General features: G+C 37.1%; 2 protein-coding genes and 1 pseudogene across 2 annotated transcripts; all 3 read left to right on the forward strand.

The window, feature by feature from the left end:
* Nucleotides 1-17,918: 17,918 nt before the first annotated feature.
* On the forward strand, nucleotides 17,919-18,476 carry LOC143571974 (cytochrome P450 Tp4149 pseudogene; annotated as a pseudogene).
* Nucleotides 18,477-44,740: 26,264 nt separating this feature from the next.
* LOC143571963 (cytochrome P450 Tp4149-like) lies at nucleotides 44,741-47,053 on the forward strand. Its single transcript, XM_077057250.1, has 2 exons — nucleotides 44,741-45,641; nucleotides 46,445-47,053. The coding sequence occupies exons 1-2, from the start codon at nucleotides 44,754-44,756 to the stop codon at nucleotides 47,051-47,053; spliced, it is 1,497 nt and encodes a 498-aa protein (XP_076913365.1). The 5' UTR covers nucleotides 44,741-44,753.
* An 8,438-nt stretch (nucleotides 47,054-55,491) lies between these two features.
* LOC143571964 (UDP-glycosyltransferase 85C1-like) lies at nucleotides 55,492-57,168 on the forward strand. Its single transcript, XM_077057251.1, has 2 exons — nucleotides 55,492-56,034; nucleotides 56,110-57,168. Exons 1-2 carry the CDS (start codon nucleotides 55,518-55,520, stop codon nucleotides 57,042-57,044), a joined length of 1,452 nt encoding a protein of 483 aa, XP_076913366.1. The 5' UTR covers nucleotides 55,492-55,517; the 3' UTR covers nucleotides 57,045-57,168.
* The last annotated feature ends 6,184 nt before the right edge of the window (nucleotides 57,169-63,352 follow it).

Genomic DNA, 63,352 nt, shown 5'->3' on the forward strand with positions numbered 1-63,352 from the left:
ACATCTTCGCCCTCTTCTTTGGGATGGTAAAGATTTATATGTGCATCTAGAGATCAAACAATCTTTAGTGTGCTTAGTGAACCAACTTTATCCGTTATTAAAATATGTTAATATCTTCTGGATGCAATTTGATTAACAAACAAATATGCAATTACGCATATACTCGAACGGCTGGTCGAGGATTAATTTAGTTGCGTTGAGTTATTTCATATCAAAATTTTCTCTTAAATAGTTCGACAGTGTCTCTCTATAATGTAGGACATCATCACTGCAAACTTCGATTATACGAAATTTTAAGAATGAAATTTTGATAGATAGAACATCAAACATAGTTGTTTGTACCACATACGACTAGTTTTATTAGGACATCATCACTGTAAACTTCGATTATACGAAATTTTAAGAATGAAATTTTGATAGATAGAACATCAAACATAGTTGTTTGTACCACATACGACTAGTTTTATTAAGACATGAGAATTTTAAAATTTATAACATATCTCAGGGGTACTTTTTTAATGCTTCAAGCATTTTTTATCCATACAAGGATATTCATGTAAATGTAATGTTCAATTGCCACGTACAAATATACAGTGATAACATACATAACTTTTATCGAAGGTCCTTCTGAGATTGCAAGGCTGATTAAAACATCTAATGATTATTGCATCCACTACAAGGGAATACTTTTCCTCATAATCAACTACTGGAATTTGGGAAAACAACCATTGTGTTACAAGTCGTGCCATTCATCGCAAAATCTCATACTTTTTCGTTTCTTTTATATATAAAGACGCCCATTTATAACCTACTGGTTTGACGTCTATGGGTGTTTGAACTACAGGTTCGAGAATGTTTTGCTTGTCATATTCAATTTAGCCTTTTAGGCATCTTGCCATTTATTTGGCAGTTATCTCTGTGTATGTACTCGTACAGAGTTTAAGATACGTAACATTTCTTATTGATTACATTTGTTTCTATAGCATATGCAAGTATTTCATTAGCGTGCGTTTCACGTCGGTTCCATAGTGTACTTTTGTACATAATTGTAGAGATCTCATATCGATTTAATACCAGTGTTTCTTCTAGAACTTTATAGATTATATTAGTCTCTTCTAAGACATTTACCTCTTCTAGGATTTTATTATTTTCTTCTAGAAATATATTAGTCTCTTCTGGGACATTTACCCCAACATGGTAAATAAATATTCCCGATTATGTAGATTTATCGTTCGTTTGTCTGCTATTCATTTGGTTCAATAAGCGGAATTCCGGGTTAACGTTTTGATTTAAAGTTTTATTAAAGTCTAACGAGTTTCAAATTATCTGGATATAATATGATAAATAACCTTAAATCATAACTTTATTCATCTTTTTATACATCTAAAAAAATACAAGGTTATTAATGTAAAACATTGAGGGTCGTAATCAAATCAAAAACTGAAAGCTGGTTATTCGTATATCACCATTCTTTGTCAGACTTTTAGTTAAACACTTTGTAAAACATTGAGGGTCGGAGTCACACTTCGCATGGACCACCATGACGTGTGCGACATCTTTAGGAGTGTAACCATATTCTTTTCACAAAGAGAACATGGTCACGTTTGAAAACATAAAGTTGTGGTCCGTATGGCGTTTGGTGTGGAACGATTTGGCTTAATAGGTTTCATGCCCTTCCCGAACTCTCCAGGTAAGCAATCAGGTCCGCATCTGATTGGATTTGTTCGCATTGCTTATCCTTAGGTTTCATGAACCTTGGTGTCAAGAGTTCAGGAAACAAGCACGTCCCCCTTAGAGTTACTACAGACCCGCCACATAGAACCGTCTTTAAGAAGATGAAATATCAGAACACCGAATTTTGAAATTGCTTGAAATTGCTTTTTAGAAAACTTGTTTTAGGCCTAAGCCTTGGACGTGTGTGTGTGTAATTGTGTTCATGAGACGTTAATGAAATCAGCAGTACAATATAGTAAGTGCGTTTAAGCAATCATGTAGAGGCTCACATAATTCTATCATGCAACCTAAGCATTTAACAAATAAGCTATAGCTACCTAGAACACTGCGTCTAATGTTCTATCGTATAACCACGTCTTTGATACCAATCTATAACACCCCAGCTAAAGCGGAAACGCCTGAGTGTGATGTACAGATTGCTTAAACACACGCACTACTAGAAAAAACACCTTTAATGACACGAAATGCGTGTCATTAAAGGGTACAGATGACACACAAATACGTGTTAATAATAACCCGGTCATAAAATGAGCAAGACATGCACCTGCGTGTCATGTTTTATGACACTCTTTTATGACTCATAATTACGACATATATATATGACATGCATTTATGCGTGTCATGGTTTTAAGTGTTTTTTAAAAAATATATTTATGCATATATGATAAATATATTATTTATTTATTATTATTTTAATTACTCTAACAGTAATGACAATTAAATTCTCACAACACAAATAAAATGCATAGAAAAACAATTTACTTCATACATTAATCATCCTTAGTCAAATTTAACAAAGAGTGCACTTTAGGATTGGATTCTACAACAAAATAAACAAAACCTAATTCTATTGACCCGTAATTAGCTAATTGTCCTTCCTCATCATCCCAAAGGTTGTATATGATAATTTGTGTGTTAACCCTTATGAAAATCAACCTGCAAGAAAAACATAAAGAACATAAAATATAGAGATTTAAATGAGCAAATTGAGTCTTTCAACTCCTAAAAAAATATCATTTAATGTGTAGAGCAATATTACCTGTTGAAGAAGAACAAAAATTGCAGCAACAATCACTGTAATAGTGTTTGAATCCGTTTGAAGCTTCAACCCAAAATGACACCCCTATATATTGGTAAACATAATAAACATATAATATTAGTGGGTATTCATTTAAGATTGTAACAACCCAAAACCCAGGCCGTTTACACAACACAAAACAGATTAAACGCAAATGAGTTGACGAGCCTCACAAAGAATATTTTAAGGCGGTCAAATAAAGGTCAACATTATTTAATAGACTTGCAGAATAATATTAAGTGTATATAAAAGAAATGATAAGAAAATTTTTCTTAAGGGTTTTTTATTTAATATACTTGAGTTTTTTATTTAAGGGTTTAGAAAAGAAAAGATAAGAAAATTTTTCTTTTTTCATTCTTGAGTTTTTTCATTAAAAGAAAAGAAAGAGAATGGAAAGAAAATTTAGTGTTTTTTTCCTCCAAAACTTTCCAGCCAAATATGGCCGGATTCTGAAGGAAAGTTTATAGTCATGACAATATTACTAATTTACCCTATATTTTCCTTCTTATCTAACTTAATAATGGGGACATGATTGTAAACTTACAATTTTTTTCCTATCTTTTCCTTCCTATCTAACTCAAGAATATAATTAACACTTTCTTTTCTATTCTTTTATTTTAACTCAAGAATGTCCTTTAAATATATAATTTCTTTTCCTTTCTTCCCTTATCCAATCTTATCATTTCTTTTTCTTGTATTTTAAACCCGAGAATGCAGTGTTAATGTCTATGCATGGAACTTTACATGTGGTAAGTTACTTACATTGTATCAGTAGATGCCAATGCTAGAGTACTGGAACCATTTGTGTCATCCCATATCTCCGAGCCTGTTGTCTCAAGATGCACCTATATTTAATCTGCATCATCATATGAAGTCAAATTAAAACTTTGTTTAAACATTTACGCATGATAAAAATGACTATTACTAAAAGTCATCTTCTTTCAACCTGAACTCGCCTTGACACGTTATCGCTAGGGGTGCAAACAAGCCGAGCTACTCGAGATCGGCTCGTTAAAAAGCTCGATCGAGCCGAGCTTAAACGAGCCCAAGCTCAAGCCAGCTTGCAAGCCTAAATGAGCCCGAGCTCAAGGACGGTAAGAGATCCAGCAAGAGCATTCGCCCAAATGTTCCTTCCATCAACAACTCCAGCAAACAGGTATTTCCCTGATGGGAAGCTGCTCTTGATTAACTCAAGAGTCTTCTCATCACGGACCAAATCAAAAGTGTAACCAGTAACTCCAGGCAATGAAGTTAGGGTTTTGAATGCTGTAGCCGGAACATCAGTAAAGTAGGTTGCAACAAGAACATAAAGACCAGAGCAAGCTGATTCGCAGCTGTAGCGATTTAATGTTTACACCCACTTATAGTGAGTGTTTCACTTCCAACTAAACATATTGAAAAATATACTAATAGAGGTTTCTACCCATATAAAATACACCCCGAACGGACATCTGGTTAATTTGTTATGAATTTTTAAAGACGATTAAAATCTGTAAATAAGCTGCGTTCTCAGTTTCAAGACAGATTTGCGCAGCTGTAGCAATTTGGAATTTAGGCCCATTTACAGTAGGCGTTTCAATTCAAACTAAAAATCTCAGTAAAATAGACTCGTAGAGCTTTCTTTTGACATAAAGCACGCCTTGAATGGACATCCGGTTAATTTACTACGAATATTTGAAAACCGGTTAAATTCTTAAAGAAGCTGAATTTTCAGAACCTTGTTTGCTCGACCCGTTAACCATTTATACCCCAAGTTTCATGAATGTAACTGCCGGATCACCATCAAAATCATGTGATTGCTATGGTAATTCATACTCAACGTTTAGTGCAAGAGAATATAGTTGTAAGCTAAAATTATATACCTCATAGATTTGTTTCTATGTTTACACCAATTGCGGTGCGCGGTGCGCGCATATATACGCGCATATAATGTATATATGTGTGAACCCTCGGGTGGGCAAAAGTAAAATTGCACTAATTTTGACGTTATTTTACTAATCTCGTGAAAATAACGTTAAAAGTGGCGGAAGGTTAATCAGGCATCATGTGGTGGCGTTGATAGCCGAAAGACAAGGGCACATGCACCAATCAGCCGGTGTCCCGATGATTGAGTGCTATGTCCTTATGTCCAAGGCTTGATGCAAAACTACTATCGAGCCGGGGGTCTCACCGGAAGCAGCCTCTCTATCCCTATGGGATAGAGGTAAGGCTGTCTACATCTTACCCTCCTCAGACCCTACCATAGCATTGCTATTGGTGGGATATACTGAGTACGATGATGATGATGATAGATTTGTTTCTTCATAACTTCAATTCTTTTAATAGATTTATTCCTGATCCAATTCCAACACATGTCCTTCTCATGAATGATTCTGTAAATCATCATTCACACATGCTCCTTTATGTTACAATAAATAATGCAATTACAACCTCAATGGTTAATATCAAAGATCATATCATATCGAATTGCCATAATTACTTAGCATTCATAAGATTTTTAAGTTAAGCATTTCGACAAACACTTGGAGGGCATAAATGGTATTTTTTTTCTGTTTCATACTATTGTGTTGCCTTTGAATGGTATTTGTAGTGCAGTAGTGGTAAACTTAGAACCCATACAACGGTTGGTTTACAAATAAGCATATACGTTTTGGCGTGACAATGGTATTTGGTATTTGGCGTGACAAAACAGGTTTGATATGAGAGTTTGTATATACGTTTTGGCATGGCTACTTATGTCGCATCTATTGCGCATATCCAATCCTAGGGTTAAGTTTAATTTTTCAGAACATCCATGGTTCAACTTTCACCTTTTCATAAATTAATTCACCAACTAATGTGTACATTCCAAGTTTAGTTCGCTTCCATTTTGGGGCTTTTGCTGTGTTTCTATATTAAATTTATTATTACAGCTAATCATCTTTTTTTCACCACTTTGTTTCAACAGGGCCAGAAGCACAAAGAATACAAGTTGAAAATTACATCAAACTATCAAAACTATATTAGGTAAATTTTACTTATAAATTTTAGTTTTTTGTTTTTCAAAATAGAAAGAGAACTAATTATTAATTAAACTTTATTCAAATTACATGATACATGAAATAGTTTAATGATTCTTACATTTGCAGGTTCACAGTTGGGGGCTTGCAACATGAAATGATCAAGTACTCTGATCTCAAAAGCCTAATCAATTGTCATGCGTTCACCATTTCACGATTTATCCGTTCTTTTGTTCTAACTAAAGTGGTGGCAGCATCCACAGGCATCAACCAACTAATATCAAGAGGTGCACCTTTGTATGGCATCTTAGGTTATTTAAGTGGTCTAACATAGACTTCTGATGCAATGTATAGTAATACACTATGCATGAGCTTTATGGCCATGGACATTGTATTAGCTGTGTATAACTATTACTATTAAAAATCATGTGGCATCTATGAATATAGATAATCTTAAATCTCCCCCCTTTAAACAGTCTACAAATAAGCTAGCTCCCCGCCGCAACGCGCAGGGACTAGCAACTAGTTTATAATAGTTGTATATTAGAGCCTATACATATATGTTAGAAACAAACAAAGGCTCTGTTTATTTGATACAAAGCAATCAAATATTAAACCTTGTGCTATAGCAATTAAATACTAACAGATTAACAATGATATTTCTAAATCCCTTTAATAAAAATCCTAAACGAGCATATCGAAAACACATATTTTTCAATTGGAAAAGGTAAAATTGAAGGCACATACCTCACAGTAATTTAACTCTTGCAAATAATCCTTCAATTAGACAAAAATCTTTACTTCAAATTACAAACCCTTGCAGGCTGGAACTGATGTCGTGGTGTAGAAAACGAAATTGTAGGGACCGTGGTGCCGGAACTGATGTCGTGTCCGGAACCCTGGTGTCGTGGTTCAATGACGTGGTGGTGTAGTGGCCGGAACTAGTGTCGTGGTTCATGTCATGGCCGGAACTGATGTTGTGTCCGGAATCCTGGGCGAGATTGATGAAGAAGATCGATGGATGAAGATAGATTAAACCCTAATAAGTCTATGTCCCTTTTCTTTTGAGTAGATATATGGGTGGGTGTTTGTTTTTTAAATTTGATTTCACGATAGACTTACAAATATATTACACGAATGGTTAGGGTTTTTAATGATATTGGTTTAATTACGTGCAAAAATAAGTGTCATAAATTTTTTAATTTTTAAAATTTATGACTTTTTTTAATGGCACACCCATTTGCGCGTCATAAATCCCTGTATGTCATAGCATGCATGTCATTAAAAGCATTTTTTTCTACTAGTGACGTGACACTATTATGTGACCATAATAATATTATTTCATTTAAATCTTTATGTAACCCAAGTTTATCAAATTATACAAGTTTTAAACAAATAAATAAACGAAATGATAAGTTTTTATTTGAATATCATATAAACATGTTATGTGTATTCTAACATTCATCCTCATATCTCTACACCTGTAGCATATGTATAAAATAAAGTCAGGTATGAACATAGCCGGTGAGATTCCCACAGTTTGATAATAATACGTAAAACTCATACAATTCTGTGAAACTTGTGAAATATGCAAATAAGGATTCTTTACACTCAATACAATGGACCTGATTGTAAAGAACAAATGAAGGTCCTTCCAGTTGGTACACAACCAACATACTCGAATATGAGGTCCCTTTTCCACTCGATACAATGGATCTGAATGCAAAGGGGGGCGTATGATCATACTTATTAAGGCAACCACTTAAAATCAACGCACGTAAGCAAGTAAACAAGTAAACACGTAAACATACAAGTCCATGTAATGAATTATAGTTTGTAAAGGAAATCATAAAAGCTTTGCATTTTGTATGATACATATGCTACCCCCAAAAGTAATAAAAGAGTAAAAGGGGGTGCGAGAAACTCACCTTATGAGTTGATATGATAATAATGACCGAATGCGTTGTAAAGATTTTTAACGGCGTACGAACCGGAAACGTCACAAAAGCCGACTTGAATGATCCGCACTAGCTGGGATAAATAATACGAGACTTTAATCGAGAATCTAACGGGATTATATATTGATAACTTATGGTGAATGTTTGAGTTTATTTTACTAATTTCATACTCCTTGATTATTATATTATTTATTATGTTTTAACGGAATTTATAAAACAATATAGTTAGTTTAAAGGTGAAGACGCAAGGCTTAATACGTTCGGTAAAGATTACAAATTGGAAGATTACCTAATGTTTTAACGAAATGAATTTTAATAATTTAAACGTTACGATATAGGTTATATAACGATATTTGATTAACGTTTTACGAAGGTGGAAGCTCGGATTTTAAGCGAAAATAGTGAAATATATTATATACTTAATTTATATAAAAATTAATTTAAACTGATTTTTATAATTTAATTATGATTTTAAAATGATTTATTAGATTTAATATATATATATAATAATATTATTATTACAATTAATATAACGGTTTAATAGAAAAAAAATAAGGCTTGACCCAGGTCTGGTTGTTATATGTTAACAAGTTGAGCTAGGAAATCTATTCGTTATAGGTTTGATTTATATTAACTTTATAAAAATAGATTATATGATTTGGTTAACAAAAAGCTGACCCAAGGTTTCGAACCCGGGTCTGACTGTTTATACGCGAACACATTAAGCAATGGACCAAGACCACATTCAAGTAAAACTAAGAAAACAATTATATATAAATACACTTTCTGGATCATCTTCAATTTCAAAAACCTAGATTTTCAAATCTCCGATTTGGTTCCAAGTACGTTAAAATTGATTTAAAGGTTTGATTATACTGTTGATTGCGAATTAAAACCATATAAGTATTACCTCTAAAGTTTCCGGAAATAAAGAGAATGAGGACGGCCGGAAGTTTGATCGGAATATACTGATTGTGGATTATAAGAGTTATATTATGCTAATTGCTTATGGGAGTGAATTTATGCCTACTGGAACACCCAATTTATACTAAAAATTGAATAATTACGACTTAAATTCAAGGATTTGATTGCGGCTTATTATCCGGCGATGGCTACGGCAACACCGGAGATTACGAGACGTTATAATCAAATTAATATATCGAATATAGTTGGTTAATAACGGTTAACTTAAATAAATCAAACTGGTCAAGCAACCATTTTTACGGCGAAATACCCGTTTTCCAGCAGTGGAATCCGGTGGCCGGAAAAACGGGCGACGGTTGGATAATAAATATAATTTGAAAAATGTTACACTTTACCCCCTTGAACTATTAAATACTTTACACTTTGAATTACTAAAATAATTTACAGATTTTACCCTTAGACTTTATAAAGATATAAAAAAAACTAATTTTAAAGTTTATAGTTTCAGTTTTAACCCTGGATTTTGAGGACGTTATAATTCTGATTTAAAATTATGAATTTTGGATAATTACTCATTTGGCCCTAAAGTTGATTAACGATAAAGCTCGAGATTTTGTAAATGAATCAATGAAATAATATTCGAACGCACATTGAACACCAAATGTTGGGAATATATACGATGAACAAAAATACATTGAACGATAAACTGAGTCGGAAAATATTGAAGAACGTCAAACGAATCTTGGGAATATAATACATACATACATACATACTTGAAAACAAAAATACAAAAATTCGAAATGGGTCGGGTTTTCGGGTTTGAAAAGTAACAAATGTTACAATGAGGGAGGAAATTGATTCTCCTTGAATATGATTAAACATGCTGAATTCTCCTTTTAACATTTCCTTTCGACTTTCCCTCATATTTAGATTTTCTTCAAGCTCACGATCGTAAGACCTTGTTTTTTTTTACAAAAAAAAAAAAAAAAAAAAAATTCAACTCAAAATAATTCGACTCGTTTTTCTGTAACAAAAAACCCTGGCTAAAGCGGAAACGTCAAAGTGTAGCGTACAGATTGTTCAAAACACATGTGACACGATTAAGTGACAGTATTATCATTAATTCATTAATACTTCAAATACACAATATAAGTCAAAGTAACAAGTAGAGAAAGTAAAATAAACATGGCAATTCGTTAATTTATTTGTAACGTAATTCTAATGTCTTCAGCCTCTAATAATCGTACATGTAGCATACATATAAAATAAAGTCAGCTAACTAAATAGCTGGTGAGTTCACATAAGTTTGTATAAATATATAAAAACCATGCAATTCCGTGAAGCTTGCGAAAATTAAACTAATTCGCATACAATGTCTTTTCCAGTCGGTAGCAACCAACGTACTCGGATCGGGGGTCCCTTTTCCACTAGATACAACTGGACCTGAGTGCAAAGGGGGGGGGGGGGGCGTATGATCATACTTTTTGAGGCAACCACTTGCTAAGCACATGTGACATTTGAGCCAAAACAAGGTACACCTCAGTACGTATTTACCGATTAAGCAAATAAACGCCTGTTGCGTAACAAACGAACGATTAACCGAACAGGTCGGGTTATGACCCAGATATCTCGGGGGGTCATCTATAAGTGATATACGATCTATACAGGTTAAAATATTAGAAATATGGTCTTAGTTTGATAGCAAACAAGTTAAACGAAAATATGCTCGTTTAACTACCCGCTATAGATTTAAACGCAAAAGATAGTTACAAACCAAGCATTGTATCATCCGTTAAGCCGAAAAAGACTTACCAAACACTTACTTGAAATTTTTTAAGCGATCCATGAAAATATTTTTGATTTTTACAAACATATAGTATGTTTTTATAATTTTACACAAAACTAGCCGAAAAACACTTGTTTTCGCACTGTTTAACGCACCCGATAAGTTTTTCGCGCCAAAAACCGAACCCGAACTAAATTTTGGACTGGGCTTTTAGTATTTGGGCTTGAGAAACCAGATTATTGGGCCAAAACAGCCCAAGGGGGAGGCCCATGGGTTCCGATCGGCCAGCCCATCCCCACCCCCCATTCTTTTTATAAAACTTGTTTTACAAGCTTGTTTATTCATTTTGGTTTATAAGAGTTGAGGTCCAAGCAGCTGCAAGCTGAATTTCCAGAAAACCTTCAAACCCTAAGGTAAGGAGCTTAAATAAGTAGCTTTTGTACTTGTTTAAACTTGTTTAATACCATAAAAACATGTCTTGGTTACTAAAAACCATTCCTAACCGTGTAAAAATCCTAAAAATGGTCCATAAACATTTTTTGATCATAAAAATGGTAAGGAACCTGTTTTGATAGTTTTTTTGGCCATAAACACGGATTAAAGGGTTGAAACGGCGTTTTTACGGTTCAAAAGTTCGTTTTTGTGCACTAGCCGAAACCCTAAGTTAAGAGCTGTTATGTTGATGAAAAATTGCTTGGTTTGTGATATAGGACTTTTACCTAGTTTTCTTAGAAGCACAAGAACCTGAAAACTTGATTAAAAAGTCGGAAACGAGCCAACCCCGCTAAGGTAATACCGAAACACTCGCTTACGTGCTATTTAGGTTAAGGTTGTGATGTGCATATTTTTAGGCCTTGAAATTTTTCAGGGACATCAGGGACCATGTCAATGAGTCCCTGTTCAAATTTGGTAATTTTTCTACCATCCGAGAATATTTGGCGAATTTATTACCGAATTAGGACGTTTATTTGGGAAAAATAGCTAAAATACTTCAAAAATTATGAAAATTTTATGGGAACTCATATATGATGTATTTTAATCACATATGAATTTTGGGATCATTTGGAGAAGTTTAAATGTGTTTTGTTTATATGCGTTCGTGTGAATTTTTATAGCCGAATTTGGGCCGAAAAGAATATCGCACGAACTTTTTACATTTTGAAATTGATAAAGGTTGATTTAGGACATGATTTGAGTATTCAGGAATTTTTGTGGAATTTTTGGAAATTTTTTGGGGTAAACGGACGATTTTCAGGCGAAATATAGCTGATAAAATGAATTTTTATAAATTAATAAATCAGTAAATAAATTCTAGAAATATTTTTATAAAAATCTACATATTTTAATTGATAAGTGACTAAATTTTCACAATTTAATGATTAACGGTTAATTAATTATGCTAATTTGAATATTAAATAAATTCAGTTTTTATAAAATCCGGCAAGTTTGCGACTAGCGAATCTGCGGGAATATCAAAACACCAAGAGTGATCAAAAATCATATTTTTGGACTAATTAAGTGAAAACGAACTTTTATATGAAAAACCTGGACAATCCAGATGGATTGTGCGCGTTTCTTCTTAAATCAAACTGAATAAACGGAAACGGGCCCCGTGGCTAATCCGGTACCCCAGTATGTGATCTTTCTTTATAACTTAATCATTTTGTCAACCAATACATTTACCCAAGCTTAATTTCCCGTAACTGTTTTCTGAACGTGTAAACGAACAACTTGGCCCAGCTGGGAAAACGGGAATCTGAGCCAAATTCAGTTTTAAGTATTAGACATTGAACAGCATCACAACCTAAGCCTATTGCCACTTTCTGGGCGTTCCAGCTACACCCAGATTAGTTATACAGCCCTGTTTAGTATTGAGATTATAATAATATTAAAATATTAATATTATTATAATATTGATTATAGGAACTATGATAGCGGACCGAACAAACCACGAGCTGATACAGTACTGAATATCTACTAAACCGTGAGTTTCATGACCCCACTTCTAAACTGTTTTACGAACTTTTGGGGTGAAAAGCATGTTTGATTACATATACATATCTGAAACATGTATTGATGTGAATTATCTAAGTGCTAACACACGAAAGTCCCCACGATCATAGTGATTAACTTCGACCCGGTGGCTTGTGAATAGTACTATTGGTTTGACAAACCCAAACGGAATCGGCCTGGTTGCCGTGTCACATAGCGCCGTTTGCACATGACCATATTTATACAAACAGGCTATGTAGTGTTAGACATAGCTACCGGGGCATGTCGTGGGCGGAAATGGGCCACAGTGGTTGATGGAGCGTGGGAAATGGATGCACGCAGCACATACAGTCAAGGCTTCACTGTAGCTTAGCATAATTACATCACATACATCATTTACATACATACATACTTATTTCATCATTACAAGTGTTAACTTGTGAATACTCATTACTGATTTCTTGAAACTCGTGAAACTCACCAACTCTAGTAGTTGACCCGTTTTAAACTGCTTTTCAGGTGTACCTAAATTGGAATGATTTGGTGATCTGTTACTTGCCTGAGGTGTGTGGTTGATGCTATGTGAATAGAAGCAAGGGCGATAGTAGTAAGAATGTATAGGTAACGAACTAGTTTTGTTTGTATCGCCTAGACTGTAAAACAATGATAGAACGAAGAAATGTAATATATTGTAAATTAGTTTGTAATGTTTCTTTATAAACAATGTGTTGATATCAGAGGTGTCTGTTACATTCCCGTTTTACGCTTCCGCATTGTGCTAGTCGGGGTGTGACAGCACATAATCAAGTAAGCACATAAACACACAAGTCCACGATATGAATTGCAGTTTCATAGCTGAGTATAAAATCAATTGCGTTGATGTAACATCCGTATTACGAGATTACTAAATAAAGGAAAATTATTGTTTCGTGTGAGTCGCTCGTTTAAATGTGTTCGTGTTTTTATTTGGATAAGGATTAGGAATTGGTGAAGGAAGTGGGTGGTGGGGTCCATAGCTCTCTATATAAGGCCATCCCCCCCCCCCCATCCCTCCACCATTTTCTTCCCATAACACACACACACACTCCCTATAACACACACATACTCTCTCTCAAGACCCGAATTCGGATCCAAGCAAGAGTAAGGAAGATTTTGGTGTTCAAGTGCCTTCGAATAGCAAGAACATGTTCAGATCTATGATCCGAACCAAACCCGAAGCAAAAAAGGTGAGTTTTAGCCACAAGGTTAAGTTTTGTGGTTGAGTTCGACATGCAAATCGATATCTTAGTAAATCGGGTTGTAGGATGTAAGAAAAACATAAAACTTGGTGAGTCTTAGCCTCACGAGTATGAAATAGGACAAAAAGGTGATGTTCGGACCTCATAAACACGGGTATAAAAAGTCAGTACGACCCAAAACCCATAAAAAGGGTAAAACCGGGTACTAAGGAGGAAATATGGAGAAAAATGGTTTCAAAATGGTAAAAGCGAAGAAACAGGCATTTCGCTTCGCTCAGCCTTGAGAAGCGAAACAGGCTTCGCTCAGCCATGCGAAGCGAAACGCTCCCATGCGAAGCGAAACGAAACATTCCATGCGAAATGGTTTAAGCTGTGACCCGATTAATTTTCTGATGCGTTTTTGTTAAAGGACTGTCAACCCCAGCCAGGGGCTCTGCCCCTTGGACCCTGCTAGGGGCTGCCGCCCCTAGACCCCGCTACCAAGGGCGCTGCCCCCGGACCCCCATTAGTTGAGGGTTTCTTTAACTTAGATGTAAGAAATAGTAGTAATGGATAATTGACGCGCGTAATGTATTGTACAGTTAGCCGTGCGCAGCTAAGGAAGGGCATTACCATTAACGGCGAGAGAAATCGTCTCCAGGTGAGTTCTAGCCCCATTTCTCCTTGAGATGGTTTCGGGGCTGTGTGCATACTTGTAAGAATAGTAACCTATATACTTATGTGTGCTTAATGTGAATGATTAATGCAAGAATGAAAGAAATATATATATCTATGTGAATAACACAAATGATTAATGTAAGAATGAAAGAAAAATGTTAGAACTTGTATATGTTAGTTGTTTAACTTAACATGTTTGTAAGAATCTAGAAGGAATGTGAAGTAAGAGTCAGAGTGGCAGACCCTTCTAATACCTAGGCAAGAATAGTAAAAGTCAGGGTGGCAGGCCCTTCTAATACCTGGGTAAGAATAGAGTGACCGACTCTACGATATCGGTGCAAGAATTCGAGTGTCAGACCCTTATAATATCTGTGCAAGAAGTCGGGTGGCAGACTCTTATAATATCTGGGCAAGAATGTATGTATAATCGTATATGGTAAGAATGTGTAAGAATATGTAAGAGTAGTGCAAATAATGTTTGTATGTAAATGCAAGAATGTGTAAGAATAAATCTGTAAGCTGTTAAAATAGAACTCACTCAGCGTAGCTGACTTTTAGTATGCACGCAAGTAAATAGATTAAAGGAGCTGGCTTGAGGATGGCACGTGGCAGGGACTGGAAGACTGGCATCCCGAGACAGAAGTATTCTAAATTATATGATATGTATTAAGACAAGTTAACTTTTGTTAGACAAGATTTAATGCTTTGTAATGTGATGTTTGAAGTTTTAAGTTATTCCGCGAAAGTTTTAATTAACACTGATTTTGGAACTTTGTTTATGAGTAAATCCAACGCCAAAGTAGGGTTCCGGGAACGGGGTCTTACAGTTAAATATGATATATATGCTATCCCCAAAATGTAAAAGGGTTTAAAAGGGGGGGTGTCAGACACTCACTTAGAAATCGACGATGACTTGAAATATAAACCGAAAGCGTATTAAAGAATCCGAAACAATTGAACTTCATGAACTATAAATAAAATAATACGAAAATTCAACGACTAACTAACGGGATTATTAAAGTCAATTATTGTATAATTTGCTGGGAATAAATTATAGTTTATTATAATTTTTACTAATTTTTAAGGCATTTGATTATTTTAATAATATTTTATGTTTTAATGGATTTTAACGAGTTCATATTATTTAATATTATTTGATTCATCATATATCGTAAATACGAGAAATGAGGCATTGGTAATACATGGTTATGTTTTACGAGTTAAACAAATTTTCTAATGGGTTTAACGAGTATTTAAATGATTAAATTTACGGATTAATATTAACGAAAACGAATTAAAATTTGACGGTTTAATGAGTTTGGAAGTCGGTTTTGCATGGAAAATGGTGAAATATGATTTATTTTTAATTTATAAAATCTTTATTTGATTTAAAATATTTTATTTAGTTTATTGTGATTTTTAATTAATTTATAAAATGTAATTCAATTTTAAAATAATAAGATAAAGATAAAAGAAATATACCAAAAATATATGAGCTGACACGGGTACCCGGGTCTCACATCTATCACACGCATGCCTTAACCAGTTGATCTAGCATTTCATTCGGTTAGCATATGGAAACAATTATATTTATACACTATAAGCAGTTCATCTTCCTCATTAAACCCTAGCCATTTGATTCTCCCAAACGGTTCCATATTTGATCGAATTGTGCTAGGGGTTTTTGTTATATGAACAATGATGAACAAAAGCCCTATACTAATTACCTGGAAGTATTGTTAATTGAAGGTTAACGGAGAATTGCTGGAAAAACTTCTTGGCCGGAGAAATCGAGGTATTTAGAGAGAGATTTAGCGTAATTAGTTAGTATGAGCGATTTTGTATGAAGCTTCTCGTCCTATAGTCTAATTTGGTTTGTTGGTGGATTAATTATGTGTTAATGCGTTTTCATAAATTTCTAGCTGTTGGGGCCTTTAAATCCGACATTAAAACCTGTTAAAATTCGTTATTATGGCCGTTTAATGATATACGTTAGTGGAGATGAACGTTGGGTTAATTAAAGTTTGTTAAATTTGGCGTTTTAATGGTCACCGGAAAAGATCCAGGTCGCCAGCGGCGATTGGTCGGAAAACCGACGGGGAAAGAGGGGTGGGGGCTGTTAGGGTATTATTATTATATTATTTTTAAATCATATTTACATTAATTACCCCTCAACTATTAGAATATATTAAAATAGAATTTAAACAAACTTACCAAATGAACCTTGTAGATTTAAATGTTTTAAGATCAAAAAGATTATAATAATGTACACATTGGATCCCAAACTTTGGATTATTTTATAAATAAAATATACTTGGATCAATTTGTTATATTATAATCGTATTGTTTGATGATCTTTTAATTAAGAAATTAAATCCCGGAGTTCCGTGAATTGGATAAACGAATAGAAAATAAACTAAACATAAATCATCGAGATTTGAAATATTAATAATGTACTTCGATGAAATGACTAAACGATTTGGTTTAAAGAATACAAACGCGTATACAAACAAAATGACGATTGTCACATAAAATTACTTGAGAGTATTATAACTTTAATTATATATATATATATATATATATATATATATATATATATATATATAAGGTTCAAATAAAAATAAAAAGTTTCCTAGGAATGATAAGAATCAATATATTTTTGACATTTGGCATTAAAACCTATGGTAAAAGAGTAATTCTAGGAAACTATGTCGGTTATAATGGTGAAAGAGTAATTCTAGGAAACTATGTCGGTTTTTGGTAATTTTAAATCTCAACCTTTGGATCCCCTAATCTAATGGCCCGTAATTATTCTTACCATTCCTAGGAAACATTCTCTTTTTACAATAACCTATCCATATATATATATATATATATATATATATGAAACATGATCAAATAAATTTTATTCTTAATATGAAAACAGTGATAACCAATTTGCTGTTATTATTAGTTTTATTTTTATAAGTGTTTTCTGTTATTTTTTTTTCGTATTTGCTAATTTTCGATTATGAGACGTTATAAGTATTTGCTTATTTATATTTTGTTGTTATTATTAAATTTTTTCTTTTGCTGATATAAGTATATGTTGGTATTTGCTTTTATTATTTTGTTCTTGATTTTGATTCTTTTGTTGTAATTTTTAGGTTTTTTTTCTTTATTATTACAAATAATTGTTTATGTAGATTGGTATGTAGTTGATATTGTGTCTTACGTTCTTATTTTTTTATAAATTGCTATTATTTCCTACGTTCTCATGTTAAGGCTAAAATGCACATGAACCTTCTCCTATATATATATATATAAAACGAAAATTCGAAATGAGTCGGGTTTGAAAAGTAACGAATGTTACATTTTTTATATATTTTTATTATTTTTTAGTACTCAAGATTCAACCCAAAATTTTTACCATTTTTAAGTTTTAATTTTCCAACAAGTTATAAGTCGTACTGAAACAACAATTTCTAATTAGCCCACTAAAGATTGTGTTCCTTAATATAGGAGGCGTTTGCAGCTGGAACTGAAACTATAAAAACAAGTGTAGAGTGGACAATGAGTGAGCTAATAAAAAACCCAAAAGCAATGAAAAAGCTTCAAGAAGAAGTAACAAAAGTGGGACAAGGAAAATCCATGATTTCCGAGGAGGATTTGGAAAGAATGTCATATCTTAAACTTGTCATAAAAGAGTCTTTGCGGTTGCATACTCCATTCCCACTTCTCCTTCCCCGAGAATCAATGCAAGACGTAAAATTAATGGGGTATGATATTGCAGCAGGCACACAAGTAATTATCAATGCTTGGGCGATAGGAAGAGATCCTGCCTCGTGGGAAGAACCAGATGAGTTTAGGCCTGAGAGGTTCTTAAACACTTCATTTACTCACCATGGGTTGCAATATGAATGGATTCCATTCGGTGCTGGCCGAAGATCATGCCCTGGTATTCAGTTTAGTGTACCCGTTATCGAGCTTGCGATAGCGAATATTGTTTATAAGTTTGATATGGCGTTGCCAAATGGAATAAGAAATGAGGATTTGGACATGACCGAGGTAATTGGTAGTACAGTCAACAAGAAGTACTCACTACTCGTCTCGGTGAGCCCTCGGTTCTAGTAGTTTATGTTGGATGGTCGGTTCAAAGGTATTGAATTTGTGTCATTGTAAACGTTTGAATGAATGTTGCAGTCAGAGTCATTCAAACGTACTTATGTATTGCATGCGTGTCTTAAAGTCTTTGGTTAGGTAATGTAGATGTGGTGTGATCATACAGTCGAGTCTTTCGAAAGAAGTCTGTAATTTCATCAGATTTGCAATTTATTTCTTTTAAGGATTAAGCATAAAATGTGTCGCATTCGAGTGGAAAAATAAAGATTGAGACATAAATTATAAGAAGTTTAGACTTTTTTTTATTGTATTTTTATTATTTATTTTCCCTTATTGTGGAACATATATAGCTCACCATACTTGTAAGGAATTTAAATTTTTTAAAAGGCTTGAAAGGAATTTAATATTGGCCATTCGGTCATTTCCATGTTTTATCTATAGACAAAATCCAAACTTTTCAATATCATCCGAATCAAATATTAGTTTTTAATAACACGTTATTGAATATCTTATGAATATTTTTAACCTGCTCCATATAATTAACAGAATAAATACAATTCATCAGATTTTGCTTATCGAAGTTTAGGTGCAAACAGGTTTTAAAATGATTGGGGATTGCTTTAAATGAAGTTGATTAGAACCTAATGATATTCAATTTGTAAAGCATGAAAACGATTTTTTGAATAATCGCATTAAATCAAATCAAATTATAAATGAAAAACTTAACCCAAAAATAGTAACAAAGTACTAGTTTTAAGTGTTCCACCAAACTTGCTCAGTATGTTTCCTTTAAAGACATTGGACTTTCATTAGGTGACGGTACCGTCAACCGTGACACTCGTATGCAACTTTCTTTTATCAGTATTATTTTTATTTAGTCAAACGCGGCATATATGAATATTGGTTATCAATTATTAATAGGTGAAATCTTTCCCATTTAACTTGACGTTTAAGGTATAGAAAAAAAGAAAGAAAATTTATCGCAATAAGCATGTTGATCATATATTTTACAATAATAGACAAGGAAATCAACTTTACCAAAATAGGCACACCCAATAACATGGAACATGGTAGACACATATGTAATGTTTGGTATGAAAGAATGAATGGTGGAATGGAATGACTTATTCCAATTGAATGAATTAAAACATGTTTGGTTGTCATGTGGTAATGGAATGCGTTATTCCTAAAAAAATGAAACTCCTTCCAATTATAGAATTTTCATTCCTTTAGGAAGGAGTGTTTTTTTTCATTCCTTCAAAGAATGAAAATGACCTAATAATAATAATAACAAAAATTATTATTATTATTATATTATAATTATTGTTATATTATCAATATAATATAGTAAATTATTATTATTATTAATATCATTATTGATTTATATATTATAATATAAGGGTATATTTGGTACGGGGTAATGGAATAGATGAGGGAATGGAATGGACGTGGTAATGGAATGGAGAAAGAAATAAAATGGATCATTACCATTCCATTGTCATGTTTGGTTACCATGTAAGAATGGAATGATTAATCACTTTATCATTATTAATATTTTTATTAGTAATAATAATAATAAAAAAATAAATAATATTAATAATAAATGAATATTCATAATAAGTATTTTTAGGACCTCGTGCTGCAACGAGATCGTTAAACTGTATATGCGTTGTGAAATGTTAACTCATCTAATTTAAAAATAAAATATATTGATAATGTAGTAATAGTTCTAATATAATAATAGTTATATTATAATATACAAAAGGACAATGATAATATAATAACTATAATTAGAAAATAATAATAATAATAATATAATTATAATTTTATAATAGTAATAATGATGTTAACTTTTTGACTTTTTCATTCCTTAAAGGAATGAAAAAAAAAAACACCCATACCCAAAGGAATGAAAATCCTAAAAATAGAAGGAGTTTAATTCCATTTGAAATGATCCATTCCATTCATGCATGGTAACCAAACATGTTTTTTTTCATTCCTTTGGAATGCCTTATTACATTTCACCTTCCATTCCTCCATAACAAACACTACCTAACTATTATTAGAATTATTATTATATTTAAATTTGGTGAGCTAACATTTCACAACGCGTATGCATGATTCAACGCTTTTACGATTATTTTTATTTGATTAAATATCTCGTTGTAACACGCGTGTTTTAAAAACTAGTTATTATGAATATTCATATTATTAATTATTATTATTATTTTCTACTACTAATAATAATTAGTAAATAATGATAAATATTATCAGTTTATTATTATTAGTAAATATTATTATTATTATTATTATTAACAATAATAATATTTACTAATAATAATAAAGTGAAAAATCATTTCATTCCTACATGATAACTAAACATTACAATGGAATGTAATGATCCATTTCATTCATTTGTTCATTCCGTTACTACGTCCATTCCATTCCTTTATTCATTTCATTGCCCCATACTAAACAGAATCATAATTTCTTTAGGCTTCAACATGCAACCCTTTAGCATAACTCTGAATTTCATAAAAAAAGTTAGTTGGCACCAAAATAATAGAATAAGATTGTGTTTGGTAAGTCACCACATCCATCGGCCACCATCACCACATTTTTATTTCATTCTTTGTTTTTTTTTCCCGGCTATGGAACAACACAACATAATGATCCATTTCGTTCTCACATGGCAACCAACATAGGTAATGAAATAGTAATGATCTATTTCATTTCTTGTTCATTTCATTATCTCGTACATTTCATTTCCCTGTCCATTCCATTACCCCATACCAACAGACCCTTAGATAGCGTTTGGTATGCAGGAATGAGAGACGAAATGAAATGGACCCCTTGTGAAGGAATTAAAAAAGTGTTTTTGGTTGATCAATGGAATTGTAAGGCCCTGACCCGGGTGCCCTACATTGGCATAGGATTTACTCATAAACACAGTTCTAAATATCAGAGTGAATTGAAATTTTTCTTTGAATAATTAAAAGTCAACCATTCAATATAAAACATTCAAATATTGTCTTTAAACATAACTCAAAACATCCTAAATAAAAATCATAGCAATCCCTCCTCATATGCTAGTCTCTTCAGTTCATGTCATGTGTCTTCCTCAAGCCAGCTGCTTTAACTTATTTGCCTGCGTGCATACTATAAGTCAGCTATGCTGAGTGAGTTCTAGTTAATCAGGCAACATAAATTACATTCACATACTTACATATGCGTATCCAAAGATACATATTACATACCTAACCTGTTTACTTTTCTTTCATGCATACATACGTACATTTATACTTTCATGCTTTATTGTTTTAACTTTCATATTACATACATAACTATCTTTACACTTTTAAGAGCCTTTCGCCCTATAACCTCACAGATATTATAAGGGTCTGGTACCTATCCTCTCAAATATTATGAGGGTTTAGTCCCTACCATCTTAGATATTATTAGGGTCTGGTTCTTATCATCTCAGATATTTTAAGGGTCTGGTCTATATCCTCTCATATATTATTATGGTTTGGTCCTACCATCTCAGATATTATAAGGGTCTGGGCCTATCCTCTAAGATATTATTAGGTTGTGGTCCATTCTTTCCATACAACCATACATACATTCCATATATTCATACATATATAACCATACCTTTCAACTTACATACATATTCACATATCATACACTTACTATATTTTGTAAGTGTAATAACCTATCATAGAGTATGCATACAGTCCCGAAAAACATAACAGAGTAAAGGGGCTAAAAACTCACTTGAATCCTGTTTCTTTCAGAGCTTATGGTCACACCTCTCTTCAGCTGGGCACGACTAAATGTGTAATAATTACAAGCATCACTTTAGCTTCTCATAACCAAATCATATTTCTAGGTTAGCGAAGCTCCTAAAGAATGGGGGTCCGGGGGCAGCACCCTGGTTGCGGGGTCCTAGGGGCTGCCCCTAGCAGGGTCCAAAGGGCAAAGCCCCTGGCTGGGGTTAAATTCATTAGAATCGAGTCGAGTCTCCAACAAGTCGAATCAAGTTTCGAATCGAGTCGAGTTTCCAATTGAATCGAATCGACTTTTAAACGAATCGAATCGAATTTTTAAACGAATCGACTTTTTTAAACGAATCAAATCAAAATTTTTAAACGAATCGAATCAACGTTTTAAACGAATCGAATCGCATTCCTCCGAATGCGATTCGAATTTGGTTTTCAGACCTTTAAGCTATACTCGTTGTTCTTTTATCCCTTAAAGGTCCGTTTTACTACTACACGAGTTTTGGGTCATAACAACTTCACCTTCTTGCTTTAACAGGGTCTGAGCATCACCCGTCCGTCCCGTCTCGTACCCGTTAAGTAGTTTACTATAGAGTTTAGATTTTCTAACACTATAAGGTCCGATTCATCAGCCTACCAAGGCGTTCGTCAAACCGACATGAAATACATAACCTTTAAACTAAAACTTACCTCTTTCAGTTCGGATTCGAGTCTAGACGCGGATATAGACACTTTCTTGCTTCGGATCTGATTCAACACGTGAACCTAGACGTGTTTCTTGTTGTTTGATGAAGATTCGACACGAAATCTATCCTTTCTTCAGCTCGGATCTAGGTCCGAAATGATAAGAGTGTTTGTGTGTGTTTTTTAGAGTGTATAGAGGCAAGGATGATGGAAATGAAGGTTTTAGGTTTTTAGAGAGGTTTAAGGGTGTTAAAATACCCCTAACGAAATCTGCCTTTTCTTCAGCTCGGATCTGGCTCCGAAATGATAAGAGTGTTTGTGTGTGTTTTTTTAGAGTGTATAGAGGCAAGGATGATGGAAATGAGGGTTTTAGAGAGGTTTAAGGGTGTTTGAATACCCCTAAGGTTATGGACCTTAAGTCCCATCACCATCCCTGTATCCATCTTTTATTTTCCAAACCCACGCTTAACTTATTATTACTCTACATAACCAAACACACACAATTAATTAAAATAACAGTCTTTTATTATTTATTCATAAAAACAAGATGTTATAGGAATAGAATCACCTATTACAATGTTAATTCTAATCTCTTTAAAACACCCAAAATTCATTCCACCCCTCCATGGTTTTCTATCATTCCATTGCCTCTTTCACACTATACATATCACCTCCACCACCATCCCACCCACCACCGCCGCCGCCAGTCTCTCACCACTACCACCATGAACCACCATTATTGCCCGCCCACCACGGCCACCGCCCACCACCACCGCTCGTCAACGCCACCAACCATCGCCACCGCAGCCCACCACCGCCACCACCGACCACCATTCCCGCCCACCATCCCCACCACCACTACCACTCACAACCATTTTTATTTTATTCCATCTTTTATAGCCTACTAAGCATCACAATGTAAGAACTCATTATATTTCCATATGGGACTAAACGCCTCAATGAAATGGTAATGATAAATTTCATTACAAATTAAAGAAAAATGTAGAAAACAGTATTGAAGAAATCTTGGATTACATAATGATTGAGGATTGCGTAACTTACATTGGTGATAGATGGTGGTGTATGAGAGCTTGTGCATTATTTAGGAGTGAGAAATTCGCATATAACATAAAATTTACGGATTCGGATATATTCTAAAGAAGTGAGCCAGCTTTGAGTCGAATCCCGTGGACAAATTTAGTTAAAGGGGGAAATATGGAGAAAAATGGTTTCAAAATGGTAAAAGCGAAGAAACAGGCATTTCGCTTCGCTCAGCCTTGAGAAGCGAAACAGGCTTCGCTCAGCCATGCGAAGCGAAACGAAACATTCCATGCGAAATGGTTTAAGCTGTGACCCGATTAATTTTCTGATGCGTTTTTGTTAAAGGACTGTCAACCCCAGCCAGGGGCTCTGCCCCTTGGACCCTGCTAGGGGCTGCCGCCCCTAGACCCCGCTACCAAGGGCGCTGCCCCCGGACCCCCATTAGTTGAGGGTTTCTTTAACTTAGATGTAAGAAATAGTAGTAATGGATAATTGACGCGCGTAATGTATTGTACAGTTAGCCGTGCGCAGCTAAGGAAGGGCATTACCATTAACGGCGAGAGAAATCGTCTCCAGGTGAGTTCTAGCCCCATTTCTCCTTGAGATGGTTTCGGGGCTGTGTGCATACTTGTAAGAATAGTAACCTATATACTTATGTGTGCTTAATGTGAATGATTAATGCAAGAATGAAAGAAATATATATATCTATGTGAATAACACAAATGATTAATGTAAGAATGAAAGAAAAATGTTAGAACTTGTATATGTTAGTTGTTTAACTTAACATGTTTGTAAGAATCTAGAAGGAATGTGAAGTAAGCGTCAGAGTGGCAGACCCTTCTAATACCTGGGCAAGAATAGTAAAAGTCAGGGTGGCAGGCCCTTCTAATACCTGGGTAAGAATAGAGTGGCCGACTCTACGATATCGGTGCAAGAATTCGAGTGTCAGACCCTTATAATATCTGTGCAAGAAGTCGGGTGGCAGACTCTTATAATATCTGGGCAAGAATGTATGTATAATCGTATATGGTAAGAATGTGTAAGAATATGTAAGAGTAGTGCAAATAATGTTTGTATGTAAATGCAAGAATGTGTAAGAATAAATCTGTAAGCTGTTAAACTAGAACTCACTCAGCGTAGCTGACTTTTAGTATGCACGCAAGTAAATAGATTAAAGGAGCTGGCTTGAGGATGGCACGTGGCAGGGACTGGAAGACTGGCATCCCGAGACAGAAGTATTCTAAATTATATGATATGTATTAAGACAAGTTAACTTTTGTTAGACAAGATTTAATGCTTTGTAATGTGATGTTTGAAGTTTTAAGTTATTCCGCGAAAGTTTTAATTAACTATGATTTTGGAACTTTGTTTATGAGTAAATCCAACGCCAAAGTAGGGTTCCGGGAACGGGGTCTTACAGTTAAATATGATATATATGCTATCCCCAAAATGTAAAAGGGTTTAAAAGGGGGGGTGTCAGACACTCACTTAGAAATCGACGATGAATTGAAATATAAACCGAAAGCGTATTAAAGAATCCGAAACAATTGAACTTCATGAACTATAAATAAAATAATACGAAAATTCAACGACTAACTAACGGGATTATTAAAGTCAATTATTGTATAATTTGCTGGGAATAAATTATAGTTTATTATAATTTTTACTAATTTTTAAGGCATTTGATTATTTTAATAATATTTTATGTTTTAATGGATTTTAACGAGTTCATATTATTTGATTTATCATATATCGTAAATACGAGAAATGAGGCATTGGTAATACATGGTTATGTTTTACGAGTTAAACAAATTTTCTAATGGGTTTAACGAGTATTTAAATGATTAAATTTACGGATTAATATTAACGAAAACGAATTAAAATTTGACGGTTTAATGAGTTTGGAAGTCGGTTTTGCATGGAAAATGGTGAAATATGATTTATTTTTAATTTATAAAATCTTTATTTGATTTAAAATATTTTATTTAGTTTATTGTGATTTTTAATTAATTTATAAAATGTAATTCAATTTTAAAATAATAAGATAAAGATAAAAGAAATATATCAAAAATATATGAGCTGACACGGGTACCCGGGTCTCACATCTATCACACGCATGCCTTAACCAGTTGATCTAGCATTTCATTCGGTTAGCATATGGAAACAATTATATTTATACACTATAAGCAGTTCATCTTCCTCATTAAACCCTAGCCATTTGATTCTCCCAAACGGTTCCATATTTGATCGAATTGTGCTAGGGGTTTTTGTTATATGAACAATGATGAACAAAAGCCCTATACTAATTACCTGGAAGTATTGTTAATTGAAGGTTAACGGAGACTTGCTGGAAAAACTTCTTGGCCGGAGAAATCGAGGTATTTAGAGAGATATTTAGTGTAATTAGTTAGTATGAGCGATTTTGTATGAAGCTTCTCGTCCTATAGTCTAATTTGGTCTGTTGGTGGATTAATTATGTGTTAATGCGTTTTCATAAATTTCTAGCTGTTGGGGCCTTTAAATCCGACATTAAAACCTGTTAAAATTCGTTATTATGGCCGTTTAATGATATACGTTAGTGGAGATGAACGTTGGGTTAATTAAAGTTTGTTAAATTTGGCGTTTTAATGGTCACCGGAAAAGATCCAGGTCGCCAGCGGCGATTGGTCGGAAAACCGACGGGGAAAGAGGGGTGGGGGCTGTTAGGGTATTATTATTATATTATTTTTAAATCATATTTACATTAATTACCCCTCAACTATTAGAATATATTAAAATAGAATTTAAACAAACTTACCAAATGAACCTTGTAGATTTAAATGTTTTAAGATCAAAAAGATTATAATAATGTACACATTGGATCCCAAACTTTGGATTATTTTATAAATAAAATATACTTGGATCAACTTGTTATATTATAATCGTATTGTTTGATGATCTTTTAATTAAGAAACTAAATCCCGGAGTTTCGTGAATTGGATAAACGAATAGAAAATAAACTAAACATAAATCATCGAGATTTGAAATATTAATAATGTACTTCGATGAAATGACTAAACGATTTGGTTTAAAGAATACAAACGCGTATACAAACAAAATGACGATTGTCACATAAAATTACTTGAGAGTATTATAACTTTAATAATATATATATATATATATATATATATATATATATATATATATATAGGTTCAAATAAAAATAAAAAGTTTTCTAGGAATGATAAGAATCAATATATTTTTGACATTTGGCATTAAAACCTATGGTAAAAGAGTAATTCTAGGAAACTATGTCGGTTATAATGGTGAAAGAGTAATTCTAGGAAACTATGTCGGTTTTTGGTAATTTTAAATCTCAACCTTTGGATCCCCTAATCTAATGGCCCGTAATTATTCTTACCATTCCTAGGAAACATTCTCTTTTTACAATAACCTATCCATATATATATATATATATATATATATATATATGAAACATGATCAAATAAATTTTATTCTTAATATGAAAACAGTGATAACCAATTTGCTGTTATTATTAGTTTTATTTTTATAAGTGTTTTCTGTTATTTTTTTTTCGTATTTGCTAATTTTCGATTATGAGACGTTATAAGTATTTGCTTATTTATTTTTTGTTGTTATTATTAAATTTTTTCTTTTGCTGATATAAGTATATGTTGGTATTTGCTTTTATTATTTTGTTCTTGATTTTGATTCTTTTGTTGTAATTTTTAGGTTTTTTTTCTTTATTATTACAAATAATTGTTTATGTAGATTGGTATGTAGTTGATATTGTGTCTTACGTTCTTATTTTTTTATAAATTGCTATTATTTCCTACGTTCTCATGTTAAGGCTAAAATGCACATGAACCTTCTCCTATATATATATATATATACACAAAACGAAAATTCGAAATGAGTCGGGTTTGAAAAGTAACGAATGTTACATTTTTTATATATTTTTATTATTTTTTTTTTGAGAAAGGAAAAAAATTTGCGGGTTTTTATTTATTTTTATTTTTTTTGCTATAGTAACTCGACTCGAGTTGCTACAATACGTTCGAATCGAGTTGATACATTGCATGCGAATCAAGTTGCTATAGTGCGTGTGAATCGAGCTGCTATGGTGTGTGCAACTCGAGTTGCTAAAGTGATATATATATATATATATATATATATATATATATATATATATATATATATATATATATATATTTGAAAAGATGCACCTAAACTCCCAACAAAATCAAAAAGACTTTAGTCTAAAATCACTAAATCGGTTTAGATCTGAGTTTTTCAACCGAATCTAAACCTAGACACAAAAGCTCAAAACACAAAAACATGGAGTTGATAATTTTCGTGTATTTCTAAGGTGTAAAGTACTCCAAAAGAAATTGATAACACGAAAAACAACCTAAAATCTAACAAAAACTAAGATCAAAATTCTAAAAGTATGATTTGAAAACCACAAAAAGTTGAGCTAAATGTCATGATACCAATTGTAGGCCCCGAAACCGGATCCGACAAACGAATGAATTTTGTTATTGATAATCGATCGAGATGGGTGCAGTGAAATCAAACGATCGAACGAAAACAAATAAAAATAATATAAACGAACGATCTTATTATCGGATAAAAGATTAATATATTAAACGAACCAATCCCATCCAGGATGAGCTCCCTTTGGTGGGTGATTTACACCATGGAAACACACACATACATATGACAACATGTGACATATTTATAGCAAAAACAATGTTCTAGAAGATCTCCTCCCTGTTGAAGCTAAACTTGTGCACCGAAACTCTCATCTCGTGTTCGGATTTCTCGCCCACTTTAATTATTAACTTGACCATAAATATATTACGAGTTTCGCATTTTAATATCGCAAGTCACAAATTATTGGGCTTACAACTGGGTGTTGACACGTATAAAGTTGCACACCACGTGTAACACTCAAATGATAACTGAAAATGTACAACATATAATCCAGGGAAAACAATAAAGTAAGAAGCAAATAGAAGAAACCGTATTTTATGAGTGCATGCCTTGCATTCGTGTTTATAATATATATACACACACATACATGTTTGTGTAATTGACCTATTTACAAATGTTTAATTGGTATTTCACAAGACCTATTTATATACGTATACATTTACATATATGCAAATTATTCATTTACATACGTAAATGTATTAAGATATAAATATCTTATATATGATGGAGTAAATAATAAACATGAACATGTATGTAATTATATCAATATATTATTTAGCATGTAATTTGAATTAAACATGTAAATTTGTTAGCAGTTGAGTCTGAAGTTTATGAAACAAACATTTTTAGACAATGATTAAATAAAATTTTGATAATACTTTGCTCCTTAATGACGATAATATCACTCTTCTTGCAACAAAACACTAAAATATTTCAAAAAAGAAATTTTATTATCCAATTAAAAATTCAGAAAAAAGAGTTTTTAAAGAATAATAACCCCCCCCCCTCTCTCTCTCTCTATATATATATATATATATATATGTATATAGGATCAGGATCATGTGAGAACTTTTTAGGAACTGAGAACTATGAGAACCATTTTGGACAACAAAAAAAATAGAAAATAAAAAAATCATAAAACAAAAAAAAAACACAAAAATAAAAAAAAGTAAAAAAACCAAAGTTCTTATTTATCATCCCGGTTTCTAACAAAAGAAAAAAAACGTCAAAAAAAAAATTCTCAGTTTAGCTAAATTATACATATATGTATAATATGACATATATGTACACACATGTTTTTTATCCTATACACATGTAAAATTTAAGGTAAATGATAATGTACATATGTGTACATTACGTAACTAGAGATTAAATGAAAGTATACATATGTGTATAAGTATAATACGAATTAAAAAGAAAAAAAATCGGTTTTTTTTATTATACATATATGTATAATATGTACACACATGTTTTTTTCCATACACATATGTATAATTTAAGGTAAATGATAATGTATATATGTGTACATTACGTAACTAGAGATTAAATGAAAGTATACATATGTGTATAGGTATAATACGAATTAAAAAGAAAAAAAATCGGTTTATTTTTAATGTAACCGGAATGAAATATAAGAATTTTGGTTTTTTTACTTTTTTAAAATTTTCGGTTTTTTTTGTTTTATAATTTTTTAAATATTTTCTTAAAAGTTTTTTTGTGGTTCAAAATGGTTCTCAAAGTTCTCAAATTGCCAATGGTTCTCTTAGGATCCTTACCCTAGTATGTGTATATATATATATATATATATATATATATATATATGGTAAGGTTAAAATGAAAATCCATTTGAGTTGTGAAAACCCGCGAAAACCCTATGTAACATCGTTTTTTTTTTGTTACATGTGTCATATATGTTGTAACATTTAATACAAAACATCGAAACATCAAAAAAAAATGTTTTGCTATTTTTTAACATTTTTTTACTAATTTTTATATATGTTTTCAAGAGAGAGAAAAAATTATATTTATATTTACATTTTTTATTCACTTTAATTGTGGACCACAAGATTTAAACATTAATTAAAAACATGTGGTTGAGAATGAGTTTTTAGAGTTTTCAAAACTTAAGTGGGTTTTCATTTTACACTTAGTCTATATATATATTATATATATATGATTCTTTGGTGGCCATCCTTTTCTAGAATTACTGGTGTACATAAGCGTGTTCTGTTCAACGAACATGGTCATGTCTCAAAACACGAGGTCCAAGGTGTGTGTTGAAGAGGTATGTACCCGCCTCAACACCAAGCAAGGCGGGTCAACCCACAAGATAAAGACATTATGAAGGCACAAAGCCAAAACCCAGGCGCATGGCGCATACAAAACATGCTCAGGCATCATATGCTCGCGCATCACATACGCGCGCGGCGCATATCACATGCTCTTGCACATCACATATGCGCGTGGCGCACCAGCGCGCGGCGCATATCACACGCTCGTGCATATCACACCTGCGCATGAAATATCTGCGCGTGAGAATAAAAAGAAGACTTCGCGCATCCTCAGGATGGGCGCATATCACACGTACACATAATCAACCTCGTCCTTATCCAAATCAGGATCAGGGCAACCTTGATTGTGCACGTCAGACAATCTTCCAGAAGGCATCTTTTTAAGGAGTAAGAATATGCTGATGTTGACAGCTGCCAAATGAAAGGTCGACAACTCAGCATGACACATGTGCTACCACATGATTACAACCAACGAGAAAGCGCCAGGTGTCCCAGAGGACACGTGGCGCAGTGCGATTGGAGGAGGCCAACGAGGCTGAGCCCAACCAGTGGAAACCCTAGCACTATAAATACAGCATCAACTCCACTTTGATGACACATTCATTCATACTCAATCATTGACAGTTACAAGCAGTGATATCACATTCAATCATATTGAATTATATTCACTCACAGTCAGTTACAGAAAACACACAGTCACACAATCAAGAGTATTCAGCGGTTCAGCAATACTCTTGAGATTCACTGACTCACACTTTATTATCTTCTCCACAAAGATACTGATTCTCACGCCGGAGGGTTACCCCAAAGAGGACCCCTCTGTCCCTTTCTGAGGGGTAAGTAACGGCGCTGTTCATTTTGTAGGTGGAAGAACACGGATTCAGAGGAACCATCGGTGAAACAGTTTAATCATACCCGAGGAAAGTAGATCTGCTACCAGTGAGTAGATCCACGTTTCTTCATTGGCGCCATCCGTGGGACAAACGGCAATCAGATCTCATCCAGATCTACAAAAAAATCAATCACCATGGTTTCTGGAGTTCGTAACGTTGATCAAGCTCTGGAGGATATTGAACGTGAGGGTGTTAACGACGGACAGCAGGTTCTGAGGGTTCCGCGTGATTCTACGCGTACCACCAGCAACCGTCCCTTCGTCACAACCCCTCACGGCCAGACTGAAACTCCTCCAGACGATCACACGTTACAAAATATGCCCGGCGCGAAGCTGAAAGGACCAATGGGTCCAGAAGATGAAGCAAATGATCCGAATGAATGGCTCATAAACGAGCAGCGGCGTCTGATTGAAAAGTACAACGAAATGGTCAAGCAGAAGAAGCTAGCCGACCAAACACAAAGGCAGGCTTTTGATAAGCAGACTACAAAGAGGCCGCGCGCGCCGGAAGAGGGACATTCTGTTCACACTGCACACACTGAGTTCAGTGATGAAGAAGTGCATAGCATGAGGAAGACACGGGATACTCATGCAGGAGGCTCACAGCTCCGCGCGCCTGTGAACATGGCGCCTGGAGCCAGAGCAGATCTGGATCTGCACATGCCCTACAGCCCACCGATCAGAGGGCAAGTGGACGTAACCACGCCCTACAGACCAGCCATCCTGGTAAAACACTCAAAGTTTACTGCGCGCATCGCGCAGGCTCCCATCCAGCACAAGACAAAGATGCCAAGTGGTCTGGGCAAATATGATGGCACAACAGATCCAGATGACTTTTTGCAAGGTTTCTATAACACGGGAAACCTAGAGAGCTGGACGATGCCAACATGGTGTCATATGTTTGCTCGCTGCCTCACGGGCGCAGCGCGGGTATGGTTCGAGAGCTTGCCGACAGGGCAAATTGATGGGTTCGAGGAACTATTAGAAAAGTTCCAAGCCCACTTCGTACAGCAGCGCAGGCACACGCGCGATCCTGATGACATCATGCACTGCATACGCAGGAATGATGAAACGATTGAAGATTACATCACTCGTTTCAATCAGGAATCCCTGGCAATCGGGGGTATAACTGAGCAGCTCCTGCGCGTGGCCTTTATACAAGGCGCGCGCAGTGATCAACTCCGCCGGGCTCTTGTAAGCAAAGATGGTATGCCCACCACGTGGGCCAAGTTAATGGAGGCATCGCGAGTTTTCACCGAGAAATGAGAAACAGATTGCCCAAGATAGGGCAAGAGAAAGAGCGCATCAGGCAGAGTCACCGCGCAGCAAAAATAAGAGGGCCAAACAGAACTCTGTATGGTCCAGGTTGCAGCCAACAAGTTTTTCTTCCGCGGAAAAACAACCGCAACCAACCTCACCACAGCCCCAAAAAGAAGTTCGTAATCGCGGGGAGGGTGACAAGAGGGAGGGCGGCAGAGATCCTAGCAGACCTCTGCCAAGAATATGGACGCCCCTCACTAAAACACCTTCACAGGTGTTAAGTACTGAGAATGTCCAATTCAAGCCCCCCAAACAACTACACTACAAGGGACCGCAAAACAGTGGCAAATATTGTGAATTTCACAGGTCCCCGGGCCACAACACCGACGCATGCCATCATTTAAAGGATGCGATCGAGAAGGATGTAAAGTCGGGCAGGCTGGCTCACTTGGTAAAAAACCAAAGAATAGAAGATGAGCAACCGGAAGGAGCCTCTGCCAGCAAGAAGTACAAAAGAATCTGTGTGGCTGAGGGGGGACGAAAAGGGCAGACGTCAAGAAAGAGAAGCGCGCAAATCCACGGAGATTGGCGCGAGCAGCAAGTCATCTTCCCAAGAATCAGGGGAGGCCCTTCAATAAGCAGTCCTCTCGTCATTACCACACACATTGCTCATTACGAAGTGTCAAAGGTCCTGGTGGACACTGGAAGCGAATCTGACATTATGTATGAGCAGTGTTTCAGAAAGTTAGACCCGGCAGACCAAGCGCGGCTCGAAATTGTGAACGCACCAATCTGTGGTGTCTCAAATGAAATCATACATCCCCTAGGCCAGATTCAGTTTGAACTAACTATGGGGGATGATGAGCACAAGCGAGCCGAAGTTGTCAACTTCTTGGTCTTGCCCACCACGTCATGCCACAATATGATCCTGGGTAGGGGAACGATTGCCCAATTTAATGTTGTACCGTCGCCAGCGCACGACGCATTGGGGATCCCTACACCAACAGGCGTAGCATTTGTTTACCGCGATCATTTGTGCGCAGTGACAAGCACGCCGCGGGAAGGGAGAATGAAACTTACAATGGCTGACAATGCGCCAGAGAAGTGGATTTTAAACCCAAAATTCCCAGAGCAAACGGTCACAATTGGCGCTACCATTTCAGACGAAACGAGATTGAGAATGAAAAAGTTGCTCACAAAATACACGTCGGTTTTCGCGTGGCAACACTCCGATATGACGGGGGTCCCGCGAGACTTGGCGCAACATTCTCTTAACACGTTTAAGTCGGTGGAGCCAATTGCACAGAAAAAGAGAATCATGGGGGATGAAAAGGCGAAGGCCATGAATGAGCAAGTGGAGGACCTGTTGCGCGCAAACATCATCCGCCCGATTCGATACCAGACATGGGTAGCCAATCCTGTGATGGTAAAGAAAAGCAACGGGTCATGGAGAATGTGTATTGACTTCAAGGACCTCAACAAAGCATGTCCGAAAGATTGTTACCCCCCTCCCAAACATCGACGCAAAGGTGGACTCCGTGGCGCCATTCAAGCTCAAATGTTTCCTGGATGCCTACAAAGGCTATCACCAGATTCAAATGGCACCACAGGATGAAGACAAGACGGCCTTCAGAACCGACAAGGGTGTTTTTTGTTACACAAAAATGCCCTTTGGTTTAAAGAATGCGGGCGCAACCTATCAGAGACTTATGGATTCGGTTTTCAGTGAACAAATCGGAAGAAATCTAGAAGTCTACGTTGATGATTTGGTGATCAAGAGCAGGGAGGAGAGACAAATGCTCAAAGACATCGAGGAAACTCTTCAGCGCCTAACGGAAGTTAACATGAAGCTCAACCCGAGCAAATGTACTTTCGGCGCAGAAGAGGGGAAATTTCTTGGTGTAATGGTCACTAAGGATGGTTTCAAGGTGAACCCGGAAAAGGTGGAAGCCATCCTTGACATGCCTTCACCATCCACCATGAAAGAGGTTCAGAAGCTGAATGGTAGATTGGTGTCAATCAACAGGTTCCTGGCGAACCACGCCAGCAAATCTACTCCATTCGTTAACACCTTGAGGAACTGTTTGAAGAAGAGCCAATTCAAGTGGACGCCTGAGGCTGAGCAAGCTTTCACTGAGATAAAAGAATGTCTCATAAAGTTGCCAGCGCTCACAGCTCCACTTCCTGGCGAGACCCTTACATTGTACCTGTCAGCTGGAGACCGCGCGATCGGCGCAGTATTATTGGTGGATCGCAAGGGGATACAAACGCCGATATACTATGTGAGTCGGGTGCTCACAGACCCTGAGACGCGCTATTCCATCATGGAAAAGTTAGTTTTGTCACTAACACACGCGTCGCGCAAGCTCCATAGATACTTCAATGGTCATCCTATTGAAGTTCTGACTGGTTACAACATCCAGCAAGTCTTGCGACGCCCCGCGCTCTCCGGAAGGCTGACAAAGTGGGCGCTGGAATTAGGTGAACACACGATCACTTATAAGCCCCGTCCAGCGATAAAGGGTCAAGTTTTGGCGGATTTCATCACGGAAATCCCAGAGGGAAAGATTGAAGAAGCTCAGCGCGAGGTAGACCCTCCGCGAGCAAATGATGAAGAAGATGTTTGGAGGCTATTCACTGATGGAGCCTCCAACAGCGAAGGGTCCGGCGCAGGCCTCAAACTGGTGGACCCTGATAATCATGAATATACTTATGCTATCAGGTTGGACTTCAAGAGTACCAACAATGAGGCTGAGTATGAAGCCCTGCTGGCTGGTCTGCGCATCGCGCGCAAGTTTGGGGTTAAAAGACTAGAGGCGCATGTTGATTCTTACTTGGTAGCTGCTCAGGTCAACGGCCTATATGACGCCAAGGAGAACACAATGCCTCTGTATCTAGAGCAGGCAAAAAAGCTCGTTGAGCAGTTTGACTTCTTCAGAATCATACACATCTCGCGCAGCGAAAACAAGTCCGCTGACGCGTTGAGTAAAATGGCATCAACTAATTTTGATCACTTTGGCAAAGATGTCAGGGTGGAGGTAATGAGCAGCCCGTCAGTGCAAACGCAATCGGTCCTTGTAATTCATACAACCCCTTCATCCTGGATAACTCCAATAACGGAATTCCTGAAGAAGGGGAAGTTACCGGACGATCGCGCACAGGCGAGAAAGATAAGACACAAGGCACAGAACTATGAATTACTTGATGGTACATTATATCGGCGCTCTTATCTTGGACCGCTCATGAAGTGCCTGGATGCTGAAGAAGCAACCTATGTGATTAGGGAGATTCATGAAGGAATCTGTGGAATTCACGCTGGTCCGCGCATGGTGGTTGCCAAGGCGATGAGCTCAGGCTACTATTGGCCAGGCATGTACTTGGATGCGCTAAAAGAAATCCAAAAATGCAAGGCATGTCAGAGCTACGCGCCAAACACCATGCGTCCAAAGAACAACTTGATTCCAGTCACCTCCGCATGGCCTTTCCACAAATGGGCCATTGATATTGTGGGGCCCCTGCCGCAAGCGCAAGGGCGAGTGAAATTTTTGGTAGTGGCGATAGACTATTTCACAAAATGGGTTGAGGCCAAGCCACTAGCAAAAATCACAGCTGAGGCGATGAAGCAATTTATCTGGAGCCACATCATTTGCCGTTTTGGCCTTCCCATGGAAATTGTGAGCGACAATGGCAAACAATTCACTGACAGGAAGATATCAAGCTGGCTCAAAGAATTGCACATCAACCAAATCTTCACGTCCGTCTACCACCCTCAGGGGAATGGTCAAGTGGAGCGCGCGAATCAAAGTTTGCTAAATGGGCTGAAGAAAAGGTTGGAGGGAGAATCCCATTCTTGGGTCGAAGAGTTACCTAATGTCCTGTGGGCGCACAGGACATTAAGCAAAACTAGCAATGGCGAATCCCCGTTCAGCCTAACCTATGGGACAGAGGCTATGATCCCAGCAGAAATTGGATGCCCATCCCATAGGGTACTCATGATGAGCAAAACTGATAACGAGCGCGAAAGAAGATTGGACCTTAACTTGCTTGAAGGGCGCAGAGAAGCGGCTATCATTAATGAAGCCAGATACAAGAAAAAGCTGGAAAAATATTATAATCAGCGCGTTAAAGAGTGCCACTTCAAGAAAAATGATTTTGTCCTTCGAAACAATGAAGCTAGTCGCGCAATACCCCCAGGAAAAATGTCCCCCAATTGGGAGGGACCTTATCAAATTTCAGAAGATTTGGGGAAAGGCGCGTACACTTTAAAAGATTTGAATGGAAAAAAGATACCGCGCGCGTGGAACGCGGCACAACTTAGAAAATGCTTCATGTAAAAAGTTCAAATTTGTAATCAAGGCTTTTAAGCCATCATGAATGATGATTCGCGCTATCTTTCAATATTTATCGCGCTATCTTTCAATAGTTGTTCTATAAACCTTTGCATACATGTTTCACGCTTCCTTTATTAATTTGGAGCAATATGACAACACTATATTGACTTCAAAACAAAATAAAACGAAGTAAAACATACATGCGCGACCCTTAGCTCAAACGCGTTAACGAGTCTTAACTCTAAAACGCCAGGGCCTTAGCCCAAACCTACGAGCCTTAGCTCAAACACGTTAATGAGTCTTAACTCTAAATACGTCAGGGCCTTAGCCCAAAACAAAGAGCCTTAGCTCAAAACACTCACAAACATCCATCTTACATCCCGCGCAGCTTGATCATAAAACTCCTTAAACCTAAGGCAAAGTTCATGCCATAACATAGTTATTAAGGTCTCAGGTCGAGATCGCGCGAGGATTCAAAGTGGATATCTGACTAACACATGCTGACATGTAATGGCTAAAACTCATACTTCCATGTAAAAACAGCGCGGCTATGACGCGCGAAAAAGGAATTGGGAAAAGTTATCGCGCATGTCAGCATAAACGAGATACTGCGAAACCACTTACAAAATAGGACTATGGTTAAGTGAATAATTTCCTTACAACCTTGTTCTTATTTTAACGTGCAACCATATCTTATATCTATACAAGCAAACATGAAGAGATGAATGGAAATGCACGAGACGAAAGAATGAGAAAACAAGTTTCATTCCATTGCATTGAAATTTACAAGTATGAGGAGTTACAAATTACAAGTACAAAAACAAAAAAAAAAAATAAATATACAAAATTTGATGAAGGGCTTCTCAAGTCTCCACGTCGACGTCAGCCGCTTCATCACCCTCATCATCTCCCGCAGCATCTGGCGCGGTCTGCTCCTCATCCCCGAACTGACCATAGTCAAGTTCTTCCTCCTCATTGGAGTCTTCGATCACAACGGTGTCAGGAGCAGATTCTTTCGCCGCGCCAGAGCCGCTGGCAGGGGCAACATCCCCCGCGCCACCATCATCGCCACCAGCCCTCTCGCAATCATCAAGCAACTTCTTTAGCGCGCCGAGGTCGGGCTGGTCAGCAAGCGCAGCTATCTGTAAATCATTAGAAAAGTAATGAGTACAAAACACTTAGAAAAGTTAGTCAAGTAAAACTCATTAAGATCAAGGTACCTGCATAAGGATGGGGATGGGAGTATTCATATACTTTTCCCCCACCGCGGCCATGTCCGCGCAGGCCGCATCGCTCTTGTAAGGGTACTCGGATGGGTTCTTCCTCAACATGCCATATTCATACCCATCCGTAAACCCTTCAGCTCGGCCTACCAAACGCGCGGCGGCATTGCAGTCCATCACAAGGGCTTGAAACTCGGCGGAATATTTCATCGCCAAAGCGCAGCGAGCCATGCCCTGTGACACCAGCCATTGGCGATCCTGCGCGAGGCCAGCAACAGACGTCTCGAGGGCAGGAACCTGAGAGTTTAATAACTCAACAGTTTCCTTAGTCTTTTTTAGTTCCTCCTTATCAGACGCTGCTGCCGCCAAAATTTTTTCTTTTTCCGCCTGCGCAGCACCAAGTGCTTCCTGGCTAGACGCCGCCGTCGCCAAGGCCTCATCTCTATCGGCCTGCGCGGCCGCCAAATCCCTTTTCAGGCGCGCAACCTCGCTCTCCAGTGATGATTTCTCAGTGATACTCTGGACGATAGCTTGGTCACGCGCCTCGGCCTGCTGTTCCAAGACACGCACTCTGCGCGCGTACTTGGCAACTTCGGCCTCCGCCAACTGCTGCTTCTCCCGCGCAGCTTGGAGCTCATGCCCGCGCTTGATGTATGCGGTGTTGGCACTTGCTCGGTTTTCACTGAGCTCCGCCTGGAGTTTCTCAGCTCGCGCGCGAGCATCAGACAGGTTCCAGGCGGCCACCTTAGCCTCTCGCTGGGCTTCCACAAGAGCGTCGCGTACTTTAATATAATCACGACGAAGCTCTTGGGAAGCAGCGAAGAAAGCCGACCCAGCGAAAACATGGTCGTTCAGCAAGTCCGCGCGGGTGCGCTCCTCCTGATACCTCCTTTCAGTAGGAGGCACGGCATGAGCCCAGAAGTCCTCGCATACGCCCATGGATTGAAAGGAACTCTCTTCATTAATATTCCATCTCGGGCGGTAAACGTGGTCACCTTCCTGCAAAAACACAAGAAAAGTTCTAAGTCATAAAACATACTTATATGGAGATACGCGCAGCGGACCAACAAATCAATACATACCTGCGGGGATGAAGCAGGAAAGTCAGCGCCAGCCCCACCAGAAGTCTGCGCTGCGAACACTTGCGGCATCGCAGGGCTGGCGCGGTCTCCCAAGGAGTCTTCAACTTGAACCCCCTCGTCCTCCTCGTCTTCTTCAACAGGCCTCTTCTCCTGCGACCTGGAAGGCTCCAAACCAGCCTCGCGGGGAGGGCTGCGTGCAGGAGGAGGCGAGGGAGGTCTCGACGCCGCCAGTTCGGCGCGCAATACGGTTTCCTGCTCCTTGGTAATCCCAATAAGGGGAGACTCAGCACTAGCAGGAGCAGGACCAGAACCAGCGGCGCCGGCAGCGGCGCCAGGACTATCACCAGCAACTGTTGCGCCAGCTACAACTCCTATGAACAAATAAACAAGGAAAAATTGTTTATGACTGACTCCAAAGGGAAAAATTCAGAAGACATATGTGCAAAACTTACCTTGGCGCAATTCTGTTCGCGCATCGAACATCGCCATAAAATCCATTCTACCCTTTTCAGAGGGTAGAACAGGGGATTTCGATGGAGTCCCCGGCACAGCCGTGGCACCTTGTGGCGCCTTCGGCTGATCTGTTACCGTCCCTGCCTCTGCAAACATTTAAAGGAGCAAAGGTTTAATAACAATTCAGCCAGATGAAGATAAATAAAGTATACCTGTTGCAGGCGCGGCACTACTTCTCTCTTCAGCCGCGCGAAAGGAGGAGGCGACGCCACCATACCTCAAGTGGACAGGAGGTCTGCCCACTCTCACAGGCAGAGAAGCTAAAGAAACCTTTGTGGTAAACACCTGGGTTTCCTTAGGTCCCTTCGTTTGAGCATGGGGATGAGCGACAGGGGTGTCATCTTTCTTCTGTTTCTTACTGGCCCCTGCGCCAGACTTCCCCTTAGCTTTGCGCTTTAGTAGGGGCGCCTCCTCTTCCTCCTCCTCCTCTTCCGCGAGCTCTAGCTCGTAGTTTTCAAGCGCATCTACAAAAACAAGCGACAGAACTGTTAATAAACTTGGGTATTCTAAAGGAATGAGCAGGAGTGCGAAGGCTTACCAGGCGCGTCACCGTCAAAGTCAAAATCCAGATCCACTGGGATGAACATGTCATCGAAGCGATCCGGGAAACCAACCTCCCCAGCGCCAAGTTCGACGGAGCCGCCCTCCACATGTTCATCATAAGCGGCAAGGATGTAATCCTTGGTGACTGCGCAAAGACAAGTTAAATGATATCAGCAAAAGAACGATGTTCGCAAAAAAAAAAAAAAAAAAAAAAAAAAAAAAAAAAAAAAAAAACTTACACAACCCGTCGACTTGGATAACGGGCTCAAGCGCGCTGTCGGCCCAGAGCCTGCTCATGCCGACCCCAACCAGCGCCTCCTCGCAAATTTTCTTCGCGGGGGATGGTTCGGCGGTCAGTTTCTTAACCCATGCGCCAGTTGGGTTCTTGAGGACACCCTCATCCGCAGGCGCAGAAGTGATAGAGCGCATGGTCATACGGATGGGGATCACACCGGCCTTAATGTAAAAAAACCTCTCAGACCAGTCATGAAGGCTCTTGAATGAAACAGTGGAGCACTTCACCTTCTGACTGCGAGGAATAAAAGAGATCCAATTGTCTTGGATCTTGGCCTTATAAAAATATTGAAAGCGCCGAGGAGTGGGTTCCTCGCGCTGGGATTTGCACATGAACTCAAAGTGAGTCACGCGCACGAGTCCAAACGGATGGACTTGGGATATGTGAATCCCATAGAACTTCAGCAGTGCACCCACAAACCTTGTCATCGGGAGACGAAGGTTGCAGTGGGTGAAAAAGTGGCTATATAGGGATATATAGCCGGCAGGCGGGTCCGCCGCGGTTTGCCCGGACCTAGGCAACATGCAGCCAAACAGGGTGGGAAAGCCCTGAGAGGTGATGAGGTTGTCGAGATCTGCCTGCTTCAATTTGCAGGGGATTTCATTCCACCTTTTGGTGGCCTTGGTCCTCCCTACTTCCTCCGATGTGGTCTCAACAACCTTCTTCCCCTTCCCCTTTTGCTTCAATGTCGACATCACCACAGATTTCACACGGCGTCTTCGAGAGGCAACGGAGGTGATTGAAGGGCTAGACGAGTATGAACTATCAGACATACAACTGTAATAGCCGATAATCGAGGATTCGAATCGATGTAAACACTCAAACCAGAATGTGAAAGCAGAAACTTGAATTTTAGCAACAATGAAGATGAAGATAAAAATTTCCTAAGGGCCTGCTTTTATAGGCCCAGGAGAGAGAAATGTGGCAGCTGATCGGATTTCACGCGCCCCCACTCGCAGGGGCAACCCAACGAAGGCGCGACACGTGTCCCTAACAGCTGTGTGAGGGGACAAAAAGATGTAACCGACCTGCCACGGAACAGAGACGCGCCCCCACTCGCAGGTACTAACCAATGCGAGTGCGACACGTGTTCAAGACAGCTGTGTGAGGGGACGTGAAAGGCAACTGTAGCACCTCGAGCACACGAAATGTCTGACACGTTTACGGCGCACGTCATCACCAACCAACCACGTGTTTGGACCTTTCGTTTTCAACCAAATGGATAGAACTTCGCGCGACGATGGAAACAACCAAGAAAACGACAAAACCCCCTATAAAAGGACAATTCAGTGAGTCTAATATCTATCTTACCACGCTCGCGCAAGATAAGACACACATTAGACTGGGGGGGCTTGAAGAGGTATGTACCCGCCTCAACACCAAGCAAGGCGGGTCAACCCACAAGATAAAGACATTATGAAGGCACAAAGCCAAAACCCAGGCGCATGGCGCATACAAAACATGCTCAGGCATCATATGCTCGCGCATCACATACGCGCGCGGCGCATATCACATGCTCTTGCACATCACATATGCGCGTGGCGCACCAGCGCGCGGCGCATATCACACGCTCGTGCATATCACACCTGCGCATGAAATATCTGCGCGTGAGAATAAAAAGAAGACTTCGCGCATCCTCAGGATGGGCGCATATCACACGTACACATAATCAACCTCGTCCTTATCCAAATCAGGATCAGGGCAACCTTGATTGTGCACGTCAGACAATCTTCCAGAAGGCATCTTTTTAAGGAGTAAGAATATGCTGATGTTGACAGCTGCCAAATGAAAGGTCGACAACTCAGCATGACACATGTGCTACCACATGATTACAACCAACGAGAAAGCGCCAGGTGTCCCAGAGGACACGTGGCGCAGTGCGATTGGAGGAGGCCAACGAGGCTGAGCCCAACCAGTGGAAACCCTAGCACTATAAATACAGCATCAACTCCACTTTGATGACACATTCATTCATACTCAATCATTGACAGTTACAAGCAGTGATATCACATTCAATCATATTGAATTATATTCACTCACAGTCAGTTACAGAAAACACACAGTCACACAATCAAGAGTATTCAGCGGTTCAGCAATACTCTTGAGATTCACTGACTCACACTTTATTATCTTCTCCACAAAGATACTGATTCTCACGCCGGAGGGTTACCCCAAAGAGGACCCCTCTGTCCCTTTCTGAGGGGTAAGTAACGGCGCTGTTCATTTTGTAGGTGGAAGAACACGGATTCAGAGGAACCATCGGTGAAACAGTTTAATCATACCCGAGGAAAGTAGATCTGCTACCAGTGAGTAGATCCACGTTTCTTCATGTGTATATATGTATATATATATATATATATATATTATATATATATGATTCTTTGGTGGCCATCCTTTTCTAGAATTACTGGTGTACATAAGCGTGTTCTGTTCATGGTCTTGTCCCAAAACACGAGGTCCAAGGCTTCAAGTCCTTTTTGATATCAAGTTAGCAACCTTTTCCCTCCTGAGTTGATTAATTAATATGCTAAGTTTCATGACCAACTAACCATAAATGAGACACCTTTTTAAGCTTGAACATAACTTTTTGGTGAAACCGGTTTGGATTTTGGTTCTAGAACAATACTTGGGTGGTGTTTGTTTTTTGCTAGAAGATCTTCCTGGTCTTTTATGTCTGCACCGCGCAGACCATACGCATATCTTTAGGCTTGAAGACTGTTTGTTTTTCTGAAGACATTTCATTAAAAAACGTCTTCGCGTCCTCTTATCCTAGAAGACATGAACCAACCTCTTTTCACATCTTCTATCTTATTCCAAACCCTAGCCCCCTTTCATTCTACCTTCTCCTTCCCTTCATCTCTCCCCTACCATCTCCCTTCATCTCCTCCCCGACCTCCACCACCGCGACCTCCACCATCGGCGACCCCCACCACCGCGAACTCCACCACCGGCGACCTCCACTATCGCGCCGCACCGCCGCTGCTCCATTGTATAATTGTCCAATTATCGTTAGTTTTTTTATTGAAAAAAGTTTGTAGAAAGTTTATGTTTAATGAAGATCTTGTTCCATTAAGTTTGCATAAAGTTTAAGTTTGAAGACCTTTTTTATGTTTAAAAATTCGGTTTATTTAAATTTCTGTTTATTTTAACAGTTTGCAGACGTGTTAAAAAACAATCAGTCTTTTTCTTGCAGACTGCAAAGGTTTGATTCACCTATTCTGCTACATATGTCTGCAGATGTGGTCCTCTTAAAAAACAAACAACACCTTGGTCTTGATCGATTTCTTGTTACTTGATGTAAACGAACATAAGATGAGCACAAATCCCATGCTTGAAGAACCGAAATGAAAGAGAGTAGGGAATCAGGAGGTTGTGTGTATTTAAGGAGTTGCTGAAATATGAATGAATGATTTTAGGGATCTTAGGGATTAAGTGCGGATATAAGGCCATAAGGGTATTTATACCCTAAGGCTAATGAAACCCGAACCCATCTTTTCTTTAAGCCTAATTTACTTGAGTCTGTAAATTCTTTAGTCCAACTCTTATTACTTTTTATTTGAAATAAATAATAATCCTCAAAACAAAATAATAATATTCAATATTGTTATTTATTAAAAATTTCGGATGTTACATTTAATCTCCTACAAATTAGTTTTTCAAGACGTGCTAGCATAGCTAGACGTTCAAAATAAATATACTTTTCAAGTTATAAGTTGAAAATAATAAAACAAGCATCGCTCACATTGTATAAAACTAATATAATTTATTAAGATCCATCACTATTTATACATATGACTCCTCAAGGCAGTATTAGAGCATAGCAAATCAACACATTTGCTAGTTAGTTAGATCATGGAAATCTTTTCATCCTTACAAACTCTTCTCCTCTCTTTGTTTTCATGCATCCTTTTAGTGACTTTTATTTGTGTCAAACAAATTTCATTTGATTCTAAGAATAAGAAAAACATACCACCATCTCCTCCAAAACTTCCAATAATCGGAAACTTCCATCAAGTTGGCTCAAACCCTAATCACAACCTTCAAATATTGTCCCAAAAATATGGACCACTAATGCTCCTTCAGCTCGGTAGCACCCCCGCACTTGTAGCATCCTCTGCTGAAGCTGCACAAGAGATCATGAAAACCCATGATCTCTCATTTTGTAGTCGACCGAGATTAACTATGCCCAACATACTGGTCTTTGGTTCTAACGGCATAGCCTTTTCTCCTTATGGGGAATCCTGGAGGCGGTTAAAGAGCATTGTGGTGCTGAAGCTTCTAAGTAATGCACGAGTCAAGTCATACCAAAATGTGAGAGAAAATGAGATACGTGATATGATTCGGCAGCTTGGAGAAAGTTGTGGGACTACCATTGATATGGGGTCGATGTTTATTTCGCTAACAAATAACATAGTATGTCGGGTTGCCCTCGGAAGGAAATTTGATGGATTAGATCACACACACTTAGTTGAAAGGTTCATGAATATGCTTAACGTATTTTGTATTGGTAGTTATATTCCATGGTTATCATGGGTGGATCAAGTCATTGGTTCTATAGGAAGAGCGGAAAAAATAGCTAAAGAATTTAATGAGCTTCTTGAAAGGGTTATTGAGGACCATATAAACAAGAAAAATGGGGAGGATGATGAAGCTCGGGAAGACTTTGTTGACATCTTACTAGATCTCCAAAAAGATAAAGCATCCACCCTTCATAGGGATTCTATTAAAGCTCTCATCTTGGTATTTCTCCTCCTCCTCCTCCTCCTCCTCCTCCTCCTCCTATACTTTACTTTAATTCGATAAACATGAATTCGTACAGTACTGCCACTTTAATTCATATTTCCCAAAAACATATATTTCTCTAACTCTAGATTTATGTAATTAGAAATTTAAACTGATCATATGACAAATGGAGTGTTGAAGAGTGGAGTATAACACATAGCTTTACTTGTATTATTTACTTGTAATATAACAAACTATTTTGTTTTTCAGTTACAAAGAAAATTTCATTATTGAAACTTTTACCGGGAAACTAGAAAATATTATGTCTTCATCATTCACATGTACTTCACTTTTATTCGAAAAACACGAATACGTGAATTACTTGCTGACTTTAATTCATATATATTTCCCAGAAACATATACATTTCTCAGATTCTTTTGACTTTTGTAATTAGAAATTTTAAATTCCTTCGTATAATTATCTACTGTCTGGCAAACTATAAATAACAAATTATTGTGTTTTTTTAGTCACAAAGAAGATTTCATTACCGGGAAACTAGAAAGTATAACCCACCAAGAAAATTAGTATGTTTTTTAGTTAAATTTCTTACTTATTATTTAGCCGCCTTCATACTTCCTGGGTTTTACTCACACTCCAACGTGTGGGACAACAAAAGGCTTGCTAAATTTCTGTTCCTTAGTACTCAAGATTCAACCCAAAATTTTTACCATTTTTAAGTTTTAATTTTCCAACAAGTTATAAGTCGTACTGAAACAACAATTTCTAATTAGCCCACTAAAGATTGTGTTCCTTAATATAGGAGGCGTTTGCAGCTGGAACTGAAACTATAAAAACAAGTGTAGAGTGGACAATGAGTGAGCTAATAAAAAACCCAAAAGCAATGAAAAAGCTTCAAGAAGAAGTAACAAAAGTGGGACAAGGAAAATCCATGATTTCCGAGGAGGATTTGGAAAGAATGTCATATCTTAAACTTGTCATAAAAGAGTCTTTGCGGTTGCATACTCCATTCCCACTTCTCCTTCCCCGAGAATCAATGCAAGACGTAAAATTAATGGGGTATGATATTGCAGCAGGCACACAAGTAATTATCAATGCTTGGGCGATAGGAAGAGATCCTGCCTCGTGGGAAGAACCAGATGAGTTTAGGCCTGAGAGGTTCTTAAACACTTCATTTACTCACCATGGGTTGCAATATGAATGGATTCCATTCGGTGCTGGCCGAAGATCATGCCCTGGTATTCAGTTTAGTGTACCCGTTATCGAGCTTGCGATAGCGAATATTGTTTATAAGTTTGATATGGCGTTGCCAAATGGAATAAGAAATGAGGATTTGGACATGACCGAGGTAATTGGTAGTACAGTCAACAAGAAGTACTCACTACTCGTCTCGGTGAGCCCTCGGTTCTAGTAGTTTATGTTGGATGGTCGGTTCAAAGGTATTGAATTTGTGTCATTGTAAACGTTTGAATGAATGTTGCAGTCAGAGTCATTCAAACGTACTTATGTATTGCATGCGTGTCTTAAAGTCTTTGGTTAGGTAATGTAGATGTGGTGTGATCATACAGTCGAGTCTTTCGAAAGAAGTCTGTAATTTCATCAGATTTGCAATTTATTTCTTTTAAGGATTAAGCATAAAATGTGTCGCATTCGAGTGGAAAAATAAAGATTGAGACATAAATTATAAGAAGTTTAGACTTTTTTTTATTGTATTTTTATTATTTATTTTCCCTTATTGTGGAACATATATAGCTCACCATACTTGTAAGGAATTTAAATTTTTTAAAAGGCTTGAAAGGAATTTAATATTGGCCATTCGGTCATTTCCATGTTTTATCTATAGACAAAATCCAAACTTTTCAATATCATCCGAATCAAATATTAGTTTTTAATAACACGTTATTGAATATCTTATGAATATTTTTAACCTGCTCCATATAATTAACAGAATAAATACAATTCATCAGATTTTGCTTATCGAAGTTTAGGTGCAAACAGGTTTTAAAATGATTGGGGATTGCTTTAAATGAAGTTGATTAGAACCTAATGATATTCAATTTGTAAAGCATGAAAACGATTTTTTGAATAATCGCATTAAATCAAATCAAATTATAAATGAAAAACTTAACCCAAAAATAGTAACAAAGTACTAGTTTTAAGTGTTCCACCAAACTTGCTCAGTATGTTTCCTTTAAAGACATTGGACTTTCATTAGGTGACGGTACCGTCAACCGTGACACTCGTATGCAACTTTCTTTTATCAGTATTATTTTTATTTAGTCAAACGCGGCATATATGAATATTGGTTATCAATTATTAATAGGTGAAATCTTTCCCATTTAACTTGACGTTTAAGGTATAGAAAAAAAGAAAGAAAATTTATCGCAATAAGCATGTTGATCATATATTTTACAATAATAGACAAGGAAATCAACTTTACCAAAATAGGCACACCCAATAACATGGAATATGGTAGACACATAGGTAATGTTTGGTATCAAAGAATGAATGGTGGAATGGAATGACTTATTCCAATTGAATGAATTAAAACATGTTTGGTTGTCATGTGGTAATGGAATGGGTTATTCCTAAAAAAATGAAACTCCTTCCAATTATAGAATTTTCATTCCTTTAGGAAGGAGTGTTTTTTTTTCATTCCTTCAAAGAATGAAAATGACCTAATAATAATAATAACAAAAATTATTATTATTATTATTATATTATAATTATTGTTATATTATCAATATAATATAGTATATTATTATTATTATTAATATCATTATTGATTTATATATTATAATATAAGGGTATATTTGGTACGGGGTAATAGAATAGATGAGGGAATGGAATGGACGTGGTAATGGAATGGAGAAAGGAATAAAATGGATCATTACCATTCCATTGTCATGTTTGGTTACCATGTAAGAATGGAATGATTAATCACTTTATCATTATTAATATTTTTATTAGTAATAATAATAATAAAAAAATAAATAATATTAATAATAAATGAATATTCATAATAAGTATTTTTAGGACCTCGTGCTGCAACGAGATCGTTAAACTGTATATGCGTTGTGAAATGTTAACTCATCTAATTTAAAAATAAAATATATTGATAATGTAGTAATAGTTCTAATATAATAATAGTTATATTATAATATACAAAAGGATAATGATAATATAATAACTATAATTAGAAAATAATAATAATAATAATATAATTATAATTTTATAATAGTAATAATGATGTTGACTTTTTGACTTTTTCATTCCTTAAAGGAATGAAAAAAAAAACACCCATACCCAAAGGAATGAAAATCCTAAAAATGGAAGGAGTTTAATTCCATTTGGAATGATCAATTCCATTCATGCATGGTAACCAAACATGTTTTTTTCCATTCCTTTGGAATGGCTTATTACATTTCACCTTCCATTCCTCCATAACAAACACTACCTAACTATTATTAGAATTATTATTATATTTAAATTTGGTGAGCTAACATTTCACAACGCGTATGTATGATTCAACGCTTTTACGATTATTTTTATTTGATTAAATATCTCGTTGTAACGCGCGTGTTTTAAAAACTAGTTATTATGAATATTCATATTATTAATTATTATTATTATTTTCTACTACTAATAATAATTAGTAAATAATGATAAATATTATCAGTTTATTATTATTAGTAAATATTATTATTATTATTATTATTAACAATAATAATATTTACTAATAATAATAATAAAGTGAAAAATCATTTCATTCCTACATGATAACCAAACATTACAATGGAATGTAATGATCCATTTCATTCATTTGTTCATTCCATTACTACATCCATTCCATTCCTTTATTCATTTCATTGCCCCATACTAAACAGAATCATAATTTCTTTAGGCTTCAACATGCAACCCTTTAGCATAACTCTGAATTTCATAAAAAAAGTTAGTTGGCACCAAATAGAATAAGATTGTGTTTGGTAAGTCACCACATCCATCGGCCACCATCACCACATTTTTATTTCATTCTTTGTTTTTTTTTCCCGGCTATGGAACAACACAACATAATGATCCATTTCGTTCTCACATGGCAACCAACATAGGTAATGAAATAGTAATGATCTATTTCATTTCTTGTTCATTCCATTATCTCGTACATTTCATTTCCCTGTCCATTCCATTACCCCATACCAACAGACCCTTAGATAGCGTTTGGTATGCAGGAATGAGAGACGAAATGAAATGGACCCCTTGTGAAGGAATTAAAAAAGTGTTTTTGGTTGATCAATGGAATTGTAAGGCCCTGACCCGGGTGCCCTACATTGGCATAGGATTTACTCATAAACACAGTTCTAAATATCAGAGTGAATTGAAATTTTTCTCAGAATAATTAAAAGTCAACCATTCAATATAAAACATTCAAATATTGTCTTTAAACATAACTCAAAACATCCTAAATAAAAATCGTAGCAATCCCTCCTTATATGCTAGTCTCTTCAGTTCATGTCATGTGTCTTCCTCAAGCCAGCTGCTTTAACTTATTTGCCTGCGTGCATACTATAAGTCAGCTATGCTGAGTGAGTTCTAGTTAATCAGGCAACATAAATTACATTCACATACTTACATATGCGTATCCAAAGATACATATTACATACCTAACCTGTTTACTTTTCTTTCATGCATACATACGTACATTTATACTTTCATGCTTTATTGTTTTAACTTTCATATTACATACATAACTATCTTTACACTTTTAAGAGCCTTTCGCCCTATAACCTCACAGATATTATAAGGGTCTGGTACCTATCCTCTCAAATATTATGAGGGTTTAGTCCCTACCATCTTAGATATTATTAGGGTCTGGTTCTTATCATCTCAGATATTTTAAGGGTCTGGTCCATATCCTCTCATATATTATTATGGTTTGGTCCTACCATCTCAGATATTATAAGGGTCTGGGCCTATCCTCTAAGATATTATTAGGTTCTGGTCCCTTCTTTCCATACAACCATACATACATTCCATATATTCATACATATATAACCATACCTTTCAACTTACATACATATTCACATATCATACACTTACTATATTTTGTAAGTGTAATAACCTATCATAGAGTATGCATACAGTCCCGAAAAACATAACAGAGTAAAGGGGCTAAAAACTCACTTGAATCCTGTTTCTTTCAGAGCTTATGGTTACACCTCTCTTCAGCTGGGCACGACTAAATGTGTAATAATTACAAGCATCACTTTAGCTTCTCATAACCAAATCATATTTCTAGGTTAGCGAAGCTCCTAAAGATGGGGGTCCGGGGGCAGCACCCTGGTTGCGGGGTCCTAGGGGCTGCCCCTAGCAGGGTCCAAAGGGCAAAGCCCCTGGCTGGGGTTAAATTCATTAGAATCGAGTCGAGTCTCCAACAAGTCGAATCAAGTTTCGAATCGAGTCGAGTTTCCAATTGAATCGAATCGACTTTTAAACGAATCGAATCGAATTTTTAAACGAATCGACTTTTTTAAACGAATCGAATCAAAATTTTTAAACGAATCGAATCAACGTTTTAAACGAATCGAATCGCATTCCTCCGAATGCGATTCGAATTTGGTTTTCAGACCTTTAAGCTATACTCGTTGTTCTTTTATCCCTTAAAGGTCCGTTTTACTACTACACGAGTTTTGGGTCATAACAACTTCACCTTCTTGCTTTAACAGGGTCTGAGCATCACCCATCCGTCCCGTCTCGTACCCGTTAAGTAGTTTACTATAGAGTTTAGATTTTCTAACACTATAAGGTCCGATTCATCAGCTTACCAAGGCGTTCGTCAAACCGACATGAAATACATAACCTTTAAACTAAAACTTACCTCTTTCAGTTCGGATTCGAGTCTAGACGCGGATATAGACACTTTCTTGCTTCGGATCTAATTCAACACGTGAACCTAGACGTGTTTCTTGTTGTTTGATGAAGATTCGACACGAAATCTACCCTTTCTTCAGCTCGGATCTAGGTCCGAAATGATAAGAGTGTTTGTGTGTGTTTTTTAGAGTGTATAGAGGCAAGGATGATGGAAATGAAGGTTTTAGGTTTTTAGAGAGGTTTAAGGGTGTTTGAATACCCCTAACGAAATCTGCCTTTTCTTCAGCTCGGATCTGGCTCCGAAATGATAAGAGTGTTTGTGTGTGTTTTTTTAGAGTGTATAGAGGCAAGGATGATGGAAATGAGGGTTTTAGAGAGGTTTAAGGGTGTTTGAATACCCCTAAGGTTATGGACCTTAAGTCCCATCACCATCCCTGTATCCATCTTTTATTTTCCAAACCCACGCTTAACTTATTATTACTCTACATAACCAAACACACACAATTAATTAAAATAACAGTCTTTTATTATTTATTCATAAAAACAAGATGTTATAGGAATAGAATCACCTATTACAATGTTAATTCTAATCTCTCTAAAACACCCAAAATTCATTCCACCCCTCCATGGTTTTCAATCATTCCATTGCCTCTTTCACACTATACATATCACCTCCACCACCATCCCACCCACCACCGCCGCCGCCAGTCTCTCACCACTACCACCATGAACCACCATTATTGCCCGCCCACCACGGCCACCGCCCACCACCACCGCTCGTCAACGCCACCAACCATCGCCACCGCAGCCCACCACCGCCACCACCGACCACCATTCCCGCCCACCATCCCCACCACCACTACCACTCACAACCATTTTTATTTTATTCCATCTTTTATAGCCTACTAAGCATCACAATGTAAGAACTCATTATATTTCCATATGGGACTAAACGCCTCAATGAAATGGTAATGATAAATTTCATTACAAATTAAAGAAAAATGTAGAAAACAGTATTGAAGAAATCTTGGATTACATAATGATTGAGGATTGCGTAACTTACATTGGTGATAGATGGTGGTGTATGAGAGCTTGTGCATTATTTAGGAGTGAGAAATTCGCATATAACATAAAATTTACGGATTCGGATATATTCTAAAGAAGTGAGCCAGCTTTGAGTCGAACCCCGTGGACAAATTTAGTTAAAGGGGTCGTTTAGTACCAACATCACAGGTTCATTAATTTAACTAGTTTAACGCATTTATCTAACTACACTTTTAGCCATTTCTTCTGTCAATATTAAAAGTTTGACATTGTTTAAACATAATTTTTTCAAAACATAAAAATCATAGGTAAATTTAGATCTTTAAAGTAATAATATGCAAAAATAAATAAATTTTGATTTTATGATTAAACGGATCGTATTAATGTTAGCACGTGAATACACATGTCATGTTTGCATTCATGTGTGAAAAAAACTTTCTGGCTTGTATATATTTGGTTCGTGTAAAATTTTTAGGCATGTCTATTCCACCTGCCAACCCGTACATGACAGGGACAAACCCAAACTCCCAAAGACAAAAGCTCAAAACCCAACTATGTATGGCCCAACAAACTTAAACTAAACGGACCATAGAGAGGGTGATGCCCAAATCTGACAATCGCAAATAAAATAAAGCAAAACATAATCCATCAGCCCACAATCAAAAGACCACAACGAGATTATGCCTAATAAAAAACAAGAAGATTAAAAAAACCAGCCATATGTCTTCCTTTATGTGAGAGCCCAAATAAAAAATGCATAAGAGCATTCACAACCTATTTCCATTTGTGAAAGAAATTTGTAAATTATATGGTATAGTAATTATATGTGGTTGTGTGTAGAGAAACTCGATTGAATGCCAATTGTTTTTGTTTTAGTTCCGTTATGTAACAAACGTGACGGAAACCGACCAAATTCCCGTAGACTCACTGCATTTTGTTTTAATTTTGATACCTTAACTAACGTCACGAAAGCCTACCGATGCCAATTTTGTTTTTGTTTTAGTTCCGGTACCGTAACCAATGTGACGGAAATCAGCCAAATTTGCTTAGAGTCACCACCTTAACTTCCGGGATTGACAATGCTTGTAAATTATAGGTTGGAAAGAAATATGTAGTGTTTTTTGTAAATTTGGGGAAAATTGTTTGCCCCTATTTATTTTTTAATATTTGTTGGATTGGTTGTGAGTAGAGGAGAGAGAAAACTGTAATGATAAAAGTATTATTTAATTTAACAGGAAAGAGAAATGTAGTGTTTTGTAATGTAATTATAGAGATAAGGATGAAGAACGGGATGTGAATGCTCTTAGGTGTTGTTTCTTTTTTAAGACAAAAACTGTCTACAATCTGATTTCATGTCTGTAACTGAAGACGTAGTCTAAAAGTCTGTAACATGAAAATATAATACTGTTTGTTTTATAAACTGGATATCATCTGCATAAGCTGAAAATTAGTTACCTATCATACATATCACAGTAGTTATAATTTATTTAACATTTGTATACTGCTAAAATAATTGATGGTGGCGTATGAACTGTGGAAATGGGTGGTGCCGTGGTGGTGGACGATTGGTGGCAGACGATTGTGGTAGGCGGTGAGCGGGTGGTGGTTTACGGTGGGTGGTGGAGATGGACAGCTGTGGTGGGTGGTGGACGGTGACGGTGGGTGGTGGTGGTGAGTGGTGGTGATGGACAGTTGTGATGGGTGATGGTAGTGGTGGACGGTGGGGGTGTGTGGTGGTGGCAGTGGACGGTGGGTGGTGGAGATGGACAGCTGTGGTGGGTGGTGGACGGTGACGGTGGGTGGTGGTGGTGAGTGGTGGTGATGGACAGTTGTGATGGGTGGTGGTAGTGGTGGACGGTGGGGGTGTGTGGGGGGTGGCAGTGGACGGTGGGTGGTGGACAGTGGTGGTGTGGTGGACGATGGTGGTGGCCGACGGTGGGTGGTGGTGATGGACGATGGTGGTGGTGGGTGGTGGTGGTGGATGGTGGGGGTGGGTGGTGTGGTGGCGGACGGTGGGTGGTGGTGATGGACGGTTGTGGTGGGTGTGGACGGTGGTGGTGGCCGACAATGGGTGGTGGTAGTGGACGATGGTTGTGGTCGACGGTGGGTGGTGGTGGTGATGGACGGTGGTGGTGGTGGTGGTGGTGGTGGTGGTGGGTTGTGGGGGGGGGGGGGAATGGTGGTGGTGGTGGTGGGTTGTGGGGGGGGATGGTGGTGGTGGTGGTGGGTTGTGGGGGGGGATGGTGGTGGTGGTGGACTGCGATGGTGGCGGTGCACGGTGGGTGGTGGTGGTATTGGACATCGGGTGTTGATAGGATGTGAAGAAGTGGAAAGAAATTGAACAATAACTTATTTTTTAAGTTCATAAAAGCATTTTTTAGATCTTTTTCTTCTAAAAAAACAAACAGTCTTCAGAAGCTTATATCTGCGCGCCAGCAAACGTCAGCTCCTTACAAACCTTTTAAACAAATACATACAGAACCTTAGATATATACTTTTACAAGAAGATATAGAATAATGAGCTGTCTCTTTAATTTCTTTCTAGATTTTAAAATACACGATAGAAAGCAATGACGTACATGTCCCAACAAAATCTTCATCGAAGCCCAACTAATACTATGTTTTGCTATGTCATGTCGTCATATATTTGGACATGCTCAAATTTCGATCCCCTGGCATCACAAAAGATGTATCATCGATCGGCTACTAATTAATTGTATAGAAAGTTAACAAAGCCATATGTACCACAACAAATTAAGTATATATTGATGCCGAATAAATTGTTTTTCTAGAAAACATCAATTTGCATTTTGGTTATTATATTCTAGAAAATAATATATAATATTGATATATTTAGCTTTCATGTTGATATTATCTCCATTATTGTCTTGTGAGTGTGAGTGTGAGTGTGAGTGTGAGTGATATTAATCCTAGTATCCAACGTTGTGTAAACACAAACAAAGATGAATCCATTGCCCATAATCGATCAAAAGAAGCCTCATGTGTTGTTCGTACCATATCCAGCACAAAGCCATATCAAGTGTATGCTCAAACTCGCCAGGCTTCTGAACCACAAGGGCCTCAGTGTCACCTTCATCAACACACAGACGAACCAAAAGCGGCTCGTAAAGTCCGGTGGGACTCGTTGGCTGGACAATACTCCCAACTTTCAGTTCAAAACGGTTCCAGATGGCCTCCCTTATGCTACAGAAGATGATATAGAACATACTCAAACCGTAGCTGAACTTTGGAGCTACATGGGAACCAATTTCTATGATTCGTTCCTTGATGTTGTGTCCGGCCTTGAAACTCCGGTTACTTGTGTTGTTTGTGATGGTTTTATGACTTACACAAATACAATGCTTGCTGCTGAGAAGCTTAAGATCCCAGTAATCCTTTTCTGGACCATGGCTGCCTGTGGATTCATGGGGTTTTATCAGGTGAAAGTTCTCATGGAGAAAGGACTTGTCCCGCTAAAAGGTTTGGTTTTTCCTGGTCAGTCTGTTAAGCTTTGATACTCAAACACTGCTTATATAGCATAATTTATTATTGCAGATGAAAGTGCTTTGACAGATGAGTATCTTGACATGGAAATAGATTGGATTCCTGGAATGGAAGGACTCCGTTTGAGAGAATTACCTGAGATTATGCGATACTTAAAACCGGAAGATCCTGCATTTAAATACCTCCTAGAAACCGCTCAGGCGGCTGATAATGTTTCGCATATTATCATCCATACGTTCGAGGAGCTAGAAGATAGACTCGTCAAAGGGATTAAATCCATCTTTCCAGATGTCTACACCGTTGGACCTCTTCAGTTACATCTAAATCAGATTAAAGAAAAGGAAACCAATAACATGGATGTAAGTTACTATAGTTTATGGAAGGAAGAACCCGAGTGTATCCAGTGGCTCCAATCAAAAGAACCGAATTCTGTAGTGTATGTCAATTTTGGAAGTATAGCAGTAATGTCTTTACAAGAACTGGTAGAATTTGGTTGGGGGCTTGTAAACAGCAATATTTACTTTCTGTGGATTATACGGACGGATTTGGTGGACGGGGAGGCTGTAGTGTTGCCTCAAGAACTCAAGGATGCAATGAACGAGAAAGGATTCGTGGCAAGCTGGTGTTCACAGGAAGAGGTGTTGAATCACCCAGCCGTTGGTGGGTTCCTGACTCATGGTGGGTGGGGTTCGGTCATTGAGAGCTTGTCAGCTGGGGTACCAATGATATGTTGGCCGGTTGCCGGGGACCAGCAGGTAAACTGTAGGCAAATGTATAAGGAATGGGAGGTTGGCATGGAGATTGAGAAGAATGTAAAGAGGGATGAAGTAGAGAAGCTCGTGAGGGTGTTAATGGAGGGATTAGAGGGTGAAAAGATGAGGAAGAAGGCTATCGAATGGAAGAAAACAGCAGAAAACGCGGTATCTTCAAACGGCTTGTCTTGTTTGGATATAGAGAAACTTGTTAACATGATCATCAACCTATGAGTTAAGTACTGGTTTGAACTGAAGGCAGCAAATGACTTGGATATTACATATGAGTATTTTTGGTTGGGTATTACATATGGTTTATAGTTGTGGTTCCAATAATAAGAATAATAAGTTTGGTAATTAAGTTGGTTATTTTTGTATCTCATTTGGTGCATGCTATCATGCTATATGATTGTTATTATGTATATTTCTGAACTCAGAAGTGAGTGGTAGGGTAATTCTAAATTCTTGATTTATCATATTATGATTATTATACGTTGGTATATTTTAATTTGAAAGTTATAAAATGCTGACTATAGTTTGAATAAATGTTAAATTGTGGTCAAAATTGTACTGCTAGACTTTTTTGTTCAACGTCCAAATGAGTGGGGGCTCTTGAGTCCAGACGACTTATCGTGTCATTGTCAGAACCCCAAATGTTAGATATGAGGACGTTGGTTGGCTTTAACTTGATCAATAATAGAACATATTAATTTAAAAAATGAGTGTGACTGAATGTGAAACATTATCCTTAAAACTTTATGACCGTATTTGTTTTTTAAAATATTTCTTAAGTGGAGCTTGTATTTCGAAACGACTTTTAAGATAGAAGGAAAATTAACACAAGAACTCAATATTTATAATGATTCGCGTGGGTGTTAACCAACTCTCCTTGCATGCCCTCAATGATATTCATTATTCAACAAGGGAGTGATATTTTAATAGTGATCACCTTTTTTATCTTTCCACTAGTAATGATGGCATCGCACAAATTATACTGTATACGGTATACCAATAGAAAAATTATCAAAATAGACATCATAGCCATTGACTTTTCCAAAAAAGACATGTTCTTTTCAGCCTGCATGTCCCACAAACATTAACTCTCTTAGTTAGTCAGAGACAAGTATTTCAAAAATGTCGGCTAAGAAGGCTAACCGCTTAGCTGGTGCCCCCGGCATTGAAACCCATGAAATTCTACATGTGTCTAACGTTTAGACGTGACACTAGCTTATAAGTCCACATTAGTTTTACGACCAGCTCGACCAAGACACAGGGTTAGCCGGCGGCTCAAAAAAAATATTATTTTCATGGTTAAGTCGAATATATAGGTTGAGCCAAAGATACAAGCTGAGTTGTTGTAGTATTGAAGTAGGTGGATGCCATCGAATGCCTTCAAGCATTCGAGTTGCTAAAGGAGAAACTGGCGAATGCCCCCAATATGATTGCCCCTGCCTAGACTCTACTATTTCAATTGATGTGTATGATGCAAGCGAATTTGCAGTTCGGGCGTTTTTGGACCAAAGAAAAGATGAGACTTTCACTCGGTTTACTATGCAGGTAAGATATTGAATGATACGCATGAGCTTTAGATAACTACTATCAAATTAATAACTCCTTGTTATGGTCTTAGCATTTGATAAATTTTGGTCTTATACATCTTGTTATGCCCAGAGACCATTGTGTACATGGACCGTGTCGCCCTTTGTTATTTGTTTAGTAACAAGATGTGAAGCTGAAATTAATACGTTAATTGCTTTGCTGCAAGAGGTTCATATAGAAATTTGTGATAAGAAAAGGGTCGAGAATGTCGTAGTGGACCATATTTTGAGTCTTGAGTGCTCAATTTATCGCAACAAGTGGATCACACATAAACGGAAATTTCACCCACGCGTTCCATATGCACATAGAGATTAGGATGAGGATCTTCCTTGATTTGTTGACTTCGCACGTCATCTTGCGAGTGTGATTGTGTTGAAAGGCCTTACACACTAGAAAAAAAGAAAAGAAATTTCTTCTTATGTGAAGTATTATATATATATATATATATATTAATTGTGAGATGTTGGTTTACTCATAAAATGGCACTATTCTACTGCTCCTATTTTCTATGCATAAGTTACAAGTCTATAAAGCATTTTTTATCTCTCTTTCAACTACTCTCATCTCTTTCGTGATTATAATAAGGAAAATTGGTTTTTATTGGTCCCAATTATTTCATTGTTGTTGGCGCTGGTCCCAACTTTTATTTTGGCTGGCAACGGTCCCAACTTTAACAATCGCTTCTTCCACCAGTCCGCGATTAACGGAATACTAACTCCGTTATGTTTTTACTGATATGTCCATCTGAGTTGTCAAAAAAATGTTACGTGGCAGCCACCTCCCCACACCCCGTCCCACCGCCACCCCCCACCACCAACGCCCAACGCAGCATCGGCATCACCGTCAACCTCTCCGACGAGTCCGCCTTCGCCGTCAAATGGATAGTCGACCTCTCCGATGAGTCCGCCGACGAGTTCGAACATGAGAATGTGTTTGTACTTAACTTATTACATTCTTATATCATCCCAACACATCCACCAAATTAAAACCAAACTCTCCGGAGCTTCAACAATCATTCCCTCCAACGAAACAGAGCTATACAACACCGACTTACGATCAATCGGAGGTAAATCATTGCCTAATTTATCCACACTTCGCAAATCCACACATTTCCAAGGCCCCAAAGTTCTTCAGGAAAGTTAGATGTGTTCATAAATCAATTTGTTTTGTTGGGTTTTTTCTCGAATTAACAATTAATTGCATTATTTGTAGCTTCCATTAGGCAATTTGACATTAGATCTGTCAAATTTAAGGTTGACTCTTCGTTGTCGGTGTCAATGTCTGTAATTGATAAGTCAACGGAGCCCCAGTCAGCGCCGTAGAGGACGGAGGTGGGCCTAACGTGGGTTAAGATGATGGCGTCGCCAGGACAGAGTTACTGGTTGACGGCGAAGGCGGACGGCGTCGCCGGGACGGAGGTACTGGTTGACGGCCCATTTGAAGGCGAAGGCGGACTCGTCAGAGAGCTCGACGGCGATGCCAATGCGGCGTTGGGCGATGGTGGTGGGGGTGGCGGGAGTGGCGATGGGACGATGGTGTGGGGAGGTGGTTGTCACGTAACATTTTTTTGACAACTCAGATGGACACATCAGCAAAAACATAACTGAGTTAGTACTCCGTTAGTCGCGGACTGGTGGAAGAAACGAATGTTAAAGTTGGGACCGTTGCTAGCCAAAATGAAAGTTGGGACCAGCACCTACAAAAATGAAATAGTTGGGACCGATAAAAACCAATTTTCCTTATAATAATTTACATATTCATTTTTCAATACCGAAGAAAAATGAGTGGTTCTTAACCACTGATGCATTCATGTTGGTTTTTCACACTATATCAAGATTTCCTTTTTTGTTTATCCCTTTGTAAATAAAAACACTTTGATATTATCCAATGGCTTGTGCTAATATTTTCTTTTATATTTTATTTTCTTAAGCTGCGTTCCAGGATATTTCTTTTTCCATTATAAAATTTAATTTAAACTAATTTTGTTGCTCTATTATATCCTTGAGACGTGATTATTTTTATATATGCTTTCATAAAAGTTTTGTTAAAAATAGCTCAAATATGATAGTTTTTTCCTTTTCCCTTGCGATAAAAGTTTTGTTAAGAATTGAGTAGGTCAAATGATTGAAGCAACATAGTATTCTGAACATACCATTTTCGATGTCCAGGTCTTCAGTTGTTATAACGAGTGCCAATAGAGTGACGTACCAAACCAACACCAACCTAATTCCCCAGCGCGTAGCGCGGGTATCCCACTAGTTACCTTTAATTGAGAAGATCTCTATTTGTTTCATGTTTGATCGGATCAGCTCGTGCGCAGGTGCGTTAATGGTTATGAGGCACGCAAGATCTAAATGGGCCCTTATTGTGCGTACGTGCATTCATTGAGAGGGCGATAAATGGGCCCTTATTGTAACAAAAAATATATATATAACAATCTAAAGTCGTCTAACTAAAGCATTCACGTAAAGCAAATAAATAAATAATCACTAATCAACAGACATTAAATCAATAATCTGGATTATTAATCTTCTAATCTAACAAAATTATATATTAGACTAAATTAAGCAAATAATAAATTTGATTGTTTGAAAAAAAAATAAGCATACATAAATTTCGATGTCTTTACCACACCCTATTTTCCCTTTGATTATTGAAAACTCATGTTTCACCCGGCGCGTTGCGTCAGAACAGGTTGGTAAAACACATGGCGGTGGTAAAACCCAAGCGTTGAGGATGTAAGTCGACATGAATTCAGTCTATTTTGGTTACGTGCGTCATGGTATCGAAACTAAAACAAAAAAATAAAACCAAAAAATATATAATAATTGATGCGGACCAATGGGGTTGCGTCGGTCGGTAAAACACAGGCGTTGGTAAAACCCGAGCGTTCAGGCGGTGTCAACGCAAATTCGGTTGGTCTCCATCACGTTTGTTAAGGTACCAGAACTAAAAAAACAAATTTGGCATTTGGTCAGTTTTCGCTACGTTGTTACAGTACCGGAACTAAAACAAACCGCAGTGAGTCTTCAAGAATTTGGTCGGCTTCCATCTCGCTCGTTGTAGTACTGAAACTATAAGAAAATAACAAAATAGGCATTAGGTCAATTTACGTTATGTTCGTTGCTATACAATAACTAAAAAACAAAAAAAAATGTGGGCAACCACTAAGGTGCCGCTAAGTGACCCAATAGAGGCCCTTGCGACACCAAAGTGGTATTTTATACTATATGATACTTTCACAACCACACGTTGGTCAAATGTTCCATTCGCTAATCTCAATTGATGAACAATAACAGTTAGAAAATAGTAATGGTGAAATATCATAAATAGCCAACATACTTTCTGTTTTTTCCTATAAAAATAACTCAACAACTTTTCACATAAAAGTTTTTATACATGCTAATTTTGAACACACTCTTGAAAAAAAATTATACAACTTAAACAACTAATCACTAATCCCGGGGAAACGCCCAAACCAAACTCTAAAGCCAGCGTGAGCCTGGTTAAGACAACATACCCTGACCAGAGTGGGGCATCGGGGCTCTCCAAATTTGGATAGTGCGGTAGCCTAAATATAAGAAAAGTCGTCGTTCTAAAAAGCACTTCATATACTCAAAGAGATCATCTTAAAATTACAAATGATAGGATGCAAGTAAATTTTACCATATTGAGCTTCCTTGTCGAATTTAAAAGTTTGGTATAAATATTGTGAATCATAGTTTTTAACATTCTGATATCGTCATAAGCCTGAAAAATGAACTGAACGAACACGAACGGGGGTATGTTTATTTTCACGTTTGTCCATTTAACTTTGATCGAACATGAACACAAACACATAATCAAACATATTGTTTTTGTTCATTTTCGTTCATTTAGAGAATTGGCACGTTTGTGTTTGTTGCATATTCTTTCGTTTAAAACAAAACGAACAATTCACGAATGTAACAAACACGACAAACATAAACGAGCATAAACAAACAAACTTAAATGAACATTTGGAACAAACAAAAACGAACACATAAACATAATTGACCAAACATAAACGAACATATGCTAGCATCAATGAACACAACCGGACAAGTTTGATACATCACAATCCATCCAAACTTGTATATTTATATTATATCTATATGAATATAACGACTTATTCATTTATTAAAATTTAAACGAACATACGTAAATAAATGAACATAAATGAACAAACATAAATGGACGCTCACGAAGTTAAATGAATGAACAAAACATATGTTCATGTTCGTTCATTCTAGTAAATTATAACTAAATCCCTTTTAAAAAAATCACGATTGTATTCAAAATAGTATGTACGAAGACTTTTATGTGCAAACAATTGTTGAGAGACTTTTATGTGAAAAAACAGATAGTGTGTTGTTTTTATGGTATTTACCCAATACTAATTAGGTCTAATTTTCTAACTTTTATGTTAAACTAGTATTTGCACCCTCGCAACGGAAGATGGGTGTAAAATCGTTTATTTACAAATCCACTTCACTCGAAAACATGGAGTCGCCACCATCACCACCTTTCGTGAACCATTAAGGAAAACAAATGAAAAGTAGATGTAAAAACGTTGAACCATGCACGATGGTTCATGTTGATGAAAGGCATCAGCAAAACAATAAGTACAACACAATATTCTTTACCGGCAACAAAATAAAATATAAAATTCAAAACTAACATAAAGGAAAACAAATAATAAATTTATTAAAGTTTATAGACTCTAGTTAACTCTTGCAAAGTTCAGAGACAACAACGTAAATTTGATTAAAACTAGCGTATGTTTATTTGAAAAATTATGTTATAAATTAAAAAAGAATAAAAATAATCTAACAAACAGGCATTGCAAGAATTGAACCTGGGTTGTTTAACATTAACAAACCAACAACCTTACAAGTTACAATCACACCAACTACATTCTTTAG

The sequence above is a fragment of the Bidens hawaiensis genome, unplaced genomic scaffold (genome assembly GCF_021521415.1).
Source record: "Bidens hawaiensis isolate Kalapana, Puna unplaced genomic scaffold, B.hawaiensis_p1.1 tig00025638_1, whole genome shotgun sequence".
NCBI lineage: Eukaryota > Viridiplantae > Streptophyta > Magnoliopsida > Asterales > Asteraceae > Bidens > Bidens hawaiensis.

Excerpts from the sequence above, each read along its gene's own strand:
- LOC143571963 (XM_077057250.1), top strand. The coding sequence starts at position 44,754 with ATGGAAATCTTTTCATCCTTACAAACTCTTCTCCTCTCTTTGTTTTCA. Across the intron at positions 45,642-46,444 it reads CTATTAAAGCTCTCATCTTG|GAGGCGTTTGCAGCTGGAAC; the intron begins GTATTTCTCCTC and ends TCCTTAATATAG.
- LOC143571964 (XM_077057251.1), top strand. The coding sequence starts at position 55,518 with ATGAATCCATTGCCCATAATCGATCAAAAGAAGCCTCATGTGTTGTTC. Across the intron at positions 56,035-56,109 it reads AGGACTTGTCCCGCTAAAAG|ATGAAAGTGCTTTGACAGAT; the intron begins GTTTGGTTTTTC and ends TTATTATTGCAG.